The sequence below is a fragment of the Juglans regia genome, chromosome 7 (genome assembly GCF_001411555.2).
Source record: "Juglans regia cultivar Chandler chromosome 7, Walnut 2.0, whole genome shotgun sequence".
Classification (NCBI taxonomy): domain Eukaryota; kingdom Viridiplantae; phylum Streptophyta; class Magnoliopsida; order Fagales; family Juglandaceae; genus Juglans; species Juglans regia.
Window position 1 is genome coordinate 50,891,432 of NC_049907.1, and position 52,059 is coordinate 50,943,490.

General features: G+C 34.2%; 4 protein-coding genes, 1 long non-coding RNA gene and 1 other non-coding gene across 8 annotated transcripts; 3 read left to right on the top strand and 3 right to left on the bottom strand.

The window, feature by feature from the left end:
* The first annotated feature begins 5,938 nt into the window (after positions 1–5,938).
* On the top strand, positions 5,939–7,582 carry LOC108991778. 3 transcript variants are annotated; one of them, XR_004801961.1, is made up of 4 exons: positions 5,939–6,285; positions 6,413–6,494; positions 6,607–6,665; positions 7,284–7,582. It is a non-coding gene; the product is annotated as an uncharacterized LOC108991778 (long non-coding RNA). The 3 variants fall into 3 exon arrangements; XR_001996203.2 differs by having other exon boundaries at positions 5,941–6,303; XR_001996202.2 differs by having other exon boundaries at positions 5,944–6,494.
* A 15,878-nt stretch (positions 7,583–23,460) lies between these two features.
* Positions 23,461–27,033, top strand: LOC108991780. The gene is made up of 7 exons (XM_018966165.2): positions 23,461–23,753; positions 23,904–24,444; positions 25,026–25,083; positions 25,399–25,571; positions 25,869–25,950; positions 26,062–26,119; positions 26,741–27,033. The coding sequence occupies exons 2-6, from the start codon at positions 24,319–24,321 to the stop codon at positions 26,076–26,078; spliced, it is 456 nt and encodes a 151-aa protein (XP_018821710.1). The 5' UTR covers positions 23,461–23,753; positions 23,904–24,318; the 3' UTR covers positions 26,079–26,119; positions 26,741–27,033.
* Positions 27,034–28,477: 1,444 nt separating this feature from the next.
* LOC108991751 lies at positions 28,478–29,330 on the bottom strand. Its single transcript, XM_018966136.2, has one exon. The coding sequence runs from the start codon at positions 29,149–29,151 to the stop codon at positions 28,636–28,638; it is 516 nt and encodes a 171-aa protein (XP_018821681.1). The 5' UTR covers positions 29,152–29,330; the 3' UTR covers positions 28,478–28,635.
* Positions 29,331–31,519: 2,189 nt separating this feature from the next.
* On the bottom strand, positions 31,520–31,591 carry TRNAD-GUC. Its single transcript has one exon. It is a non-coding gene; the product is annotated as a tRNA-Asp (tRNA).
* A 1,572-nt stretch (positions 31,592–33,163) lies between these two features.
* On the bottom strand, positions 33,164–36,788 carry LOC108991771 (rop guanine nucleotide exchange factor 5). Its single transcript, XM_018966157.2, has 7 exons — positions 36,134–36,788; positions 35,723–35,839; positions 35,453–35,607; positions 34,897–34,971; positions 34,518–34,808; positions 33,873–34,229; positions 33,164–33,780 (listed from the first exon to the last, which is right to left on the bottom strand). Exons 1-7 carry the CDS (start codon positions 36,456–36,458, stop codon positions 33,289–33,291), a joined length of 1,812 nt encoding a protein of 603 aa, XP_018821702.1. The 5' UTR covers positions 36,459–36,788; the 3' UTR covers positions 33,164–33,288.
* A 9,021-nt stretch (positions 36,789–45,809) lies between these two features.
* LOC108991914 (guanylyl cyclase 1) lies at positions 45,810–51,543 on the top strand. Its single transcript, XM_035692020.1, is given in 11 exon segments — positions 45,810–45,911; positions 46,411–46,515; positions 46,625–46,746; positions 47,132–47,243; positions 48,148–48,222; positions 48,683–48,771; positions 49,082–49,143; positions 49,370–49,442; positions 50,511–50,586; positions 51,153–51,170; positions 51,173–51,543. Coding segments are annotated over 9 exon segments (630 nt in total). The 5' UTR covers positions 45,810–45,911; positions 46,411–46,515; positions 46,625–46,678; the 3' UTR covers positions 51,230–51,543.
* Positions 51,544–52,059: the final 516 nt, after the last annotated feature.

Sequence of the window (52,059 nt, forward strand, 5' to 3'; positions counted from 1 at the left end):
GTTTTGCTCAAAAATCACGCCGAATGCATTGATTTTCACCCCTAAAACTAAACATAAGGGACACATATCCTCATTCAAATGTACCCAATCCAACTCTATTTTTGTCCAATCTAATGTGAGGATATACAATAGAAAAAAAAGAAATGCAATCTGAATCCAATGGTGTAAATCCTATATCCTCTCTTCTTTTTGGGTAGGGCATGCTTACGTATGAAAGTTGGGGACATTTTGCATATCCATTGCTAGCCCAAATATGACATATTCAACCGTATATATGTAGTCAATTGGTCAAAAAAAAAAATGTGATCAATTCCAAACCGTATGAATTGTACGAGTTCGGTGAATTGAATCATCTCATTTTTATCTTATTATGTAAAATATGATACTTTTATTATTATTAGATCATTACCACATATTACATAATAAGATAATGAAAGTAAGATAATAATGTGATGTATAAAATTATTCATAATTCTAGAACCTGTAACTTGTGAACTAAAATGTGAACGAACGGTGTATCCAACTAATTATTGAATCTATGTGGTAGGGCCATAGGCGTTGGGGGGAGTTTGAAATTTATTGCTCTCACCCTTAAATTATTAATTTAAACGTCGCTCTTTAATCTCTATTCATGTCATTTGGAGACACAGCTGGGGAGCGGTCACCATTTTGTTTTTTCTCAATTTAACTTTAATCTTTGTGTGTAATAATAATATTAGTAAAAGAAAGAATCTTACGCTTTGTGTAATAGTAACAACTGTAATAGCAATAACAGATTTCTTTTTCTCCCAAATTTACAACTCTCATGTCTATCTCTCCTGAATTTCTTTTTCTTCACTTCTCTTTCTCACATTACAGCCATATGAGTGCTAAGTGTCTCAAGAATAAGCTGTGCAGCTATGGGTTCCAGCAAAACAGAACCGATTTTTTTTTATGAGTATACGTCAAACCAGAGTCTTGCAAATGAGTTTAGTGGCTAGCATATAAGATAAACATGAGGTTAATTTCCTAGTCAGGACTTTTTGCAGTATATAGAGTTTAGTCGCTAGCATTCAATCACCATCGTATATGACTTTTTGCATTCTTGCGCCACAAGCATTACAATCCATTGGTTTGATTAAAAAAATTGTTACCAGTACTTGGCCATTGAATTTTAACAAGAGATATCTTGTTACTTTTGTAACAGGAGACAAGTCGGACCGGCTGAGTAATTGTTTTAATCAGGACGTATTACAATGCTTTGGCCTCATTAATCAAAGGAAAATGTCAGTGCTAGTTTAGATCATGGAATTAAGACCCCAATTTCCAACTGTTAGAACATGATTTAGGAGGCGGGATATGGCCGGTTAGGCAGTTAATTTTTTTTACAAAATTAATTAAGACTAGCAAAAGTGCAACTTTTTCATTGTAGTGTTTGGAAAGAATGATAAATTTTTTTTAAAAAAAAAAGTGGTGCCAGGTGGGGTCCAACTAACAATTTCTTCATCCTTGCTTTTATTTTAGTCGTCTTTAACTTGCCAAACAAAAAATAAAATATCAATTAGACTGAATTGATTTTAGATAAATTTTATAATCGAATCGGTATATATTAATTTTGAGTTTTGAGAAATCGATACTATACCGATTATCTCTCTAAATCGGTACTTTCGATTTCATTAATTCCGATCTGCTTAATCAAACTTAATTAACTAATTCGGTCCGATTTATCGGTTTTTATTTTCATCCCTAAGATTCAACGGAGATGTTTCCTCCGGTCCCAATCAAAGCTGGTGATCTTCGTTTCCTTGACTTAGAAGTTAGAAGCAAGACTCCTTTTGCTTGACTTATTGACTTAGAGCATTAACCTTGGAGAAACCTAATACTATATTAAGAGAGAAATATTTATAATTGTGAATTATATAATCGTTATATTATCATTTAAAAAAATAAATAAAATATAAAATTTACATAAAATAAATTAATTTTTTTACGCGATAGTTACATATTTTACTATATATATATATATATATATATATATTCTCTTGCAATCAGGCGGCAGAGTTCAGACGTCGAGAGTTTGTGGAAATGTTTACCCTTAAACCCAGAAACAAGGAATTCGTACTTGGGACCAATGATAGCGGAAAGTTTATTATATATACAATTCACCGAAATGGAACTTGAAAGAAATTTCCAAGCGTCGTGAAAGAAACGTTTTGTCGTGACAACAATATATTTTGATTATCAAACGATCGTATATATATAGCTGAAGTTTCCAGTGCATGAGCCAATAAGTCCATATAAATTGGTTGTGTTTTCTCCTGGTACTTAAAAGTATTCCGGATCGATTGATGAACTAAATTCAATTAATATTCTTGAATCTTCTGTTAAGTCTAAGAGCAATCATATGAATTGAATTGGGAGAAACAAGGTTAATTTTAATCGTATTTAATAAATATGAGTATGAAAAATTAATCTTGAAGAGTTTCAAATATTACAAGAATTAGAAACATGGTGTCATTGTCAGAGGATAATTAAATAAGAATTAGAAGATAGAATTTAGATAAATGATATTTACAATTATAAAATAAATAAGTACTAGAATTTATTTTTGAAAAATATAATTAAATACAAAATTTCTATAAAAAAATTAATATTTTAACAATAAATTTTACTCTTTTTTAAAAACGACTTATCACTCCAAAATTGTACACAATATTATTAAAAAACAAATTAAGCATGTTCCTTTCCTCTGTCCCCTTATCAGGCGAACAAAACTTGAGTGAAAGCTCTTTCGCTGGCCCACCCTTTAGAAACTTAGCAGAGATGTAAGCGCGTACTGGCGCCTTTGCCACCCTTCATTCTATAAGCCCCCTAGCATTCAAAGAGAAGGAGCCACAACACCCTGTATTTTAAAACCGAAAATTAACCCATGTCTTTATAGCTCTTTCAGAACTTTGCGTGTAGTTTCTCGTTCAAATCTGTACTGAAAATGAGTATGCAGATGCGTTTTCAGCTCTTTTTCTGGCTCGTGATGATCCTTGCTCTGTATCAAGAACCGAGAGCGTTAGAAGCCATAACACTGACACTCAACGACCATCACCGAGGTAAGCAGATCAAGAACAATCCCTGTACATCAAAAACTTTCTAGTTACATGTATTCCCATTAATATATATAGTTACAGAATTGGTTGGCCATTTAAATTCGAAACAAGGTAATGATACTACTGTTGAGATAAATTTGTAGGGTATAACTCGAAGACGTTTGCGGCAACTCTTGGAATTGTGTGTAAATGCTGTGATGGTTTAAAAGGTGAATGCAGAAGAAAATGGGACGCTTCCTGCCCCAAGCTCCAATGCCTTCCATGGAAACTTAAATAATACATGACTAATATTATGAAGAATATCTATAATCATGCTATAGCTAGCTGATCATGTGTCTCATATATATATGCTTGTCATATGTATATACACAATGGCGTGGTAATAACGTACACGAAAGTACGTTGGTAATTTGTAATACCCAACTGGGTTTCTGGTTTTATGTCTAGCACTGTGATTGGCTTGGAAAATAAAAAAACGGCTTGAATTAGAATTTTCCATGACAGGCATGCAAGCTTTTGGGTAACCAAGGGCAGAAACGTTAAGCCGCGTTTAAATGGATTAGATCAATAATGGCTATTCCATGCTGTTTTCTTCTTGAATTCATATTCGCAAATTCGATGGCTATATATATATATGCTTGTTGTGCCGTTGAGATCTGTAACAAAATAAATCGCACCGACAAGAAAGATATAAATTAAGATAGCATGGTACGGTGCATGGTTCCTCCATGCATTCCACGTACGAACGTCGTCAACTCATATGATATATATGATCATCACCATTAATCTGGCTATATATATATATATATATATATATATATATATATATATTTCCAGAATTTCTTGGCAATAACATTTTATATAATTTGGTACGCAAGTTTGTAAAATTTCTCCTGATCAGGATGACAATGACATGGTAAATTGGCTTTAGAATATTCCATGTATAATAGAAGGAATATATGATTTCATCTATCTCACAACTCGCTTTTGACTAGTGGCTATCTAATCGACACAGCACCATTGAGATCAGAACCCTTCAGTAGTCTTCTCTCACCGTAACCCTCGAATATGTAGCAGCAGGACTCAGTCCAAGTCTCCAAGCATTATTAAATGGACAATACTGACTTTGCATATTGCAAAATAACTTCTTTTTTTTTTTTTAAATAATATTTACAGTCGTGGACTCGTGAGTTTGCAAGCATCGTACAATCACTTTAAAAAAATGAATAAATATGAGACTTACATAAAAAAAATTAATTTTTTTAATAATAGATCATACTCTTTTTCAAAACGACTTTACGATACTTACGTACTCAACGATTATACAGAATTACTCTTTTTTTAAACATTTTTTAAACCCTTTAAATATTTTGAAAAAATAAATTCACTCTTATTAAAAAAATACTTTGTTAATCATTTAGTAAAAAAATAAAAATAAAAAATAAAAAGTCAAAATCGATCACTTTAGGAGGTCACCTTTCTCGATCGCCCAAGCATTATCCTTATTAAATATTTGGGTCATGAACTAATTGGGAACATCTAGATATTTTGACTATTTTATCAAACCGATCAATTATTCTTAAGAGTAATGGCACTACTACGTCGGATGCCTCCTAATTTATTCCACTCACTTAATTTATCTCTTAAGTGGCATCATAATTATTATTTATTAAAAAAAATTAAAATTAAGGCAAAAGTAAAATGGTTTTCTTGCTTTATTTTTTATTGGATATAATAGAATTACTCTTTTTTTTTAATCCTTGAAAAATTCTTTAGCCATAAAATCATGACTTTTGTAAAAGTAAGTTCACAAACTGACATAACTTAATATAATACGTCAAATTGTCAAGTTATTTTATGGTAAAATAAATCAAACGAATAAGTCATGTCAATTTATAAATTAACTAATTTATAAAATCTTATAAAAAAAAAAAAAACTAATTTGTAAAATCTCTTGGCGGCATTTCTCTCAATCCTTTATATTTGAAATTAAGATTATAAGTTCTCTAGAATACTGATTGGGAGTATATGTGCTTTCACAACATGCATATCCGGCCCCCATCCGCAAATTCCGCTGCGTGCCCTGGAAAATATTGTCACATTCGATATTGAATGTTTCAACTGCATGCATGCGTTTATCCCAAGTTATCCAAAAGGAACCTCACGGCCGGAATACTGACATGAAAGAAAATTCTTAAGCAATCGCATCGATCGTTATCGCAATATAATCTTTAATCGGTATGCCCTTGGGCCTTCCCCACGGGGCTTCTACGTAGGATTAGTTTTTTGTTCCACTTCTGACTTCTCAGACATTACCTGCTGACGAATGAATTAAGGAGATTTCACCAGAACCCTCTAAAAGACATCGAAACTCACATATATGCTAGCTATATATTAATACCAGTTTAATTGTTTTGTCTACAAAGTAACAAATTACGCTTCAGGTGTTACGTTTTGTTTTTTATTACAAAAAAAAACGAGAATTTATGGTGGATTGTTTGCAACGAGAATAAATACTATTTACTATGAAAATATACTCATTTTATTAAAAAATAATTATTTTTTTGTAGAAAATAAGTACCTACAAATAAATAATTTTCTTGTAGCGTAGGTTTATCCATAATTCTAGTTGAATTGGTCTCGTTGGTCAGGACATGGACTCGAACATCATGTTTGTCTATTTAATGCTTTCCTTTCTAGCTGATAACCTTATCATGATCAGCTAGTGTTTCATAAAGTATTCCATGGTAATCACGCTCTTGTCAACATCGAAAACATCACCACGGTATGAAACTGATTAGGATAACACAAATAATTACGATAGCACTTATAGTCTTATCCTGATCATGAGGCCCCCCGATAATCAGAGATATTCATTCATATGCTTTCTGCTACTTGCCACAGGAGCAGACTTTAGGTTATTATGTTACCATAATATCTGATTTTCCCCCCTTCTTTCCTCTATTCTATTCCACCGGCCATCCTTTTTTTCTTTCTTCTTTTTTCCATGTAGTATTGCATGGACTCAGTTTATTTGATGGAATCAGGTCATATTCAATTTGGTTTTCGAAGAAAATCCCGTTAAATCTTGAATCTTTCTCCCTTGAACAATTGAATATCTTTTGTTTTCAAAGATTCTGGGGAAGACAAGCTACCATATCTTCATTTTATGGAATCTCGTTTGAGTCAAAGCTGTTTGGCAAAAGTAGGCATAAAAACTCAAGTTGAGCCAGCCACCTTATCCATTTATCTTCTTGTTATTTCTGTAATTTCTTATCGATCCCTATGGTAATCTCTGATCGATGTGGGTAAACATATCTTCAAATTTTCAGTTCAAAGACAAGAAGGATGGGGGTGACGATGACTCCAATGGAAGCAATCCAAACAGCGCTTCTAGAGGGAACTGGTGGCAGGGTATGATCATATGGCTCTGGATTAATGTAGAGATCATAAATGGGTATTAATCTAATTATTAGTTCCCTAGCTGTGGTTTTAGAACTTTAACCCTACTTTTTTGTTTCTGCAGGTTCCCTCTATTACTAACACCCTGCCCCTGCCATCTAATCGACCCATCGCCTAGCAAAGGTATTCAAATTTCTCTTCGAAAATGATTGATGGATCTCATTAATTACGTGTTCCCCTTAGAACTATATCGTTTTTGTACATATCATTACACATCATTTAGGCTTGGTTTGAATGATGATTTGAGATAAGATAAAAGTTGAATAAAATATTATTAGAATATTATTTTTTAATATTATTTTTGTTTTGAGATTTGAAAAAGTTGAATTGTTTATTGTATTTTATTTAAAAGTTTGATAAAATTGTAATGATGAGATGAAATGATTTCACTAAACAAACGAGGCCTTATTATATGACCCATTATAATTTTAAAAAAATCTAACAACTAATCATTTTTCAACATAATTCTGTAAAAATCTTCCATATCAACAGTGCCTTAGGTGTGTTAAAAATGAGACTTTCAAGTAGATTTTTCTCATCAACTTGTAATTATACATGAAGCATTGCCTAAAAAACCCTACATGAAGGTTTGAAAGCACTGTTTGGATTTTCATAGACCATTGCATCCATTCATTGCTTCTTCTGTTTTTTATGTCGGCCTTATTGTTTGGGTGTGCTTTTAGTGTTGCCTATCGCCCTTGACACAGCTGACTGAAATGGTGTTCTTTTACCATGTTGCAGGGGGGTGGTGATCATAGTATGATCGAGCTTAATATTTTGGAAATAAGATGGTAATGAAATGAGTTGCTTAACACTGTCAGGACTTGCAAAAACGTGTTGGGTTGTTTTTGTCCTAACTGGTCAATTTTGGCAAGTCTTACGCGAGCTCTCGATATGGTTTTAAGAGCTTGATGCAGTCCTTCTAGGCACATGAAGTGATCTTGTATGAGTAACCTAGCCAGTGCTCCATGTACTTAAATTTTATCTCTGGATTTAGTAATTAATATATCGATCACTCGATTGATCTTGTTGTAACTCAATATAGACCTACGGTACTCTCGCTCTCTCTCTAGTGCGCTAGAATTTTATTTTTAGTACAAGTTAGACAATTGTCACTACTACACTAAAGCAACATTCCGTACCATCGTCCTACTTTGTTTTGTTTAATCCAAACTTGAGTTGGTTATTACAGTTTAACTATCAATTCAACATACAAGAATGTGAAACGGGTATTTAAGCAAAATTTCCCTCTATTTCTCCGCATTTTTGGCTAATCACCGCCCAAGTTGTCGGTTAGATAGACCATATGCCACGTTGTTGACACGCGAAAGGACCCAACTTAAGTTGGAGTACTCATTTTCTTGCTCTGTAATCGTTGTATTGGGGTGATTGTTGAGCTCTCAATTCCCCACTATTTATACCTACCTGTTCAAGCTAACATATACCCCAGCTTGCCTAGAAAACACAATATTGGTGGTTATAAAAAATCATCAGAGAGCTCAAAAACGTACCAAAAAGTGTTAAAAACCATCAAGTGGGATTGACCTATATTATGACTCTATCATGCATGCTTGAATAGATATCATGAAGATCGGGAGAACGACGCTTACTCACAACGCACGAAGGGATACGCATGCCATTAAGAAACAGAACGACGCTTACTCACATGCGCGAAACGAGCCAATCCTAAACAATGTTGGGATTCGCACGGGGAAGTAGCCTCGGTTAATAAAAGTAAAGCTAATGATTATTCATTAATGACAAAGATCGGTTCACATCCCCTTAGATATGGGAGAAGAACGGATAAATGCATGCAAACTCATTCACCTCTCACACATTCATCCAGGTTAGAAGTCCTCATAAGGGTTAGCAAAGAAAAAAAGAAGTTCTTTTAATTTCTAACCCACGAGTGTGCTAAAAATTCGCGGGCTACTGTGAAAGAGAAAAACCCTTGGAACTTGGGCTAAAGATAGGGCCCAGGATAATATCCAGACCCTGAGGTTTGGGCGAGACACAAGGCCCAGATTAAAACCCAGGTGCATAAAGTAGCCTGAGTCAAACAATAACATTTGAGTCTGGGCTCCGATATAAGATCTTGGTCAAATATTGCTTACGTTAGGAAACACGGGCAAGGCTTAAGGGGGAAGAGTATTGCATTCAACGTCAGATGAGAAAACTTGCGGCTTTCACACCCAGCATTAATGAAATGGAAAGGGCACAAGACATAATATATGCCGCATTCAATGTGGCCCAAAGCTCGAATAACAGTCATTACCCCTAAGCACTTCATAGCTTGGCTAACTGACCGCAAAAGGATAGCTCGGCGAGTAGATAACATGAATATATGATCTCATGCTATGCAACACTCCACTATTGTGGAAACTAGGTCGGGAAGTATAAATAAACATCACCGGCAACACACAAGTAAGAGATCTAACACAATAATAGTGAATCCACTTCATCTTCAACCTGAGCACCATACTAACTTAAGCATTGAATCATCAACAAACCCCAATGTCCCCCTCCTTCTTTAGTTACTATGCAAGTGATCGTACGAGCATTGACTGAGTGGAATTGCCTAGGCCCGTGAAACACGACATTAATAATGGGTTCCCAATAATTGGTTCTTCTTCTTGATCTTTTTCTTCGTGCAAGTGGGTTACAGCAAAAAAGAACCGATTTATACGTCAAACCAGAGTCTTGCAAATGAGTTTAGTGGCTAGCGTATAAGATAAACATGAGGTTAATTTCCTTGTCAAGACTTTTTGCAGTATATATAGTTTTAAAAAATCTTCACAACTTCCTAACACTCTACACTCTATATTATTTTTAATTTTTATTATTTTTTTCTTTTATCAAATATTTATTATATGAATAATGAATAGAAAATTTAAAATAATTTAAAAAAATATATACTTAAAAAAAATTAAAAAAAAATTAAAGTATGGAGTGTTGTAAAAGTTGTGTAGCAAAGCTGATAGAGTTTAGTCGCTGGCATTCAATCACCATCGTATTTGACTTTTTGCATTCTTACACCAATAGCATTACAATCCATTGGTTTGATTAAAAAAATTGTTATCACTTGGCCATTGAATTTTAACAAGAGATATCTTGTTACTTTTGTAACAGGAGACAAGTCGGACCGGCTGAGTCATTGTTTTAATCAGGACGAATTACAATGCTTTGGCCTCATTAATCAAAGGAAAATATTCTAATTATAAAAACATTACATAAAAATGATATAGTATGATATACTTCGTTAAATTATAAAATTATTTTTATTATAAAATAGATTTAACAGATTAAATAAAACTACATCAATATATAAGATTATTTGTATATAATTTTTTATAAATGTAACCGTATTCATTATCTATATTTTATATTAATTTTTTTGCTTTAGGGTCTAATGCAATCTAAAGCAAAAAGATTAATATATAACACAGATAAATTGATTGTATCACAGTTGTGTCATCAGAGAGGATAAAATTAGGTGGGTGCCAGTTGGGGTCCAACTAACAATTTCTTCATCCTTGCTTTTCCTTTAGTCGTCTTTAACGTACCAAACAAAAAGAAAATATCAATTAGACTTAGGGATAAACGTTCGATTCGGTCTGAAATTTTAAAATCAAATCGGTATACATCAATTTTAAATTTTGAAGGATTATTACCGTATCAATTATATCTCTAAATTGATACTTTCGGTATTATCAATTCTAATTCGCTTAATCAATTCAGTATAATTTTTCAATTCTAATCACCTACCATACCAAAAAAAAAAAAAAAATTGTCATAAAAGAATTACTATCATGTAAAAAATTTGCTGTCATAAAAAATCTATTATAAAAAATATGCTATAAAAATATAAATTTTGCTATAACAAAATTATGCTACAAATACTATACTATAATACTATACTAATATTAATACTATAATATAGTTATCTCCATTTATATAGTTATTTATGTATAGTGGATTACTTATAGTAATATACTAATACTATTAGCTATTTAACTACTAATACGTTAGTGTCTTACTTATTTATAATTTATGTATGTTAGTGATAATATGCTAATGATAATATATTAGTGGCTAACTTATTTATATATTTGTTTGTATATATTATTGATAATAATTAATATGCTAGTGGATACATATACGCTAGTGATAATATATTATATGATGGTTACATACACTTTTTATATGAGTGTATATGATCAAATGTATAAAAATGAACTTATGAAAAGGAATATATATTTAATTTATTATGCCAATAAATCTATTTATCCTTTATATATATAGTTTATATTAATTACATATGATCAAATAAATGTTCATGTTTAAATTTAAAATTTTATGTTATATCAAATGTTATATTAATTTTATGTTATTTGATTATTATAAATAATAGGATTTTAAAATTTAGTATTATATTAATTAGCAATTTAGCATATAATATAAAATTATTTTACATATAATATATTATATATAATATAAAAAATAAATATAGAACCAGTCTGATCCAGTGTTAGAAAAAAGAAAATCCGGACAGATTCCACCCAATTTTTCAAAAGATGAAACCAATACAGACCGAATCAGTTCATAATCGGACCGAATTAACCAATTCGGTCCAATTCGGACCGGTTCACCGATTTACCCATTTTTATTTTCACCCTGAATCAACGGAGATGTTTCCTCCGGTCCCAATCAAAGCAGGTCTTCCGTTTCCTTGACTTAGAAGCAAGACTCCTTTTGCTTGACTCATTGACTTCGAGCATTCACCTTGGGGAAACCAAATATTATACTAAACATTTTCACGCGTTCTAAGAGTTGATCGTGTCCGCTAGTATGTCACCATCTCGACATCATGATGAAGATTAAGAGGAAAATATATATAAATATATATATATATTATATCTTCTTTATCCTTTTAAATTAAAAGTGGATATAAATGTAAACAGTACTTAACAGTATTAGAGTATGTGCTACTACAGTAATAAACAGTGTTACAATATAAACAGTACTATATAAATAGTAATAAATAGTATTACGTGCATCTGGTTTCTCTATGCATCCTCACAACAAAATTACCACACAAATTACAAAATTACTATACAAATCACTACATAAATCACAAAATCACCACGCAAGAGAAGAAACCCGTGTGTGTAGAGGAAAAGAGAGGGCAACGGGCTTCAGCCTGTTGTGGGGAGAGAGAGAGGTCTGTGGGGACGAGATCGGCAGGCTGGTGGTGGTGGTGTGGTGCTGTAGGGGTCGCTAACGGCGGCGCTACGGGGAAAAACCTGTCTGTGTAGAGGAAGAGAGGGCTACGGGTTTTGGCCTGTTGCGGGGGGAGAGAGAGAGGTTTGTCGAGACGAGATCGACGTGGGGAAGGTCACCGGTGACTGGACTTAGTATTTTATAAATTTAATTTTAATTTATAAAATACTAATATTTTATCATTAAATAAATGATAGAGTTTTGTTAAAGATTTTTAAGAGAGTAAAATCATATAAATAATTAGAGTTTTTAATATAATTTAAATCTCATAATATTCTTAACTAACTAAAATCATTTAGATAAAATGATTTTCTACCATTATAATATTTTTGAAGTTTCTAAAATAGAAGAGATTTATTTTAATGATGAAAAAATATGAGAGTAATATAAAAATAAAAGATTCTGTATTTTTTCAGTGCTCCATGGATCATTGAGTATTATGGTTGCATTCTACACAATTCATATATTTTATTAAGAAAACTATTGTTAAAATATATAAAATCTTTTAATTTTCATATTACTCATATTACTGTAACGTTTTGTTATCATTACGATGTTTGTTAAAATTTATTTTTCTGGTCCTATGCATTAAATTATTAACTAATTAATTTTTTTTTTAAATATTATTTTTACACATCATATTATTTTTTTAAATAAATCATTTTTAATTAGACAAATAGGCAAACGTGATTTACATGTTATATAACTGCGGCAGAGTTATATATAAATATGTGTATGTGTGTATATATAAATATATATATATATATATATATATATATTTTCTTGCAATCATGCGGCAGAGTTCAGACCTCGAAACTCTGTGGAAATGTTTACTCTTAAACCCAGAAACAAGGTATTCGTACTTGGGACGATGATAGCGGAAAGTTTATTATATATACAATTCACCGAAATGGAACTTGAAAGAAATTTCCAATGGTCGTGAAAGAAACGTTTTGTCGTGACAACAATATATTTTGATTATCAAACGATCGTATATATATAGCTGAAGTTTCCAGTGCAGCCAATAAGTCCATATAAATTGGTCGTGTTTTCTCCTACCTATAGTACTTAAAAGTGTTCCGGATCGATCGATGAACTAAATTAAATTAATATTCTTGAATCTTCTGTCAAGTCTAAGAGCAATCATAGGAATTCATGAATTGGGAGAAAGAAGGTTAATTTTAATCGTATTTAATAAATACGAGTATGAAAAATTAATCTTTAAGAGCTTCAAATATTACAAGAATTAGAAAGATGGTGTCATTGTCAGATATGATGATATATGTAATTAAATATGAATTAAGGATAGAAATTAGAGAAATGATATTTATAATCGTTGAATAAGTAAATATTATAAAGAAAAAATATTCGTATCAGCCGGAAGCTGCCGCACACTCAACGCAATGAGTGAAAAATATATATATATATATACCCGTGAGGTGTGCTACGGCTTCCGACTGATGCGCAGTAAACCTCTATTATAAAATTATTTTAAAAAATTAATTTTTAAATAATAAATTTTACTCTTTTTTAAAACGATGTTATCACCCCAAAACTGTACACAATATTACTAAAAGAAAATTAAGCAAGTCCATGTGCATGTTCCTTTCCTGTGTCCCATTAGCAGGCGAACAAAACTTGAGTGAAAGGTCTTTCGCTGGCCCACCCTTTTGAAACTTAGCAGATATGTAAACGCGTGCGCGTCTGCCACCCTTTATTCTATATAAGCCCCCCCTAGCATTCAAATAAAAGGAGCCACAACACCCTGCATTTTAAAACCGAAAATTAGCCCATGTCTTTATAGCTCTTTCAGAACTTTGCGTGTAGTAATTTCTGGTTCAAATCTGTACTGAAAATGGGTATGCAGATGCGTTTTCAGCTCTTTTTCTGGCTCGTGATGATCCTTGCTCTGTATCAAGAACCGAGAGCGTTAGAAGCCATAACACTGACACTCAACGACCATCACCGAGGTAAGCAGATCAAGAACAATCCCTGTACATCAAAAACTTTCTAGTTACATATATTCCCATTATATATAGTTACAGAATTGGTTGGCCATTTAAATTCGAAACAAGGTAATGATACTACTGTTGAGATAAATTTGTAGGGTATAACTCGAAGACGTTTGCGGCAACTCTTGGAATTGTGTGCAAATGCTGTGATGGTTTAAAAGGTGAATGCAGAAGCACGTGGGACGCTTCCTGCCCCAAGCTCCAATGCCTTCCCTGGAAACTTCAGTAATACATGATGAGTAATATTATGAAGAATATCTATAATCTGCATGCTATAGCTAGTTTATCATGTGTCTAATATATATATATATATGCTTGTCATATGTGTATATACACAATGGCGTGGTAATAACGTACACGCGAGTACGTTGGTAATTTGTAATACTCAACTGGGTTTCTGGTTTTATGTCTAGCACTGTGATTGGCTTGGAAATAAAAAAACGTACGGCTTGAATTAGAATTTTCCACGACAGGCATGCAAGCTTTTGGGGCAACCAAGGGCAGAAACGTTAAGCCGCGTTTAAATGGATTAGATCAATAATGGCAATTCCATGCTGTCACTACAAGAAATCAGGCATTTTTTAACACTCAAAATCATCACAAATACATATATTAATCGCTGCATTTGATACTTTTCGGCGATTTTAAAATTGCCACAGGTTCGCCGAAGTCCTAAAGCCATTTTAGATCAATTTCAGAAAAAGTTAATTTCGGCGATAAAAATCGCCGCAAAATGTATAAATGTCGTCGCAAAAGTAAATTATATATTTTTCCTCAGTGATTTCCCAATTTCGCAACGAAAATTAAGCGGTAACTTGAAAATCGCTGGAAATAACCTCTATTTGAAGCGAATGTTTTTGTGACGATTTTAAAATTGCTAGAAAAGACCTGATTTCTTGTAGTGTGTTTTATTCTTGAATTCAAATTCGCAAATTCGATGGATATATATATTTATACACGAATGAATAAATATAGATAGAAGTCATTATTGAGAACATCCATTTTGTACACATAATGTGGCATCATCTAGACCTCACATCTCCTCAAATGAGTGTTGAGAATAATTAACTAGAAGTAGTTACATAATGAGTACAAAATATGTACTGCTATAGTGATTTCTCTCTAATATTACTCTGTATATATATATATATATATATATAACAAGAAAGATATAAATTAAGATAGCATGGTACGGTGCATGGTTCCATGCATTCCACGTACGAATGCCGTCAACTCATATGATATGATCATCGTCATTAATCTGGCTTTAATAAATATATATATATATATATATATATATATTTCCCGAAGTTTCTTGGCAATAACATTTTATATAATTTGGTACGCAAGTTTGTAAAATTTCTCTTGATCATCAGGATGACAATTTCCTATGATACATATACATTGTCTCTTTTTCATTAAGAACATTTTCTCTCAATGCTAAATGCTCGTCCTTATCATGAATATTCAGATATTGTCACAAACATGAATTAATGCCCCAGAAATAAATGAACTTAACAACATTTTTTAATTATATTCTTGTGTGCTATATATAGCAGCTTATAATTACTTCTGTTTTCCTCACTAGTTTTTTGACAAACAAATCAAAAGCTGTGTCACTGCATGGCACACAGTGAGCCACTCAAGAAACAGATTTTTTTTTTTTTCTTGGGCAAATGGTCGGATTTTTAGCCGAATAGATAAGAAAACTCTAGATGATAATTAAGGATATAGGTAAGTGCTATCCCAAGGAAAACAAATTCCATCAAATCTGTTACGCAAAACAACAAGAGTTCCCTTTGTACATAACTCAAAAAAGACAAAGATTTGATAATAAAACAAATGGATAGAACCAACAAGATTCAAGAAATAGCAACTCAGAACAGTATCCAAAATAATAAAGAGAAACAGAACAATATCAAGAACAATATCAACAAGAAATAAGAAAGTAAAGAATCAACACAGGAGATTTACGTGGTTCGACCCTAATGGTCTACGTCCACGGCAGGAATGGCCTCAGAGCTTTATTGATAATCAGTCCTTCACAGAGAAGTCTCAGAACCATACATATTTACACAGCTTTCATCTCACAACAAGAAATCGCACAGATTTCCTTCTCAAGTGAAACCCTAAGTCATGACAACAGTATATCCCTCTCTGTTCTCTCTCGAAGCCTCTCAATCTCAGAAAAATAAAATGACATACAACCCTTAGGGTTCCCGAAAGAGTTAGCTATGAATATATAATACAAAACAGATGCCAACACGTGTCAAGATCCTGCGGCATGAGTGTGTATCGTTTCTGGTGTAGATAGCAAGTCATGTGCAGACCACGTGAGTAACCAACTCAGTGTAATAAACCCCAAGGCTTTCAGGCTTAGCCACTTGTCCATCATTCAGAGTCACAACAAAAGGATTAGAGATTAAACCAACATATAATAAATGAATTGACATAGCATTTACAAATCTCCACCTTGGCAAAACATTTATTGCCAAGTTTAATCAATTCTTATCATTGGTCATTCCTGCACTGTCCCCCCCTCTAAAGGGGACAGACTCTAGACTTCCATACCAGCTAAGTTCAGACAGTGTCTGAACTTAGAGCAAGAGAGAGCTTTTGTCATCATATCTGAGAGGTTGTCCTCAGTTGAGACTTTCTCCACACAAACAATTTTAGAATCTATGACATCCCTAATAAAATGAAGCCTTATATCAATATGTTTAGACCTTTCATGGAAAACTTAATTTTTTGCTAAGTGTAATGCACTTTGATTATCACAGTGTACTGTGATGTTATCACTATCAATGTTTAATTCACTAGCAATACCTTTTAACCATATGGCCTCTTTTACAGCTTCAGTTAAGGCTATATATTCAGCTTCTGTGGTAGACAAGGCTACCACAGATTGTAAGTGTGACTTCCAGCTGATAGCTCCTCCAAAGGCAATAAACACATATCCAGTTAAGGACTTCCTTGTGTCTACATTTCCTGCAAAATCAAAGTCTACAAAACCAGTTAGTTCATAACCCTTTTCAACATTTTTTTCAAAACTGAGACCTAAACCAGAGGAGCCTGCCAAGTACCTAAGTACCCATTTAATGGTCTGCCAATGAGTTTTTCCAGGATTTCCCATAAACCTACTGACAACACTCACAGCATAGGTCAAATCAGGTCTAGAACAGACCATTGCATACATTATGCTTCCCACCATGCTAGCATAGGGAATTTGTTGCATAAAGCTAATGTCAGGTTCTGATTTAGGGGCCTGATCTAAGGACAATTTAAAATGCTGGCCTAAAGGGGTGTTGACAGATTTTACATGTTCCATACCAAATCTCTTAAGAATTTTAGAGATATAATTTTTCTGAGACAGGTGTAGCACTTTTGCATCCCTATCTCTTTCAATTTTTATTCCTAAAATTCTCTTAGCAGGACCCAGCTCCTTCATTTCAAACTCTGACTTTAGCATACATTTAACTTGATGGATTAAAACAGTGTCTTTACAAGCAACCAGCATGTAATCAACATACAAAAGGAGATAAATATAAATCCTTTTACTCTCTTGTAATAGACACAACTATCAAAGCAACTTCTTTTAAAATTTCCACTGCCTAGGTGATTGTTTAAGGCCATATAAAGATTTTTTAAGAAAACACACTTGTTTATTATCAATATCATGAGTAAAACCTTCAGGAGGTTGCATGTAAATATTTTCCTCAAGTTCTCCATGCAAAAAAGCAGTTTTGACATCTAATTGTTCAAGATGCAGATTTTCAAAAGCTGTGTAAGCAAGCAGTAGTCTAATAGAGCTGTGTTTAACCACAAGAGAGAAGATTTCATTAAAGTCAATTCCTTCTCTTTGTGTAAAGCCCTTAGCTACTAGCCTAACTTTATACCTGGTCCCTTCTATCCCTGGTATGCATTCCTTTTTCTTATAGATCCATTTTGATCCAATTAGTTTCACTCCTTGAGGTTTAGTTACAAGAACCCAAGTTTTATTCTTATTAAGAGATTCCATCTCCTCATGCATGGCTAAGATCCATTTAGAGGAGTCTTTGCTTTTCATAGCCTCTTTATAGGACCTAGGTTCTTCATTAATAACCTCATTAGCAACAGTTAGAACAAACATGGTGAGTTCAGCTTGACCATACCTTATAGGTGGTTTAATAACTCTCTTTTGTCTATCTCTAACTTGGTTATAAGAGCTGGCTCCACCTTGATCCACAATTCCAGAGATTTCATCCTCATGGTCATTGTCTACTACAGGTTCAGGTTTAGGTTGAGTATTAACCTGCTCCACCTCAACTTGTAAACGCTTTAATGAGCTGTCAGTATCAGGATTTGGGATACCTTCCTGTACCCAAGCCATATGAGACTCATTAAAGATTACATCCCTGCTTATAATGCATTTGTACCTACCAAATCCTTCTACCCAAAGAAGGTACCCCTTAACACCTTCAGGATAACCTATAAAAATGCACTTAAGTGCCCTAGGTTCCAGTTTATTAGTTTTGAATGTGCATAAGCAATACACCCAAAAACTCTAAGGTGGTCATAAGAGGGGGGTTTTCTAGACCATAATTCTTGAGGAGTTTTAAACCCTATTGCAGAGGAGGGACACTTGTTTATAAGGTATACAGCAGTAGTGGCAGCTTCTGCCCAAAAGGTTTTGGGCAGCCCTGCATTAGACAACATGCACCTTATCCTTTCTAAGATGGTCCTATTCATTCTTTCAGCTAACCCATTCTGTTGAGGGGTTTCCCTCACTGTTTTATGCCTAAGAATTCCCTCTTTCTTACAGTACATGTTAAACTCATTTGACAAGAATTCTAAGCCATTGTCAGTTCTTAAAACCTTGAGTTTTCTGCCTACTTGGTTCTCCACCAGGGATTTCCACTCTTTGAATTTTTCAAAAGTGTCAAATTTATTCTTTAAGATATAAATCCAGACCTTTCTAGAGTAATCATCTACAATGGATAGGAAGTAACTCCCTCCATTATGAGAACTTACTCTTGCAGGTCCCCACAGGTCAGAATGGACATAGTCCAGGGTTTGTTTTGTGTTATGAGTGGCTGACTTAAAACTAACCCTTTTGGCCTTCCCATAAATGCAATCTTCACAGAAAGGTAAATTGCTTAAGTTTTGATCACTCAGCAACCCCTGTTTCTGCAACTCTACAAGACCCCTCTGACTTACATGTCCAAGTCTCCTATGCCATAACACTGATTGGTTCTCAGCAGTGTCCTGGGTAGGGGATGCTTCCCCAACCACAGTTTTTCCAAGAAGAGTGTATAAACCATTTTTAATAACCCCTTTCATAACGACTAAAGAGCCTTTTGTAACTCTAAGTACCCCTGCCTCAGATTTAAAGGTATATCCAGATAAATCAAGAATCCCAAGAGAAATTAAATTTCTCTTTAATTCTGGAATAAATCTGACTTCCCTTAAAACTCTTTCAGTATTATCATGCATTTTCAATCTAACTGATCATATACCCATGATTTTGCAGGACTTATTATTCCCAAGAATTACTTGTCCTCCATTTAACTCAGAGAATGTTTCAAACTATTCCCTAATTGGACACATATGAAAGGAACAACCAGAATCCATAATCCATTCTGTTTTTTAGTCTACTTCACTCACAGTGAGGACTTCAGCACTCTCATATCCCTCTAACACCACAGAGGCATCCCCTGCCTCCTTAGATTTATTCTCAAAATTGTTTTTTCTTTCAGGGCAGTCTTTCTTAAAGTGTCATTTCTTGTGACAATGAAAACATTTAAAATGTTTTCTTTTTGACTTGGATCTAAATTTCTTACCATCATTTTTTCCTTTCTTTTCTCTTCTTTATGTTCTGCCCCTAACAGTTAAGCCCTCCCCATGACTCTGTTTAGTATCCCCTCTGTTTTGAAGTTCCCTAGTGTGAAGTACAGATTGTACTTCATCTAAAGTAAGAGAGTCTCTACCAAACATCATAGTTTCTTTTAAACTTTGGTATGATGAGTCCAAAGAACTCATCAAGAGGATGGCTTGATCCTCATCCTCCACCTCAATGTCTATGTTTACTAAGTCTAAAATGATTTTGTTAAACTCATCAAGGTGCTGACCTATAGGGGTTCCAGGAATCATTTTAAAGGTATAAAGTTTAGTTTTTTTATGAAGTCTATTTGCTAAAGATTTGGTCATGTACGGATTCTCAAGCTTCAGCCATGTACCCGCAGCAGTGTCCTCACTGGCCACCTCTCTCAAGACTTTGTCTCCAAGAGAGAGGATTAGGGCACTGTGAGCTTTCTGGAGAATCAGTCCATGTTGGACTAGCAATGCCCTCATCTTAATCCTCCAAAGCCCAAAATCATTTTCACCCGTGAATTTTTCAATATCAAACCTCATGGTCCCCATCGACCTAGGCTCTAGATACCACTTGTTACGCAAAACAACAAGAGTTCCCTTTGTACAGAACTCAAAAAAGGCAAAGATTTGATAATAAAACAAACGGACAGAACCAACAAGATTCAAGAAATAGCAACTCAGAACAGTATCCAAAATAACAAAGAGAAACAGAAGAATATCAAGAACAATATCGGCAATAAGAAAGTAAAGAATCAACACAGGAGATTTACGTGGTTCGACCCTAATGGTTTACGTCCACGGCAGGAATGGCCTCAGAGCTTTATTGATAATCAGTCCTTCACAGAGAAATCTCAGAACCATACATATTTACACAGCTTTCATCTCACAACAAGAAATTGCACAGATTTCCTTCTCAAGTGAAACCCTAAGTCATGACAACAGTATATCCCTCTTTGTTCTCTCTCGAAGCCTCTCAATCTTAGAAAAACAAAATGACATACAACCCTTAGGGTTCCCGAAAGAGTTAGTTATGAATATATAATACAAAAAAGATGCCAACACGTGTCAAGATCCTGCGGCATGAGTGTGTATCGTTTCTGGTGTAGATAGCAAGTCATGTGCAGACCACATGAGTAACCAGCTCAGTGTAATAAACCCCAAGGCTTTCAGGCTTAGCCACTTGTCCATCATTCAGAGTCACAACAAAAGGATTAGAGATTAAAGCAACAGATAATAAATGAATTGATATAACATTTACAAAATCAATTCATGGATACTAGCTAGCTTTTATATACCACTGTAAAATATTTGGCAACAACATGGAGAACTGTCATCAGTACTCAAGTCCAAAGATTAATAGAGGCTAAAGTAAGATTTCACAAGATCTAAGATCGGTTCCCTAATTCGTTTTAGAATTTCGAATCATATTCCTCTATATGCAGGATTTTAGAATCATTCCTAATAAGTTAATAATCGCATGTAAATCCATTAGTGGAGAATGTACCAAATTAATCAAATCCTTATCTGCATTTGCTGTACAGGTGAAAATGACATGGTAAATTGGCTTTAGAATATTCCATGTATAATAGAAGGAATATATGATTTCATCTATCTCACAACTCGCTTTTGACTAGTGGCTATCTAATCGACACAGCACCATTGTGATCAGAACCGTTCAGTAGTCTTCTCTCACCGTAACCCTCGTATACGTAGCAGCAGGACTCAGTCCCAAGTCTCCCAAGCATTATTAAATGGACAATACTGACTTTGCATATTGTAAAATTTCTCTTTTTTTTTTTAAAAAATGATATTTACAGTCGTAAGTGTACAAGCGTCATGCAATCACTTTTAAAAAGTAAATAAATATGAGACTTACATGAAAAAAATTAATTTTTTTAATAGTAGACTCTACTCTTTTTCAAAATGACTTCACGATATTTACGCACTCCACGACTGTATATAGAATTATTCTTTTTTAAAATATTTTTTAAACCCTTCAAATATTTTGAAAAAATAAATTCACTCTCATTAAAAAAATACTTTGTTAATCATTTGTAAAAAAATAAAAATAAAAAATAAAAAGTCAAAATGGATCACTTTAGGAGGTCACCTTTCTCGATCGCCCAAGCATTATCCTTATTAATTAAATATTTGGGTCATGAACTAATTGGGATCATCTAGATATTTTGACTATTTTATCAAACCGATCAATTATTTTTAAGAGTAATGGCACTACTAAGCCGGATGCCTCCTAATTTATTCCACTCACTTTCTCTCTTAACTGGCACCATAATTGTTATTTATTAAAAAAAAAGTAAAATTGAGGGATAAAGTAGCAAAAGTAAAATGGTTTTCTTGCTCTATTTCTCAGTGGATGTAATAACATTATTCTTTTTTTTAATCCTTGAAAAATTCTTTAGCTATAAAATCATGATTTTTGTAAAAATAAATTCATAAATTGATGTAATTTAATATAATACGTCAAATTGTCAAGTTATTTTATTATAAAATAAATCTAATGAATAAGTCATGTCAATTTATAAATTAACTAATTTATAAAATCTTATAAAAAAAAAACTAATTTATAAAATCTCCTGGTGGCTGCAGGATTTCTCTCAATCCTTTATATTTGAAATTAAGGATAGGTTTGGGGGGTGAGATGAGAATTTTATATTTTATTTTGAAATTTAAAATATTAAGTTTTAATATTATTATTGTTTTGGGATTTGAAAAATGTGTATTGAGATTTGAAAAAGTTGAATTGTTTATTATATTTTGTATGAAGATTTAAAAAAAGTGTAATGATGAGATGAGATGAGATGAAAATTTTATGTTTTATTTTTGGCCCCAAACCTGCCCTAAGATTATAAGTTCTCTAGAATACTGATTTGGAGTATATATGCTTTCACAACATGCATATCCGGCCCCCATCCGCAAATTCCGCTGCGTGCCCTGGAAAATATTGTCACATTCGATATTGAATGATTCAACTGCATGCATGCGCTATCCCAAGTTATCCAAAAGGAACCTCACGGCCGGAATATTGACATGAAAGAAAATTCTTAAGCAATCGCATCGATCGTTATCGCAATATAATCTTTAATCGGTATGCCCTTGGGCCTTCCCCACGGGGCTTCTACGTAGGATTAGTTTTTTGTTCCACTTCTGACTTCTCAGACATTACCTGCTGACGAATGAATTAAGGAGATTTCACCAGAACCCTCTAAAAGACATCGAAACTCACATATATGCTAGCTATATATTAATACCAGTTTAATTGTTTTGTCTACAAAGTAACAAATTACGCTTCAGGTGTTACGTTTTGTTTTTTATTACAAAAAAAAACTAGAATTTATGATGGATTGTTTGCAACGAGAATAAATACTATTTATGATGAAAATATACTCATTTTAATAAAAAATAATCATTTTTTTATAGAAAATAAGTAACCACAAATTAATAAATAATTTTTTTGTAGCGTACGTTCGTCCATAATTCTAGTTGAATTGGTCTCGTTGGTCAGGACATGGACTCGAACATCATGTTTGTCTATTTAATGCTTTCCTTTCTAGCTGATAACCTTATCATGATCAGTTAGTGTTTCATAAAGTATTCCATGGTAATCACGCTCTTGTCAACATTGAAAACATCACCACAGTATGAAACTGATTAGGATAACACAAATAATTACGATAGCACTTATCCTGATCATGAGGCCCCCCGATAATCAGAGATATTCATTCATATGCTTTCTGCTACTTGCCACAAGAGCAGACTTTAGGTTATTATGTTACCATAATATCTGATTTTCCCCCCTTCTTTCCTCTATTCTATTCCACCGGCCATCCTTTTTTTCTTTCTTCTTTTTTCCATGTAGTATTGCATGGACTCAGTTTACTTGATGGAATCAGGTCATATTCAATTTGGTTTTCGAAGAAAATCCCGTTAAATCTTGAATCTTTCTCCCTTGAACAATTGAATATCTTTTGTTTTCAAAGATTCTGGGGAAGACAAGCTACCATATCTTCATTTTATGGAATCTCGTTTGAGTCAAAGCTGTTTGGCAAAGGTAGGCATAAAAACTCAAGTTGAGCCAGCCACCTTATCCATTTATCTTCTTGTGGGACTACAGGACCATAACACCTTTCAGCCTTCCCCATAACTTTATATATAATTGCTGTTTATACAAACCTCTCTCTCTCTCTAAAATCACTTGCAGAACGGATCATTGAGAACATGGATCGAGAATTTAGGACGATAACACGTGGCGGTAGGGGTTTGGAGCTGGGAACGTGTCCACTTGGAAGCGAAAGATGCACCCATGTGTCAAAGAGAGGGAGATAGAGACGACTGAATGAAGGCACATGGGAGCAGCATCCAAGCACCGTATTTTGGGGCTTATAAATAGCTGCAACCGTTCACAAGACCTCCCACATCTGCAATCTTCACGTGCTCTGCTCTGCCTTCCTCTGCTTTCTAATAAGTAGTTATCCCTTTGTTTGTATCTCTGCAAATCTTATCCAATTGCTCTTTTTGGGTCTTTGGTCGTTAGTAGGTGGTTGGTTATTCATCAGAGTAGTTTTGTTCGTTGGTTGACAAAACAAGCCTTCCTAGTGATCATACAGTGCTCTATAATGGAGAACAAGAAGCAAGCAGGTGCCTCGTCTTCATCCATGACTTTAGATCATCTTTTTGGTCCCAAGAACCTTTCTTCACCCTCGTCTGGATTATTTGGATCCATTTTTCCACCCCCATCAACGGTATTTCTTTTACAGAACTTATTGCCAAAAATTTATTTTTAGGTTTTTTGTGTGCCTTGTTATTCTTAAGCTAAACTTAACTGAAATGATAATTGAATGTGGCATTGACGATGTATATTAGAGGTGTGTGTGGGCTATTGACATACAATACCATTGTGCAGACTCCCAAGGAAAACTTTGTTATTATCGCTATCTTAAAGATTGTCTGCACTGCATCAGTGGTCTGCAGGATGTCCTACAACTGTTCCTGATCTTTGTTAAAACTCAAACCACAGAATTGAATCACATCATGCATTTTCAGTAATGGCTATGGCTTGTAAAAAATTTAGAAGATGAAAAACTTAAAACAGATCCAGATCAAAGACTGGAGAGAATTTATAGACTTCTTCGATTTGATTGATACTAAGAAACAACGTACGGTGACATAGATAGAAGCATCTAGACTAGTGTTTTTAGCAAGATTCATCAAGATAATACGTTCTACGTCTTAGATTTGCTGGAACTACTTATAAGGGATATGAAATAGGTTTCAAAGATAATAAGTGGCAATTGTTCTAATATTTTTCCTTCTTTAACTTTAGGTGCTAGGGAGGGACTCCTCTCGCAACCAAGGTGGCAGTGGCAAATATGGAACTCCGGGTATTGTCTCTGTGGTTCAAAATTATAGATAGATATATCCTCTAAAATTTTTTCCTTTAACTGATCTCATGTTGTTCTACCACCTGAGCTTTGATCTATGTAAGGATGTAATTAAAGTGGTTTAGAAAACAAAAAAGGTGTGAAACTGGACCAGGCTCTGATTGATTTATGCGCAACCATAAGAAAGTGGGTCGTTGAAGTTAAATGCTCGAATTTAGTATCTGTTCAACTAACTAAGACTATTAAAGGAAAAGTCTTGCACCTGGAAAATATACCACGTACGGGACATTATCTGGATTCTCTGGGTTCTTTCAGATATTATTACTCAGAACAGCAAGGCCGGTGAAAGCGTTGGTTCAAGTTCTAGAGAAAAGGGATCCAATTATCAGAATGAAACAGTGGAACCTTGCTATTTTAGCTCATCGATCTACTATGGTGGTCAAGAAAACTATTCTCCAAGAACCCGCTCCACCGAATCCCCCCATATGGTGAGTGCAGAATTTTTTATCCATGAATAAATACATATGTGCCAATTATTTCATCATCTAGACTTCCAGTGTATACGTGGGTCATGCAGCATGCATGCAATATGCATCGTCAGTAGCCGAGCCAGTAAATAATTATGGAAAATAATAATAATAACACTTTACGCATGTGCAAGCGTTGAAACAATTAATTAGTATCTTAACTCTAGTCACTTGAAAGATTTGTTATTTCTGTAATTTCTTATCGATCCCTATGGTAATCTCTGATCGATGTGGGTAAACATATCTTCAAATTTTCAGTTCAAAGACAAGAAGGATGGGGGGGACGATGACTCCAATGGAAGCAATCCAAACAGCGCTTCTAGAGGGAACTGGTGGCAGGGTATGATCATATGGCTCTGGATTAATTTAGAGATCATAAATGGTATTAATCTAATTATTAGTTCCCTAGCTGTGGTTTTAGAACTTTAACCCTACTTTTTTGTTTCTGCAGGTTCCCTCTATTACTAACACCCTGCCCCTGCATCTAATCGACCCATCGCCTAGCAAAGGTATTCAAATTTCTCTTCGAAAATGATTGATAGATCTCATTAATTACGTGTTCCTCTTAGAACACTACATCGTTTTTGTACATATCATAACACATCATTTAGGCCTTGTTTGAATGGTGATTTGAGATAAAGTTAAAAGTTGAATAAAATATTGTTAGAATATAATTTTTTGATATTACTTTTGTTTTGAGATTTGAAAAAGTTGAATTGTTTATTGTATTTTGTTTGAAAGTTTGATAAAATTATAATGATAAAATGAGATAGTTTTCCTGTACAAACGATGCCTTATTATATGACCCATTATAATTTTAAAAAAATCAAACAACTAATCATTTTTCAACATAATTCTGTAAAAATCTTCCATATCAACAGTGTCTTAGGTGTGTTAAAAATGAGACTTTCAAGTAGATTTTTCTCATCAACTTGTAATTATACATGAAGCATTGCCTAAAAAACCCTACATGAAGGTTTGAAAGCACTGTTTGGATTTTCATAGACCATTGCATCCATTCATTGCTTCTTCTGTTTTTGATGTCGGCCTTATTGTTTGGGTGTGCTTTTAGTGTTGCCCATCGCCCTTGAAACAGCTGACTGAAATGATGTTCTTTTACCATGTTGCAGGGGGGCGGTGATAGTATGATCGAGCTTAATATTTTGGAAATAAGATGGTAATGAAATGAGTTGCTTAACACTGTCAGGACTTGCAAAAACGTGTTGGGTTGTTTTTGTCCTAACTGGTCAATTTTGGCAAGTCTTACGCGAGCTCTCGATATGGTTTTAAGAGCTTGATGCAGTCCTTCTAGGCGCATGAAGTGATCTTGTATGAGTAACCTAGCTAGTGCTCCATGTACTTAAAATTTTATCTCTGGATTTAGTAATTAATATATCACTCGATCGATCTTGTTGTAACTCAATATAGACCTACGGTACTCTCACTCTCTCTCTAGTGCGCTAAAATTTTATGATTAGTACAAGTTAGACAATTGTCACTACTACACTAAAGCAACATTCCATACCATCGTCCTACTTTGTTTTGTTTAATCCAAACTTGAGTTGGTTATTACAGCCCTACTATCAATTCAACATACAATAATGTGAAACGGGTATTTGAGGAGATGATGATTTAAGCAAAAGTTCCCTCCTCTATAGTTCTCCACATTTTTGGCTAATCACCGCCCAAGTTGTCGGTTAGATAGACCATATGCCACGTTGTTGACACGCGAAAGGACCCAACTTAAGTTGGAGTACTCATTTTCTTGCTCTGTAATCGTTGTATTGGGGTGATTGTTGAGCTCTCAATTCCCCACTATTTATACCTACCTGTTCAAGCTAACGTAGTATACCCCAGCTTGCCTAGAAAACACAATATTGGTGGTTATAAAAAATCATCAGAGTTAAAAAACGTACCAAAAAGTGTTAAAACCCATCAAGTGGGATTGACCTATATTATGACTCTATCACATGCTTGAATAGATATCATGAAGATCGGGAGATATTGTAAAATATCAAAGCGCTCACAAGGAAACAGTACTACCGATCGCTAAAAGCCGGTGTCCATGGCCCCTAGCTAGTCATTTATCCACACTCATGCAATGCATTCAAAACCATGCATGCATGGCCGCGTAATGTGAGTGTGCTTGGTAAGCCATTAAAATTGTTATCAATATATACATTGAACTCGATCCAGGCCCCTGCAATGCGACAGGTTAGAGTCTGTGCCCATTGAACCATTTCAAAAGTTAATACATATTTGGGTCCCTCGACTCCTTGTATCTTAAAGTCAATATTAATAGATTTGTTAAAAATAAATTAGTCAAATGACTGAATGCGCAAATGGGCTTCTATAGAGATTCGATGATGCACATTGCAAAGCGTGCTAATAACCCCATTGACTCTCAAACCCAGTCTAAGAAACATTCGACGTTGCGTTCAACCCTGACTACGTACTGATGCCTAAATTTGAGCTTAATTATATAATTTGGAACCTCCCCAACCCACCTGACCTCAGATCGATATACGAGTATCCCTACTACAGATCGTGCAAGAGTTAAGTGGCCCTCCATCTCTAAATCCCATATAATCAATTATATATTGGTCTTTTGTGGCCTCGACTTTGTGCCTCGCCTTCCAACCTGGGCCAACTAGGTCTTATGAGTGCCAATTTTTCACGAAATGAAAACTATTAAGTACTCAATACGATAAATACTTAAAATTTTTAGAACTTAATACATGGTGGGCATAAGCCTCCTCCATAGTTAAGTTGTCCTTTTTTAGCACTAACTACAAACTACCAAAAGACGAGAAATTTCATGAAATTAATTAATTCCAGTGACAAAAAATGAGCAGAAGTTCAAGTCATCTACAATTCAGTGTGCCTGAGATATAACTTCAATATTAGACGAATCAGAATATGAGCTCACAGCCTTAATTTAAGCGTATCTTCCATGCATGATTCGAAGAAAATCCAACAATCCGCAGAAATTACAAAAGAACAGACAAGAAAAAGTTACATTAACCTAGCGAGTAAAAGCGTACAAAACCATACAAACATACAGGAGAAGCCCAACGGGAACCAAAATCACGAGCGGGACCACAGCCGCGTAGCTTTGTGTGCTTCCACAAGCCAAAGTCCCAAGCTTGATCTGGACCACGTTGACCAGAGCCAGCATCAAGAACACACAACCGAAAACTGAGCCGATACCCGACACCAGCATCCCGACACGAAGGACAGACCGATTGATGTGGGCGAGGAACTCTACTGGCGGGTGGTAGGCGGGGCTCTTGCTGATCCGGATGGCCTGCTTGAGACCCAGGGCGATGAGACTGGAGAAGAGAAACGAGCTGAAGGAGTAGACGTGGAAGGCAACGAGGTCCTCGGCGACCGAAGGGCCAGGGTTGCAGGAGGGTTCCGAGATGAGGTTGTTGTTGGGGTCGGTGGGGTTCCAGGCCAGGCCGATGAAGACGGCTAAGGTGAAGAGGGAGTTCACGTTTACGATGCCGTCTAGGGCGCTGATGTGGATGCTGGTGGGCATTTTTGCAGATGAGGGTGATCGGAAGGTGAAAGGGGTGGACTTCGGGAGTGATCGGAAGGTAGGATTCCGGATCGGAGAAGCTTTAGATCTTGGGTGGGTAGTTGGGTCTAGAATGGGAAGTGGTAAAGTTGCAGACACAGAGAGTGGATTTTGACAGCTGATGCTGCAATTTTTGGCCCAAGAAAGCAATAAAAAACAGAAAAAAATAAAAAATAAAAAAGAGTTGGTTATCTTATTTTTTAAATTTTTATTAATATGTAAATTTTTTATTTTTAATTAATTATTTAAAATTTAAAATCTATATTAGATTAGTCATCACAATCTTTATAATAATAAAATATTATTATTTTTATTAATTTTTATTTTATTTTTATAATTTTTAATAATCCTCAATAAATTATATTTATTTTTATTTTCACAATCTAATAATCTATAATATAATAATATCATATGAATAAAAATTTTATATCTATAATATAATAATCTTGAAAAATAATTTTAAATTTGTTATAGTTTTTTTTATATTTGAAAAGAATAATAAATTTATTGTAATTTATAATTTGGATGAAAATAATTTAATCAATTTAATATAAAGCAAATATAGATAATGTTTATTAAATTTAAAGATAAAAATGTATTTGGCTAAATTATTTCCAATGCTCTTAGAAAGCAACGGATGATGTTTGTTGGCACAAGGCGTTACGCTTTGCTTTATTCGATGCACAAGACTGCTTTGTAAGCAAGTGTACTAAGGTAGTCGGAATGAATTTTTTTATTTTTATTTTAAACACAGCGGGAATGAATTTAGTTGCACAACTTTTGTGCATTTCAGTTCAATCCTATGCAATTGCAGCTTTTATTCAAATTTTATTGTCACGAGGAACAAAAATTTAAAAATAAATAAAAATAAACGTATGCAATATTGTAGTGAATTTTTATAAAGAAAATATTAATATACCACTTGAGTTTGTCTTCTCATTTTGATCGTTCATATATTTTAATTTTTTTTATTTAATAATTAAAAAAATAATTTTTAATATATTGGTATATTTTATTTTTTTTAAATATTTAAATATATTAAAAAATTTTTAAAAAATATAAAAATATAAAAATAATTTTGTGCTAGCGAATATGCCCAATGATCAAAGCTAGACCGCATGCTAGCCTACTTCTTTTATAATATATATAATTTCTTTTTAACTCACTACAATAAGAAAGTTTGCACATTCACAACGACAAAAATGATACTTTGTGGTGATGTAATTAATTAGAGTGATTTTCTAAATAATGGAATTTTTATTAGAGGAGTATTTTTGTCATAAAAATATTATATAAAAGTAAATTAAGATTACTTGATATGGTACGTCAAGAGGTCTAATAGATTACATGAAATTATATCAGTTATTACTTATTTTTATTATAATATTTTATGGCAAATAAATATTATTCCTCGTAACAAATAAGTTATATACTGTCACACTTACTAATATAAGCCATTTTTAATAATTTTTAATGTAATTTTTATAACAATAAATAGTTGTTTAAAATGCATCCTATTAATGGTGTGATTAGGTGTGAGAACTTTTTTTTTTTTAATAAGTTAATTTCATTAAACATAAAAAGTGATATATGAGGAGGGCAGACTTCTCCAATAATCATTCCAAAATAATAAAAAACAGTACAAAGTGATGATACATGATTAGGTGCGAGTACTTGCTCAGTAAGAAGAGTGACATTCTTTTATGATACGTACGCTGTATCCATGTAATATGTTCTTGCCGTGGATCCAACGGAGGAAGACCCTTAAGCCCAATATAAATTATAATAATGCTGAGACTAAATAGAGAAAATATCATACCACGTTATAAGAATAAACGAATTATAAATAAAACTAATGGAAATGAACCGAACCCTCGGGTTAAAAAAGAAAAAGATTGGTTGATGTTTCCTTGAGCAAATGATCCAAGATAGTTCTGTTCATTTGCTAATAGATCGGTCGAGAAGTTTTAAGTATTTAGATATCATTTGTTTTAGTTGAGATTAAAATTAAAAATTAAATAAAATATTATTATAATATATATTTTTTATTATTTTTATTTAAAAATTAAAAAAATTAAAAAAATTAAAATTTTTTATTTTATTTTATATAAAAATTAAAAACAATTATAATTATTAGACGAAATAAGTTTGAAAAAAATATTGAAAACAAACGAGTCCAGTCCAATAAGTAGGCTGGTTAGTGGTTTGAAACAACAAATCAAATACCGATCATTATAGCATATTGGGCTATTGGCCCACGAGGTGCCCAACACTGTGAGTTATGACGCGTCATGCCACGAGGAAAATGGGAGCATAAAGTATAAAAATTCGCCGTTGCCGGGGATCGAACCCGGGTCACCCGCGTGACAGGCGGGAATACTCACCACTATACTACAACGACGTTGTTGAGATAACTCATCACTTACTAATTAATTCACATAACAAACAAACTTGTGCGTGTGACCGCAGCCTAGACTTTGAATTGCCTCACATAAAGAACATGGCTGTCATTAACTCTCTAGTTATAGAAGCCATTCTTTATGGAGAAATTACACTTTCTAAAATTTTCTCTTAGATTTTATCCATCTTTCAAAAACCTCTTAAAGCATTAGTATTAGACTCATCAAAGTCATTCCTAAAATTTAGTTAAAAATATATATTTTCTATAAATCTAAAATCATTAAAGCCATAAATAACTCCACATTTAATTAGTAAAAATAATAATATAATATTATTCTTTAATAATAATTTTTTCTTACTTTGTAACTACACTAACTATATATTAATTAATAATTTAATTTTTACTTAAATTATTATTTCCTAACTATTATTTTTACTCAACCTATTTCTCAACTATTAGTTGGTTTTGATTTTTAGAATAAAATATTAAAGTAGTTGGGTCTATTTTTTAGAATAAAATATTACTTTTAAAGATGAATAGTATATCTTCAAATATGAAGAAACACTATACTATAGCTACTCATATTTCAAGTCCCTATTGTTTAACTACTTCAATGCTGATGATTCGAGCCATATTTCTTCAAATTTTGAAAGTGCTAATGCCAGTGCTCTTATATCTCACTCCATATTATCATTCTATTCTATTACAATAATATTTTTTTATTATTTCTTTATTATTTTTTCTACTAAATTTACGTGTACATCTTTAACCACTTATTTTTTTGTCTTTTCGGGAATGATCAGGAGAAAAAAATTTAATTTATTTTTTTTCCACAAATTTGTAATTATTTGTTGTACCTATATTTTCTATTTTTCATCTTTAACAAATTTTTTTAAACTATTCATCTCTTTAAATGATAATATTTTTAAAATTAGTGCTTTCGTAATAATAATATTTAAAAAAATCATATTTTCACAAATGGTTTAAAAAAAATTGGATCATCTTTTAAATTTCAACTATAATAAATATTAACATGAGGAAAAGTGTAGAAGAAAATTTTATTTTATTTATTAGAATAAAATATTTATAAAAAATTATTTATGAGTGAATAGTAAGGTAACTGTTCACATCCCAAAACCTTTCTCGAAACCGGATAAAGAGGTGTTTTTGTCAAAAAAGTTAATTTGTTTTGCTAAAATTTAGAGAATTGGAAGCTTTAGGCACCCGGAATCGGATGCTCTAAACCAGTTAATCCGAACTAGCTCATCCATTCATAGTTTATCCCTCCTCGTACTCATCATCTCTAAATCCGTTGTCAACATCTAGATTTCCCCATCGGAGTGTTCTTTAAGAGCAAGATGCTTATGAATTCCTACAAGGATCAACGATTGCTTTCTCGATTTCGGCATAAATTTTGTATGTTGTATGCATATGTAGAAACCTTTAAGCAGGTCCTCCCAACATCCATAAGGGCATTTGGTCTAGTGGCCTAAGCGAGAGGTCCCGAGTTCAATTCTCGGAATGCCCCCCAATCAAGATTGTGTTTTTCCAACCCATAAGTGAATAGAATCATTAAAGCAAATCTGTGACCAATACGTTAATTTTCCGAACTCATAACTACAAATAAGTGGTTACAGCAGCAGGTTTTTTCTATGACAGACGGTTTGTTGATCACAAGTGAATAAATAAGTAGAAGCTCAGCGAGTCTGGCTCAATTTGGTCCCGTTTTGGTGGGCTGTTAATTCTTTATGACATTCCAAACCTTCTGAGCTACTTAGCTTTGGCGTTGAAGCTAAAACTTCAGTTGGATTGCCACTAATCCTTGCCTTTGAGTCAACACCAAGATAGTTCGTCAAGACTCTTTTTACCCCAAATCCACGGCGGGGAGGCTTGCTATGGCGGTTGAAGAGAAAAGGAGTTCTCTCTCCCCTGGCAGGGCTAATTAACGGTGCAGGTGAAAAGCTTGGAGTGGAAAAAGTTGTTTTGTATGGAGTGCTTGAGTCAGGCACCGAGTATGGGATTGAAACTGTCTTGTGTGAAATCACACTAACTGTGGGAGCTGATGACAGTCGGTCTGAATGTTTGGTCAAGTCATCCACATATAGTAAATCATCAATACGAGCCACAATGTTGAATGCCAAGCTCTCCAAGACTCTTGAATAGCTCTCAATAATGGATTTTCCAACATCCTGCAAGTTTGGAAACAGAGTTTTTGTTTAAGAGATAAGAAGGGAAATGGCATTTAGAGGGACAAGTTGATCCAATAGTAGATAGTCTGAACCTTATTGCATTGGATCTTGCTAGTATCGAGAGTAGTTTGTGTCAGACCAGGGAACCGTTGCTTCAAGCAAAGCAGGAGACTCTCGGCTTTTTCTGCAAGCAGCTCCCTCTTATCCCCATCAAGCATTAGGTCCTTGACCATTTCCCACGACGACTTTGCAGTGGAGCGATTAGGATTAGGTGGGAGTCTGGCGTGAGCTCTCCTACGCCATACATATACGGAAGCTTCAACACGGTTGGCAATCTCGAGAGCAACATGTTCCGAGGATAAATCAAGGTAATCGAGCAGGCACTCTGCAGAGAAGTGATCTGATGTGATGTAACGGTAAATAACATCCCCTAGACACGCTCTCCCATTCTGAAGCAAATTAACAAAGGGTTCAATATCAGGCAAATTTGAATGGTGATCATTTCAAGAAATATCATGAACCAAATGGAGAAAACGTCAAAGAATCCAACACTTTTTTACAAATGGCATGGCTAAAGTTTTACGGCTTTGTCAGTGTGTGTGTGTGTTGTTTTTGAGTTTTGCAGCATAGTGTGGAAGAGTTCGAGAAGGGAAGGTCCATCAATAATTTGAAATGCAGACCCCAACTAAATATGTACGTAAAACATCTACATGTCCTGCTATGCTGGATTTTCAAACCTTTGGAAGAGCTTCCAAGTATGACTCAGGAACTTCCATTTCTGCTAAAGCTATACTGTTTATGGCCATTGCAGCTTTTAATATCTGACTTGCACATTCACGTGTGTGATGCAACAGTTTTCTTGAATTTTCACTGAGGCCGCTAGGAGCAACGCGGGGTACAGGTAGCCACCACTTCTCTTCTTGCCTCTGAATTGTTTTGCGAAAGGAGGCGGACCCATCAGCATCTGGAGCTACAATACCTTGATCAACATACCAAAACTCCGTATTGACGAAGCTATCTAATATTTCCTGTCACAAAGGAAAATGCCTTAACAAATTAAGAATGACTACTAAATACAAAATAGTATAGTGTGAAACAAGCAAGACTGGAACTTACAAGAAGCATGTTGTCTAGTTTACGCAGAGCTGGGAGATTGATGAAAATATCCGACCTCGGCCTGCAAGTCATGACCTGGAGAATGCACGAGAAAGAAACAAGAAATCGTGAATTAATAGTCCAATACATAACTACGTGATAATCCTTTTGGGGTCTCGCCCATATTTACTTTCAAGATTTTTCTTCCGGACAATATTAGGGGACGAGAATGGTGTCCTTGCATTGTTCCGATAAGTATAAATGCACTTTTATTTTATTTATTTTTTTCTTTCAACCATTTTTTAAATATCCTTAAACATTTTTTAAAAATTAAAAGAAAAACAACCAATTCACTGCTAATCACTTCCTTCACCTTGAAGATCAAATAAAAATTATAATCGGTCAATTTTATCGGTCTAAGTAGCATTTTTTCTTCGAGCTTACTTACCCAGTTTAACAATGAAAAGTTCAAGATCTTTTGTTGTGTTCTTCCACAGTAACCAAACAAGATTTTACTATATTAATCTCAAGATCTTAACATGTACAAAATTGAAATTAGGACTACCATCTGCAATACCTCAAGCTTACTTCCATCAGGAAATGTTTGCCAAGTGGGTATCAATTCGACAATGTGATCACTGACGCAAAGTAGCCATTCCATCTCTCTTCTCCACATTGTTTTCTTCTCAGTAAGCAACGGTTCTAATCTCCATAGTTGCCCAAAAATGGTAGCTATATGATTTTATAGACAGAGTCAGATGAAGTAATCGAAACATTCACCCCGGGATAATTCCATCAAACGCTAAACAAGGAGAGAGAGAGAGAGAGAGAGAGAGAGAGAGCATACCACAGAGGTTGGTAATGGCATTTGAGATAGCTAATGCTGTACAGACCCCTTTCCCAGACCCTGACATATCTTCACCAAGCAACAATTTTGAAAATCTTTCCTTCATCATATCCATCGCTGTTTGAGAATTGTTTACAAGAGATGGTCAGATAATAAAATGAGAAGGGTATAATAACCAACTCTTCGACTGTTTGGTTCTTGAGAAAACCGGAGAAAAGATAACATATAATTCCGAGGTTTGTGTTCTCTGGCTTTCCAAAACAGCTCTATTTAGCAAATTTAGTTGTATCAGACTCATTCCGGTGGATTTTTTCTCTTTCTCAGGTCTTAAAATACGAAAGAGTAGTAACGTTCAAAATCTGAAGTTATTGAGAATTTCTTACATTTTGTTAGAAACCAAGCAAAACAAACCTGAGTTTTGGGAGACCGTTTTCTCAAATGTCGAATCGGCCAAATGGGGTTGTTTCTGTTCACTTTGACCAATATCAGAAACCGAACTTTTGCTTACTTGAGCCTTACGAATAGGCCAACCCAACGGAGGCGGCGACGAAGACCGGCCTTTTGCTTTCACTTCCCCACTCGTAGTCTCGCTGCTCGATCTTGAAGAACCGCTGCTCTCCCTAGACTCGGTGCTCGAATCGGTGTGCGACTCAGCTCGAACCCCATTATCACCAAAAGACCCAGACCCATCTTTTATCTTTTGAAAATTTCCGCTCTTCTTTACCAAAGTTTCCATCCAAACCTTTATCGAACAAGAAAGTTTTCGAATCCCAAAAGTGAAGTCAAGTAAATGAGCCAGTGTTGGTCCTACGTTTCAACGAGTATAAGCATGGTTATAGTGCTAGGTGAGGAAGCAGGGTATGAAAAATAAAAGGGGGTCTGTGAGGTGGGCTAGCCTGAACCATGATTGCTAGGCCTGCTGTGACTGAGGAAGATGAGGGGATCAGATAACTGGGGGTTGGCCTTTTGATTTGGTTCTCAAAATCTTGATTTTCAAAAGCTTTTAAGGGTCACTGCAACTCACCACATGCCTTTGCCAACGTCTCTCTCTCTCTCTCTCTCTCTCTCTCTCTCTCTCTCACACATTGTGTACAAAGTTCAAAAAACTAATAAAATAGGGTTAGCTGTGGGCTCAGAAGTCGTGACCATTGTCAATGCCACTACAGAGTTTTACATTTTCACCCTTGGCTATGCACTTCTTTCCCTTTTTCTTTTGGCACAAAAGAAATATTATTTTGTGTGCAAAATTGCCTTCAAATTAAAAAGAATTATTTTATAAACCGGCTTTGTTTTGAAATTTAATAATTTTTGTTAGAAAAATTTTATTCTTCATTCTCACGTACCATAATAGACTTGGCTCTTTTTTTGAGAATGTTCAATTTTATACTTCAAGTATTTCCATTTGATTAAAGAAATCCACAGCCCCTAGTTGAGAGAGAATGAAGGGTTGAATAAAAAAACAAATGAAAAATGATGAGAATATGAGAAATCACGGTATGGAAAATGTGGAAATAAATGGAACGGGTGGGTTAGGTTCGGTGGACATGTGATGGGTTTTAAGAAACTTGGATTTGAATTTGATCTTCCCAACCCATTTTATCAATGAGTGGGGGGATTAAACAAAGTTTTTTATTAAATAGAAACAAGTGATTGCAGCCTCCTCTGAATTCGGGTACACAATCCAACTCAGTCCTGTTAAATAAATTCAGACATTGTAATTTTTTTTTAGAATAAGTCTTTTTAACTTCCTCACATTTTGCACTTCATATTTTTTTTAATTTTTAATTTTTTTATTAAATATTTATTATATGAATAATAAATATAAAATTTGAAATAATTTTAAAAAAATAAAATCAAATAAAATTTTAAAAAAATATTTAAAAATTTTAAAAAATATAAAATATAAAATGTGGTAAAAATTGTATAACAAAATTTTTTTTTTTAATGACTGGGCCGCGCACCACCATAACTTAGCAAGAGATCATCACGTGTAAGTGTTGTGGATGAAGGGCAATACAGTAATCTTGTACTCTTTTTTGAATGGATTTGAGATTAGGTAATATAGCCGTTTAGAAGCAGTTATTCCCGTCCTTCGCGAAAAGGACCTCCTCTATTTCTAATCTCTAAACTTATTTTGAATTTTTTTGTACCCACTTGCTGTTGCCTTTTTCTTTCTTTCTTTTTTTTTTGGCTGCTGCTTGTTGATGACTTGGCACCAGTTTTATAGAATTTCTGAATGAACCCCAGTAACAAATATTGTTTACAATATACGAATGAGGCCAATTCTATGTTCCGTTCCTTCTCTCCTTATCATCTTTTTTTTTTTTTTTCCCCCCTGAAAAAGGAGTTGTCAAGGTGTTTTTACAAACTAAGAAAGATGGGGATTTATGTGAGTTCATTATTCTTGGGAGGGACCATTACTCTTTTTAAGATTAACATATAAATTTATTTATTGACGAGGGATGTTACTCATAATCCTATATCATATTTTACATATTTTAATATTATTATTTTTTTATAATTTTTTATTTTTATTAAACTAATTGAATTGTTTTTTACTTATTATTCATATACTACATATTTATTATAAAAAAAATTAAAAATAAAATAAAATATATATAATTTATGATATGTGAAGATGATAAATAGAATTATTCTTTATCGACACAATTCAAGCCCTACTTTCTTTCTCGGGTTTAAGCGAGGGTGTTTAATGGGGGACTCTTGTTCAATAACCTGGTCCCAAAACGCTGGGGAATAGAAGAAGGGCTGCCAGCTGAAGAAAGCATGCATTTAGCGGTAGAATCCAGCTAAGCTTGTAATCGAGTTAAAATCTATTTTTAACAAATATGATGCTTGTGACAAAATATAAGGCCCCATAGCATTACATGCCTTAACAACATTCCACTATGCCTAAATCATCAACTCGGCCCCAAGTTTCCATTCATCAAAGCATGCATGCTGTCTCATAATATACTAAATCAGCATTTACAACACAATGTTGACTATAATTAACATTAGTGCGGGTTTCACTTTAACAAGTGCATATGAGGGAGGCAGTTGGGGTCTCTAATGTTTTGGGCTCTCTTTAAATTTCTTCTATCCTTTTGAGTTGAATGAATCCCAATTCCGAGCCTCCAAAGTTCATCCTAGAAAGTAAAAAACCGAAAACATATAAATAAAAGTGCAAAAGGTTAAGGTTCCAACAACGGCTAGCAACATGTGGTTAAACAAATGATTGATTTTCTGAGAGAGAGTAAGTGTGGAAAAAAGCATTTTTCTAATAGCCGTTTGAGAAAGCAAAAGCAGAAACCCTTGACTTTATGCAAAAGTTCAACTACTTCAGTATCCCTCCTTTCCAACTCAATTTTTTAGTCCCATTTCGAAGATGCATGCCCCCCCATATATGCATGCAAATCAGTAACCCAAAAAGAACACAGATTTCCCTTTCGCATTTTTAAGTGCTCGATGTGCCCACAAAGTTACGTGCGCTGGGTCGCTAATTATTTCGTCAATTATGCTGAGGTTCAGTATTTTAGGACTCGATTGGTTTCTTTACTAAATTCAGCTCAGATTTAGATATATTATAATATTCAAATATATAATTCTGAAATCATTAAATTCATCTCAACTCAAAACATCTTTATATGTGGATATGGGTGAATGTCGGTCTATCATTTTCTTGAACCGGATCGGTAGCTATCAGTCCGGTCTAATTATTTGTTTCTTTTTTTAAATCAATTAATTAAATTTTTTTATTTAAAATAATAAATTAAAATTAAGTGACTTATTAATATGGATTATATAACTAACTCAATAAAAAAATATTTTTATATAGTCAATGATAATAAATTAGATGAAAATTACATTATTAATTTATATAATTACTATATAATTAGCTAACCGATATTAAATATTAGTTAATTGATAGAATATTAACAAGTGTTAATAATATATTTAAAGTTTTATATTATTACTGGTGATATGTTGGATGAGACTTATATAATAATTTGTACAATTATTATATAAATAATATATATAAAATATATTTTTTATTTTTATTTTTCATTCGGTCCGGTCCGGTCTGGAGTGGAAAAACTCTAGACCGAGACCGGACCGAAACTTTTTGGTCCTCTAAAACATGGACCAAGACCGACTGGTCTCTATGGTCCATTCCGATCCGGACCGACCGTTTATCACTCATACATGTAGGACTTACAACCTTTTTCAACTTTTTATAAATACATCTAATCTCATCTTATGTGAGCCCCACAAAACTCACTCAACTATATCAACTTACTACTATTCATAGAAAACTCAACTCATATCAACATCTAAACGTAGTCTTAACCTTTTTGTGCTCACTTTAAATTTCATCTTTTTCAGTCTTTCAATCTTTTGAAACAATAATAATTCTATTTGAATGTTTTTAAATTATATATTATGTACGTGGTATAATTTGATTTAAAAAATAAATTTTAAATCTTATAAATCAAATTATATCAAGTAGATAATTTATATAATATAAAGATTTTCAAATAGTACTTGAAATAAATTGTCTTTTACTTTTTTAACTTCTACTTCCCTTAAAACGTAAAATTTAATTTAAAAGGTTACTCCATAATATGTCAAAAATAATAATATTATTCTTCATTTTATTTTATTTCTCATCTTTAATCACATATGCTAATGTATAGATTTGTAACTTGAGCCGATGCAATTTGGGCAAAATCAGTATAAGTCATAAGAGTTATGCTATAAATCAATAATTGTTCACATCACACGTCATATACCTATAATTTTTTTTAAGATTTAGAGTGTTTTTTATATGATGTATAGATTTTTTTATAAAATATGAGATGTGAAATGGTGAATAATAGATGGTGACAATAATTTTTATTTGTATAAACTTAAACCCGAAGGTTAGAAACTTTGAATTGGGGGTGGGTGTCTTTTTCGGATGTGAGATGCTAAGGCCTTGTTTGTTTTCCAAAAACATCTCATCTCATCTCATCTCATCTCACCTCATCATTACAACTTTCTCAAATCCCCACACAAAATAAAATAAACAATTCAACTTTTTCAAATTCCAAAACAATAATAATATTAAAAAATATATTCTAACAATATTTTATTCAACTTTTTAATTTTAATCTCAACTCATCTAATCTCATCTCATCTCTGCCTAAACAATCAAGTACCCAACTTGGACGATTCTGGTGGTAAACGGCCGGCAGTTTGAAAATCAGCTTGGAGTGTTGGACCACTCTCTAACCCTCGACCGTGAAGTGATGGGACTACACTACTAACGGATTACCAATTCTGACTAATAAATTGCAATGGACCACCACCGGACAAATCCAATAACTGTTGTTTCTATCCCAAATAACCCACATTTAATTATTTTCTAAACAAATATTAAGGGTTGGTTCAAGTGGCAAACACTTGGTTTTGATGATATGCTTTATTTTAGTCTAACATTCGAATCCTCTTCAGTATAAATAATTTATAAGGTCCATTAGACTAAGAGAATTTCTCTGATTTACTAAATATGCGCTTGCAGAAATTTTTTTACTGAGAGGTATCGTGCACCGCAAGATTAATCAGGACTTTGTCAACCATGAGTGTGAATAAAAAAATATTCTCCAAACAACGATATATTAGTCGTTATCATGGACAAGAAACAGAAAAATTGTTTACAATACCAATTAGGGGTGGGCAAAATTTTCGAGTTCTGAACTCCGTCTGAGTTTCGACGAGGCTTCGACTCCAACGAAGTCGAAGTTTGCGAAATTTGGAGTCGGAATCAGAGTTACTCCGACTCTAGTAATCGGAGTTTGAAGTCGAAGTCGGAGCCCATGTGGGTTCCGAACTCTGACTTTTTTTTAAAAAAATACACATGATCAAAACGACATCATTCTACTTCAAGAGGAACGACGTCGTTTCGTAGGCCCAGCTAACATTTTGTCTTGATCAGGTAAGTAAACGAAATCGTTCCGCTTGAAGCGAAACAACGTCGTTTCATGAAGGAAGGGGGTTCAAAACGCAAGATCCCCTTTTTCCCCCTCACTTTTGCACAATAGTCCCTAGTGAGTCAATTTCGCACAGCTCAATTCACCTCCCCCGCCATCTACCGTCACCGGAGTAATTGTAAGAATGATTTATAACTTCCTCCGCCAATAGATTTGTTATTCCTCCGAGTAATTGTAAAATGTAATTTGTGAAATGTGTATAATTTGTTGTTCATTTTAACTTTTTTGTTGCTTTCATTTCAATAACTTCGATTTTTATGCTATTAAATTTAAGAATCGAGGGATTTAGATTTTGTAAAAATCAATTTTTTTGTTCCAAGTAATGTTCGCTCGAGTGTGGCTCGAGCATACGTTTATTTTTTTGTGTTTTATTTATTTTTAAAACCACAAACACGATAAGACACATATTTTTTTTCTTTTCAATGTGTTTTCAATTTGTAAATAATTATCATAATATTCAAAATGACGGTTGTTTATTAATTATTTCAAATTATTTGCTCAAATTATGGATACTACACAATCTCATTCTCACCGCGATTTTCCACAAGAGGATTATGCACAACTAATGGCATCACCAACTGGTAATTTAAGTCGTAGACCCCCATCTAGAGCAGTTACCTCTTGTGTAAGTAGTCGAGCTTTAATAAACCTAGAAAACTTGGATATACTTAATGAAGAGGAGTTAATGAATGTTAAGGCCGATCCACTTGCACATCCTAGTAAAAAAAGGTTGTGGACATGAAAACATTTCACCAAAGTTCGTAGTGCTCGTGAGAACCCGGAGGCTTGATATCACTGTTGTGGGAAACTATGTGGTTGTCATTCGAAGAAATAAGGCACGTCGATATTAATAACACATCTTACGGGCTGCCAGTGGTATAAGTAAACAAAGGGCCAGTAGCAACTAATCAGATGAAGCTGAATTACAAGACTTCTACAGCCACTGATGGCACGCAAGTTAAGAAGTTATCAATCCCTCAATACAGTGCGAAAATATTGAGAGATATTCTTGTGAAGATGATCATCACTGATGAGATGCCTTTTACCACAGTTGACAAGGCAGGTTTCCGCAAGTTTGTGCAGACTTTGAAGCCACAATTTTTCATGCCTTCACGGTATACTGTAATACACGACTGTTTGAAGAGGCATGCCAAGAATAAGGCAGTGATGAAGGAAATGTTTGTCGCCACTGGCTAGAGAGTGTCATTTACGACTGATACATGGGTCTCCATACAAAATGTGAGCTACATATGTATCACAACCCACTTTATTGATAGTGAGTGGACTCTACAAAAATGGATTATCGTTTTCAAATAAATTGTTGATCATAATGGTTCATCCATTGGCAAGGAGATGGATGACTGTTTAAAAAATTAGGGGATCAAAAAAGTACTTACAGTATCACGGTTGACAATGCCAGTGCGAATGACACTGTCATTGATTGGTTCAGGCAAAATACGATGGTAATGGAGGATATCATTCATGAGAACCAGTTTATTCATATTCGATGTTGTGTCTATATCATTAACCTCATACTTTCTAAGGGGTTCAATGAGGTTGATGAATCCATTATTTAAGTCTGAAACCTAGAGAGATATGTGAGAGTTTCTCCCAACGGCTCCACCAATTTAAAACAATAAACAAATAACTTGAGATCCCATCTTCCAGTATGTTACAACTGGACGTTCAAATTCAATGGAACTCTACATACATGATGTTAGATGTAGCGCAGAAGTACCAAATAGCGTTTAAGTAGATAGAGGACAAAATGGGGGCATCAGGTACACTTTGTTGGAATTAGTTGGGAGGAGAAAGGGGGTTCGGTCCTCCGGACACAGTTGATTGAGCCAATATCAGATATTTTGTTCAATTTTTTAAATTATTTTATAACATAACTATGAGGATGTCTGGGACAAAATATCCTACTACAAATATATACTTCGATGAGCTTTCGAGAATTTATGATCACTTGTAAGAGAGTTGTGTTGACCGTATGGATTTATTAAATGCAATGGTTATGAGGATGAAGTAAAAATATAATAAATATTGGAGGATGTAGAGAAGATAAATAGATTATTATTTATGCCTACGATCTTTGACCCCCGATATAAGTTGGCGATTGTAGAGGATTGGATTAGAGACATCCTCGGTGATGAGGACACTAAAAAGTTTATTAGATCGCTTAAATGTAATATTGATGATTTATATAATCATTACAATAGTAGTGGTCAGTCTTTAACCGAAAGTGGTAGCTCTTCTCGCCTGACTGGCTTGACATCTTTTTGGGATGACATCAGTGTTTTAAATTTCGTACCGTACCGGCCGGTAAGGCCGAAATTTTCGTTTCGGCCGTCCGGCCCGTACAGGTATTATATCTGTTCCGTACCGGTTAAAATACCGGCCGGTACCGGTCATTTCGGACTAAATTTCTGCATGTACCTGCCGATATTTCGGCCTGTATTATTATTATTTTTTTTTTCATTTTTTCAAACTACAAACTTATTTTTTAACCCATAATTTAGACTAGATTATTTATAATTTATATATATATATGTATTTATATATAATTTATTTATATATCGACTATCCCGAAACGTTATCCCGAAACGCTATCCCGAAACAATATCGGTACCGAAATATTTCGTTCCAGTGCCTTGACCGGTACGACGTCCGGTACGTTATTCAAAATATTGGATGACACACATGCACAAAGTTTAAATTTATTGCGACTACGATGCTATTATCAAAACCGTGCATCGAGCAATATTATGCAATGTAAGTCAGAAGTTGAACATTACTTTATGGAAGATGTCGAGTCACTTAGTGATACATTCCAGATATTAACTTGGTAGAAAGTGAATTCTGACAAGTTTTCATTCATTTCCCGAATAGCTAGGAAAGTACTAGTCATTCCTATTACTACGATTGCCATTGAATCGGCGTTTAACACTATATGTCGTGTCTTGAATGCTTATCATAGTTCATTATCTCCGACCACCATCGAGACCCTCGTTTGTACACAAAATTAGTTAAGTTCAATGCCTATTGAGGTAGATACCGTTTATGCCAAGAGTTATAGGATTGAATCAGGTAATTTTATGATTTTAAATGATTATTTACATAATTTTAATGTTTTTATTATTTAATTTATAATTTATATGATTTTATAGACCTAGCTGTGAATCTTAGATTAATTGTGGATGGCTGAGAGTCTCATACCAACGCATTGTGGGATAGTTACCATCATGCAAAACTCATCAGAGTGAAAGGTAGATGTGAGTTCATAATATCAATTGGTTGATGGTTAGAAGCCTATAGTTAAATGACTAAAGAAAAGATCGTGCATCTGGTCAATAAAAGTTAAAACTTCATGCAAGAAAATTGGAAATCACTATCGAGCCATCGACTCAAATGCATGAATTGTCAAGACTGATGCGAGATATTTCATATTTGAATGAAATCTATAACATTATTCATATTTTGGTGTTGTAAATTTATATTTATGGTTTGCGATTTGTAGTTTGATTTTTATTTATTGTATTTAAATTTTATCTTTTTAACTTATTTTTTTTAAGTATTTTAGATTTTTTAAATTATTTTTTTACATTATTAAACAGGGGTTGATATTGGACATATCGAAGCCTATTTTCTCAGTAGGGCAACTGGGCCTGAAAATGCCTATTTTCTATTCTGATTGGAGTCAGAGTCGAATGAGATTTTGACCTCCGACCCCAGTTAGAGTCAGAGGTCGGATGTGGGCATTCTGACTCCATCGGAGTCGGAGCCATACCAATCACGTATTATGGGTACTTCGGTCATTTTATACGTTTTAGCTAATGAAGCGGTAATGAAAAATAAGTTACTTGTAATGGTTAAAATGTGTCTCAGCTTCTTCTAGCAAATTAATTATGGTGCTACTGGCCACATTTGCTAAACTGGGCTTTCGCAATTGGTCTTTGTTCAGGAGCCCATATCTTTTTGAGATCTCATCTGTCACTAGCAGCCTTTTAAACCCAACTCAATACCCATGAAAAATCATTGAACAACTATTTTGACTATCGTATTTTGGCAAGGAACTTCGAGACCAGAGGCATTGTCGTACAAAGTATGCTCAAAAAGAGCAAAATCCGTTTTCTCCATCTCGGATAACCATTCAGGTCTATTTCTAATTATGAATTTTCGAAGATGGATTCTGATTTATTTTATTCGCTCCTCTAAAACTCCATGACTTGGTTGGATTACCGATCCCCCTTTTTTTTTCAGCAGTTGAATCGCTAATGATCAGTACTTTGTATTTTATGTTTTCGAGCCATTTCTTCATAATCGATCCTTGAATTCGTTGATATATATTGATGCGAATTGATTTTTCACCATATCAATGAAAATTGGTCATATGACTTGAGTTGTTGATATTTTGCGTGCCAATTGCATCGAACTACATTGGCGTTAAGCTATAGTATACATACATACGTGAATTGCACGGATTTTTGATGGAATTTTATGCCTTCGGGATCCGAATAGCTTTGTGTTCAAGGCTAACCGAATAATTACTGCTCAGGATATTTGTTTCTAATGTACAAGTTTTAGCGCCACAGCGGCAGTTGCGTAGTTAATTAGGTCATTATCATGTGGCCGTTATATTTTCTGTTCAACAAGATTCCGAAGACCGATGAAGAAGAACAGGCAGTATCAGACGGAGATCCTTTAAGGTTGGTAGAATTACACCATGAGGAGGTCTTGGCCCGCTCCTACTTTGTTGAAGTGAGTAGAGTGTCATTCTGTCCATACATTGAAGTCTAGTTTTCATGGATATCGCTATTTAGTTTCATTTTGTTTGAATCTGTCAAGGTCGGTCTGTTGGTGCTTATAGGTACCCCACATAAACCAGCTAAATTCTTGGGATTGCGGCCTCGCCTGTGTTCTGATGGTCCTGAAATCTCTTAGGATCACCTGTGATTTTGAGGTTTTAAGTGAATTGTGCTGCACAACAAGGTAATTTCTTGTCGATGAATTTATGACTTCAATCCTTTGGGTTTTGTAGTTTGCTGCTTTTACCAATTTAGTTCGTTTTGGTAAGATAAGCTTAATTTTAATAGGAGGTAAACTTTAAGGTTTCTGTTTAAAATAAAAACTATGCAAGTCTTGGACACTTGAAAACCAGCTAAAACCCCAGAGTATGCAAGTAGATGACCTAGCGCTTAGATTTTGTACCCGTTAATTACTTTAATTATGAATGTCAATACTAGTACTGTAATTATTGATAACATTAAACGGTTGTCCATTGTCATATACCTACTTTCTATCTATCTTTGCCGTTGGCTGTATCAAGGTTCAATAAGCTGATCTACATGTCTCGTTGTTGGCACTTTGTTTGCAGCATTTGGACCGTTGATCTCGCATATCTGCTGCTTAGGTTTCCTGTCAGTTTTTCCTTCTTCACGGTAACTGTTGGGGCCAACCCAAATTATTCTGGCGAAACATTTTACAAGGTGATCTTAACATTCGTCGATTTTTTTTCCTTTGGCTTGATAGTTACTTTCATCTGCTTCCTACCCAGCAACAGATGAAAAGAACAGATTTTTCCATCTTGTTTGTTGCTAGCGCTAAACATTTATTATAACTGGGGACTATATTGCTGAAATGCATGCATGGTCTCCAGTATCATGTTTATAAATTACCTTACCAGATGAAACGATGTGAATGCTTTGTATTGCTTGGAGTGTCTTGTCAATGCTTAGTCAGTGCTAAGAGTTGATTTTTGCATTACCACCAATACAAGCGAAAGGCACTTAATTTTTGTTTAATCTGTTCTCATTACATGTAATTTGGTATCAACCACCTACTCTAGAGTGGTTGTGACTTATGCCTATACATTTCTTTCAGCTTACATGCTTTACATCAGTTTAGAGAAATATTGCAGTTTTGTTGGTGTGAAGACCGTATGGATTGTTTTGTCTTTGGCAATCTTTGACATACAAAATATAGTACGTATATGTGCACACATATATAGTCCATTAGGAAGGAAGGAATGTTCCTAATTTCTAAGATGTGACATTATACTTTGATACGCATGGTTTTAGTTCTTGTTATTATTTTTGATGTGGTATACACTATATAGCTTGTCATGCTTTTGAAGGAGAAGTAATTTTGAAGTAAAAAAATATTGTGTCTAATCATATACCTATCAGTTATTTTAAAGCTTGTTGTATAGATATGTGAAGGACTTAAAGTAATTTTATATTTCACAAGCTTCCCCATTTAATCAACTCACCCATTGTATAGATGTGATCTGTTTGTGGAACTTGAAAAGCGAAATTATTAATACGGACTTAAAATTAGTTTGTCTTGCTGTCACTCCAATACTCATAAAGGTAGAATTTGGATATTGTGCAGGAGCAGTTACCTAATGATTTGGGGCGAGTTGATATGCTATTTCAAAAGGCACGGGAAGCTGGAATTAATATAAATGTATAATCCATTCATTCAAGTGTGCATTCTTTTAATAATAGAACCATCATGTCAGTTTTACACAGCTAAATCTTTGTTTTTTTTTTTAACTTCATTGCAGCAAATTTTTCTGACAAAAAAATGACAAAAGGGATAGCTATGTTTGTTAGTTTCTAATCAAATGTAACATTTGAGGCTTTGTGTAGAAGTATCTAGATTTATTTCCTGAATGTTTATAATTTTATTTGGATTCCTTTGGAAATCACTTGAAGACCTGAAGATGAAAATATTTTTGCTCCCCCATTAGGGTATTAAAATTATTGAGTCTAGGGCCAGATTAGTTGGAAGAAACCTATCAAAAGAACTAGAACTTTTGTCATGTTTATCGTCCTCTCCCAAAACAGTACCTTCTTTACATTCTTTATTCAGGTGTTGTGTGACAATCTTCTTGGACCTCGTTAATGAACCTTATTTTTAACAGTGCAGTTCAATCAGTGGTGAAGAAATCTCCGTCTTGATTTTGTCAGGGAAGTATATTGCAATTGCGTTAGTCGACCAATACAAGTTGAGGTATGGGATCCATATTTTCTGCATTCTACTTTTTTCTGCTTAAATTTCATTCTCCTTTAATTGAAGTTATTGTTTGACAACCCTGTAGCATTATTTTTTGTTATTACTACCAAATTTCCAGGACTTCATCTAGCCATAGTATTTGCATTGTTTATTTTCTTTAGTTCATGCTGTTCTCCTGAATATGCATGTGTGTATCAAACTAAAGGCTTTCCTTCTTCTTTCATAGGAATGACTTCATAGTTTATATGAATGTTTGTATGAGAAATGAGCTAAATTAAATGCTTCTGCTAAATATTTGGTTTTGCAGTCAGTCTTGGCCAGAGAATTTAAGTGTTTCGAGCTTATTTGCCAGCAACTCCGGCTACACTGGTGAGGGGCGCTTTTCTTTTTCTAATGCATTAATTACGTTTATTTGACCATTACAATTATATTAGTATATTTATCTTTCTTGGCCACTATAATCTCTTGCTGCATTATGAAATCTTAATTAACAAATGATGCTCCCTTGCTGTAATCTATATCTTTATGTTTGTTTGTTGAAGTTATTTGCGTGCCCCACGTAAATTCTTTACCAACTATTTAATGTCTCTTATAGGTCACTATGTCGTGATTTGTGGCTATGACACTGATGCAGATGAGTTTGAGATTAGAGATCCCGCAAGTTCCAGGTATTATCCATTTTTTTTCTCCCACTTTTATTGACATCCATGATCATACTGTTCACCATAAGAGATTATGTTCTCTGTAAGATGATTACAACTATAATTATCATCTCAATGGGTGCCTTTGGCTCAACATTGATAATGTTAAGGATCTCACTTCATTGGGAGCATGTCGAGAAACTCAGAGATGGAGAGTGATTTGACAGTGAATTCTTTTAATGCATATACCATAGTGTTAAAATGCACACACCAGACAAATAGATCCACTCGCCCCTAGGTGAGATGGCAATGTAAGAGAATTCATGAACAGACAAATAAGTTAAGTTGAACGAAGAGTTACAATGATACATGCTGCTTTCATTCAATTCATATCTGTTCATCATAATTTTGGCTTTATTATACATTCCATGAGTTTCTCAATCTATGAGCATCCCAGACCATGATCTTATTCCAGCAGAGAAAGTTTAACAAAGTAAAAAAAAATACAGATCCATCTTCTTGCCAATAATTACTTCCTACTTCTATTGCTGTTTGATGAAGTTAATAAATGGTGGTTAGATTATGGTTCAGCATTCAGAACCTTGGTGGAACATTGAGGTTGTAAAAAGTTGAGTACAATTTATGTTATGTACTTTAAATAGTTGGGCACAATTTATGACCAACTCACAATTGATCAGCTGTACGAGCATTGATGGCCAGATTTGTTTACAACATTGCAGTAGCATGCATGCACAATGCAGCTGAACTTAGTGGCACAATTTTGATATTACTGGGAGTTCAAGCATCCACGTAGCTTTAGCCTTTAGATTAGGATTAATGTCTGTATGTATACTTAAAAAGTACTCATATGTTAAGCTGACCATGTTACTTCAAGATGGTTCACTGAACATCTTAATATTTCCTCGTGTGCTTAAGCATATCATGTAGTGCTTAAAAAGTCTAGTAGTCATATTGGCATAATCTTTCAGATACATTTTCTTAGTGTACTTGCACACATAAGTTTCAAATACGTTGATTATTGGTGCAAATTTTGGTTACCATGTAAAGGAAACATGGACTTGAAATATTGTGCAGGAAACATGAGAGGGTCTCTTCAAAGTGCCTAGAAGAAGCACGGAAATGCTTTGGTACTGATGAGGATCTTCTTTTGGTAATCAATTTTATGATCTGTCAACTCATGCTTTTATTGACATATAGTGTAAACCCACGCATATCTACCTATCAAGTATAACGATCTAAAACCAGTTCCAGTTGTACTTTCAACGTGTCCATACTTCTTCCCATGGTTGATCTCAAATTCTCAATGGTGGAACCCATCAACCCTTTGGTTGCCAGTCTTAGAAAAGAAAGGATCTTAACAATAATCAGCCTACTTGGCCTTCTCCCAATAAATCCGATTACCCCTAAAGAGTTCCTCCTCCTACGCTTCCCCCCCCAAAAAAAAAAAGAATTAAAAGAAGAAAAATAAGAGATTTTGAGTTCAGCTTGTGCTTCAAGTGAAAGCTGTGAAACCAGGATTGGGTGTTTGGGATACAAGGGAAGCATTTATCTTTTGTGGTAGCTAACTGCACATCTGACCTATATTTGGCTAGTGTGATGAAGCTAAAAAGTGTAAATAAGAGGAAACAAAATAATAGATAGATAAATCTATGCATGATACAAATTTCAACTGACAGCTGTACTGATTTTCAAATTTTTGGTTTGGTTATCGTGCAGATATCTTTGGAGAAGAGTGTGAGAAGCAAAACAGCCCTTCAGTGCAACTTCATCCAGATGTGAATATTCATTTGTGATTTATTTTTCTTGGATATTCATGGCTTCTTAAATCATTCTCTTGCATATATAACATGTTGTTTGTTGTATAGTATTTACTTTAAGAAATGAGAGTTTTGAGTTGTCGTTGTTTGTTATCCCAGTATTAAACACCAGTTGGTAACCACTCGGGATTACAGAGATTGTAGCTCTATAAAGTATATTTTATACAAACCAAACATGAGTTGTACAAAACCTTGTAGTATTTACTTAATTTGAATTGAAATTTGTGTATTGTTTCCCATAGTGTTGGCGAGTGTGCTGTCTTCCCATATATTAGGAAAGCTCATTTCAGTACCAAACATTAATTAATTGAGATGGCGACTTCTACTTTCCTAATCGGCTGTGATTTCAGCTTGAAAGTTATGTTTTCTCTGTAGAAGTTTTCACAGGTATTCTTTTATGTGGGATATTGTGATTAAGCATCAATCTTCTGATGCTTAATATTTCCTTTTGTTATTCATCTAATGATTCGCTATGTTTGGTGCTCGATCTATTATGAGGTAAGGCTAAAATGTGTGATCTAGAAGGCGATATTTCCCAAAATTGGAAACGAGGAGGGATTGCAGGCAGCTTTCGCGACTTTAAATACACGCATGTTTATTCAGCAAAAAATAAATAAAGGCGTGCATATTTTTTGTCATGTAGCCATTACTCTCAAGAGAAGCGTTATCCTAGTTCATGAGTTCCTCGGCGGAGTAATAAAGGCAAACCTCGCTACAGACTGAAGCTTTGTAGCTTCGTGTTTGCCTTAAAAGCATGCCTGCGAGTTGGCATCCAAGTAGTTGTGCGTGTGTATGACGAGCCTCTG

Bases quoted from the DNA above. Each gene is read 5' to 3' on its own strand.
- LOC108991751 (XM_018966136.2), bottom strand. From the start codon at position 29,151: ATGCCCACCAGCATCCACATCAGCGCCCTAGACGGCATCGTAAACGTG.
- LOC108991771 (XM_018966157.2), bottom strand. From the start codon at position 36,458: ATGGAAACTTTGGTAAAGAAGAGCGGAAATTTTCAAAAGATAAAAGAT. The intron at 35,840-36,133 runs GTTTGTTTTGCT...ATTCTCAAACAG, and splicing joins AACGGTCTCCCAAAACTCAG to CGATGGATATGATGAAGGAA. The intron at 34,972-35,452 runs GTATTGCAGATG...TGCATTCTCCAG, and splicing joins CTGATGGAAGTAAGCTTGAG to GTCATGACTTGCAGGCCGAG.
- LOC108991780 (XM_018966165.2), top strand. From the start codon at position 24,319: ATGGAGAACAAGAAGCAAGCAGGTGCCTCGTCTTCATCCATGACTTTA. The intron at 25,084-25,398 runs GTATTGTCTCTG...GGGTTCTTTCAG, and splicing joins TGGCAAATATGGAACTCCGG to ATATTATTACTCAGAACAGC. The intron at 25,572-25,868 runs GTGAGTGCAGAA...TCAAATTTTCAG, and splicing joins CCACCGAATCCCCCCATATG to TTCAAAGACAAGAAGGATGG.